Source organism: Paroedura picta, chromosome 16 (genome assembly GCF_049243985.1).
Source record: "Paroedura picta isolate Pp20150507F chromosome 16, Ppicta_v3.0, whole genome shotgun sequence".
NCBI lineage: Eukaryota > Metazoa > Chordata > Lepidosauria > Squamata > Gekkonidae > Paroedura > Paroedura picta.
In genome coordinates this window covers 8,727,409-8,782,290 of record NC_135384.1, presented here as the reverse complement: position 1 = coordinate 8,782,290, position 54,882 = coordinate 8,727,409, and the positions used below count along the sequence as shown (strand labels likewise).

The window sequence follows — 54,882 nt, the reverse complement described above, 5'->3', positions numbered from 1 at the left end:
TGACGGTCTGATTGTGCACTTTTACATTCTAACCTCGCACACCTGTGGTTTGGTATTCTTTGGGAAACTTTATCCTGATTATGTAACTCCTGGCTTTTCTAATCAATGGCTGGGTGTTTTCAAGTTCACACCGGGGAGAAATTAAAACAGAGAAGCCTGCTTCGCTCAGAACCTTTACGCCTTCTCTGCAAATATTTGCTACTCTGCTTTGGAGGGGTATTTTTGTAATTGACTTTATCCAGGTATAATGCAGTCTCTTCTCTACCGACCTAGTAACACTGTTTCTTTATGCTCCTCTTGCAAATTATTTTTTCCTCCCAGCACAAATAATTCTGTTCTTTATCCCAGCACTGGGGGTTGAAAACCATTTGGCTGTAAAAGTTAAGTAAATAGTCCTATGACTGAGGCTGTGTCAAGGGTTATATCCAGTTTCTCCCTTCCTCTGTATCGGGGTCTCCAGTTTTGTTATACTTCAGGGCACTTTTGGTTGGATTAATGAAAGCAGGTAATGGGCACATCACAAAATGGCTGCCAGGGGGAACATGGCCTTCCACAAAATGGCTGCCCTGAGAGCTGCGGCCAGGCACAAAACATTGGGCGATTCCAAGTATTCTGCGATGGAGGCTGCAATTTCTGACTGGGTTCGTCTTGCGAATACAATGGTGATATATCCTGGGTTATTCAGAAGGATCTCCTGCTCCATTGAGGTGGTAAAAAGCCAGGAATGGCCCTTTGTTTTGGGGGACAGAAGCTTTGGAAAAGGAGAAAGTGAACATTAGGAAATACATCAGTGAGTGTCATGGGATTAATGTACGCTGTGTTGGGGGGGGTCACTTAAACCAAACTAAGAACCTTGGTGAAGAAGAAGAGATGGAGGGGAAGGCAGCCAGATGATCTGAAAAACCAGGGAGAAACAGGTCAATACTTCCCAGATGGAGCAGACGGGAGTGGTCTTCCCTATGGGCCAGCCTAGGGAATCTCCCAGGGCCCCACATTGGAGGAGACCCTCAATAGCTGGTGTGGGTAACAGACCACACTTATGGAAAATAGCCTAAAGTTAAAATGCAAATGCCAATGCATTTTTAAAGGGGCATGATAGAAAAAGCCAACAAATATGTTTCATTTGGTAATTAAGTAAGACTGGGTGTAAAGAGACTCAAGCTTGATCAGTCAAACAAAAGAAGCTTTCCTTCGACATACTAAACTTAGGTACTGTGACAGTGCTATTCAAGTATTCCAAAATGTCTTTGCTTTTCAGTGAAATGACAGCCATCCAAAGGGCGATACTATGCATTTGAACCATGGCCACTTTAAAGAAGATTCTGACCCCTTACAAAATGTACTATGGGACCGATTCTGAGAGGGTCCACAACACTGGGGGAGAGAAGATTAGCCAAATTGTTACTTGAAAAGGCAGAAGGGACAAGGTTGCCTGGCTCCCTTCACTTTGTCAGGGCATTTTTGTAATGGTCAAACTCTTTAAAGTAACATCAGCAGCCCCTGGTTGAGCCTGTGGCCACTGTACCGTGTCGCATGTCCCCTAGAGAAGCTGGCATTGTATCCTCACAGGGATTCTCCTTTTATTTTAGATGTCACATGCCAATACCACAAAGCAGTTGGCCAGCTTTAAAGAAGGAATGGGACTTCTCAAGGCCTTCATAATCCAGACAGTGGGTGGAGACAAAAGTCCATTATTCTGCTTGGAAGAGGAATTAGGTGAGCTGGCCAACCATCCCACCACCACTGGGATGGCCAAACTGTGGCTCTCCACATGTCCATGGACTACAATGCCCATGAGCCCCTGCAAGCAACAGTTTGGCTACTTAGGCATTCAACTTTGCTGAGGACCGTCCCCTTCCCAAATCTCCCCCTCCTCAAGCTCCACTCCCACATTGTGGGAATTTCCCCTCCCAGATCTACCCTAAACCGGCAGCAGGCAAAATCTTTTTCAGAGACAAAAATCCTTTTCCGAAAACAATTTTGTTTAGCAGCAGATGGCAGCATCGAACCCCGCAAGAGGCTTTGAAACCTCTAGTTGGTAGAGAGGAACAGAAAATGAAACCAGCAATTTAAAGCAAAATTGCAGAAGTTCAGCTGGGGAGAAAAAGCGACTCTTAATTACCCGAATGCCCTAAGAAATGCAGTATTAATGACATGGGTTATTAACTTTACAGTGGCACAGGGAACATGGCTCTGCCCCAGGCACCTTCAAATGTGAAGGTGTGATGGTTGTCTTTGCAAAGCTGGTTTCACCTGCAGAACCATCGGTGGAGAGACAACCCTTCATTAAAGGAACTCTCAAAAAAGGAAAAGATTAACATATCGGATCGTGATGCAGTTAGAGCCCTTGCGAAAACTTTGGGCTGCTCCGGAACACAGGAGGGAAGAATAATAATAAAAGATCTTAGTAATTGGCCAGCAGACGCCATGTTTCATAAATGCAAAACTATAGCCGCCTCAAAGCAATTTAACCGTCACAGATGAGAAACACGACCCAATGCAATCCAGTCTGGAGAGACCACACACCCTGTTCTCTGGCGCTTGCATTAATGATGCCTCGATTACATATTATTCTTAACACTTTTCCACCACGCCTTTCATCCAGGTGGATCAGCAGGGTGGTTTATAGCAGATTTTAAGATATGGTGTGATGTAAAGGGCTATTCAAATAAACAAACATACAAGCCCAGAGATCACGAAACAGATTTTTTTTCTAAAGGACTTGTGGCATTACATGTCAGGAGCCCCGCTCTCCAAAAGAAAACAACATTAAACTCGCAGCAGGAAATTGGGAGTGAAGAGGTGGAGATCCCTGAGGCAGGAGCTCAAATCCGGGGTGCTGCTAAAAAGAAGGCCCTGTTATTTACACCCACCTGACAAATGTGGAGGAAGTCTATGAAGGCAGCAGCACGGCAGTAAGAGTGGGTGAACACAAGATCCGCACATGCTAATCTTCCCTCTACTCGTTGAGGAGATTGTGAGCAGCCTAGCTGGGTTTATTTTTTATTTTTATTTATTTTTATTTATTTAGATTTCCCTTACAGAAGCATAATACTGCAGCTGCAGTGGCCGTGTCTCTTTCCCTTTGTACGCGTCTGAGGAAAGGGTATTTGATTGCAGGATTTGAACACATACCCCTAGGGCTGGCTTATTGATTTATTTAGTTTACAACATTTCTATCCTACCTTTTTGCCAGCAGAAGGGCCACCAAGGCAACTAACGGATTCGTCCATAATAAAATGACCGTTGAAAACCATCAAAACCAATCCCAAACAACAACACTGCACCGTTAGAACAATGAAAACCAGCATGAAAACGCCATAAAAACAACAATGAAAACATTAGGCAGGCAGAAGGGAATGAGTGAGGGAACTAAATAAAGTTTTCATGTGCTGGAAGAAGATGGCCACAAAAACAACAGACCCATCTCCCCCCAGGGAAAGAGTTGCAGACAGTGTTTCGGTGCTGTGACCAAGAAGGCCCTCCCTCAAGTTGCCTTATTTCAGAAGGTGTCGGCACCTGAAGTGAGGCTTCCTAAGAGGACCGTAGTAGTCAGGCTTGATGTCTTGGTGCTCCTTCCAGAAGGAGTGTGCGTGTGTGTGCTGTGTTCCCTTTGATCCCTCCTTGGTTTCAGTTTGCAGGTGGGTCACATCTGTCAAGAGGCCACAAACAGTCTGCCATTCACGGGGAAATCAACAGCAAGCCACATAGGGACAGGCAGATGGTGGGACTGGCGGATGTTGGTGGGGGTTCTATGGGTCCCGGTACACTTTCTATGCGTTCCACAATTGGTGTTTCTGTGACTTATTTCCCCTCTGCAGCGGCGCAAAGGAAACCGACTGGCGTGGCAACAACGGCATCACACCAGCGTCAAAGGAACGGCTTGGATTAGGCGGGGCTGTTTCAAGATACGCCAAAAGGCAAAGCAGAAGATACATGGCCAGGATTGGCATTAAAGGTTTGAGACTGGGAACTGGATCATTGTCTCTCTCCTTGCCTGTTTTGAGCAACAGCTGGTAACAAGAGGGGGGGGCCATGTGGCTCATGGGCTTGGCATGCAGAAGGCTGCAGGTTCAAACCCCAGGCATCTCTAGTAAAAACAGTTGTGTAGCTGACAACACGGCAGACTTCCTCCTGAGGTCCTGCGAAGCTGCTTGCAGGCAGAGCAGCGGCTTCTAATCTGGAGAACCGAATTTGATTCCATACTCCTCCACATGAAGCCAGCTGGGTGACCTTGGGTCAGTCCCAGTTCTCTCAGAGCACTTGCTCTCTTCGCCCCACCTACCTCGCAGGGTGTCTGTTGTGGGGACAGGAAGGGAAAGGTGCTTGTTAGCTGTTTTGGACTCCTTCGGGTAGTGAAAAGCGGGATAAATATATTTAAAAAACAGTTCTTTTTTCCCTCACTGACATGGATAGGCCAATAGACTCATTCAGTATAAGGCAGAGGGTGGAGGGGGGGGGGGAATCTGCTCTGCTCCAACCAGAATGTAAATCAGCCCATTGCCAAAGAATATACGAGCAGCTTTATTGGGCAGTCTCAGAATCAAAAGCTCTGGTTTCGGAGTACAGAGAAAGGAATGATCTACTCTGTTAGAAGAGGCTGGAATCCCTATTGCTGGAATCAAAGAGGATCTAGGAAAGTTTGCATGCATCTCATGTTTCTGAGCCATGGCAGGGTTATGAACCTGTGGGTGTATGTGCTCCAATCTGCGACTTGGTTTCTGTTTCATCAGGGACTGTGGGTCTCCTTTCGGTTCAGGTGTCTGTTCCTCTGGCCAACATCAGTTTCCCCTACTAGTCACAATTGAAAAGGCTGAGTATGAACAGTGGCTATTTCCAGTATCCCCTTATGGCTGTGAAAGTCGGACGATGAAAACAATCGGACAAGAGAAGAATCGATTTATTTGGTCTCTGGCGTTGGAGACGGCTTCTGTGGGTTAATCAGACAGCAAAAACCACAAACTAGGAAATGCTACAGCGCATAAAGTCTGATATTTCATTGACAGGCAAACTCACGGAACTCTGGCTCACATACTTTGGCCAGATCATGCGATCCGACTCAACGGAGACAGCAGTTATGCTGGGGTTGGCCAGTGGAAAAAGGAAACCAGGCCGACAGGGGGCGTGGTGGTTGGATGCGGTCGGAATGGACACCGGCCAGAACATTGCACAGCTGAGGGAGGCGGTGTGGGATCGGGGATCGTGGCCGCGGCAGTGCCGTGCGATTGCCAGGAGTCGGACTCGACTGAATGGCTGAACAACCACAACAGTATGAACAGTTTCCCAAGGCTAAGGTGACTCAGCGGCAAGGGATACTGGGTTCGCAACCCCGATCATGAACCAAACTGTTTTGTTAACCTGTTTATAGCAACTGTTATGCAAATGCTGTACGTTCTGAACACGTAGCCCAATCCGGTGCCTGTTTGCTCAGTAGGAATTCCCGCAGAGTTCAAGGGACTGACCCGAGGAACGAGTCCAAGGAACAGCGAGTGATTGCGAGTTCTCTCCCAGATATTTTCCACTTCCCTTTGGGTTTCTTGCGTTTCAGTCAAGTCCAAGAGCCTGGGGGAACTTTTTTGATTTGATTTTCCTCTGCTCTGTAAAAGATGTGCAAAGCCTAGGGTTGCCAGCTCAGGGTTGGGAAATCCCTGGAGATTGGGGGAGCGGAGCCTGGGGAGGAAAAGGAGAGCTGTTTTTTTTCATTTCCTGCTTTTCCCGACCCAAATGAGTCTCAAAGTGGCTTATAAACATCTTTCCTTTCCAGTGTGGTATAGTGCTTAAGAGCGATGGTTTGATTCCCTGCTCCTCCACATGCAGCTAGTGGGTTGACCTTGGGCTAGTCAAAGTCCTGATAGAGCTGTTCTCACAGTGCAGTCCTGTTAGAGCTCTCTCAGCCTCACCTACCTCACAGGGTGTCTTTTTGTGGGGAGAGGAAGCAAAGTTGATGGTAAGCCGCTTTGAGGCTCCTTGGAGCAGTAAAAAGTGGGGTATAAAAACCAACTCTTCTTCTTCCTACCACAGAGGTAGGCGAGGCTGAGAGAGCTCTAAGAGAACTTTGACTGGCTCAAGGTCACCCAGTTGGCTGCATGTGGAGGAGTGTGGAATCAAACCCGGTTCTCCAGATTAGAGGTCGTTGTTCTTACGCTGGACAGGGTTTGGGGAAGGTGTTCTTCTACTTAATACCTTAATACCTAAGCAGGATACAATGCCACAGATTCCACCCTCCAAAGTTGCCATTTTCTCTAGGGGAATTGATCTCTGTAATTCGAGGAGATCTCCAGGACCCATCTGGAAGTTGGCACCCTGTGGCAAAACCCTTCATAATGGCCTTTGGCCCCCTTTGTGAATTGACCCAACGCTCCTAAGTGTAGGCACCCTGTTTTGCAACACTATAGTGCTTTCTAATCTTATCACAGCATGACGTTTCTGAGTAACCTTGCAGGAAAGTGGGCTGTGAACCGATTCTGTAGATAGGATTTCTCCCCATTTCTGTTAAAAGCGGGACGTAAACATTTCATTGGAAAAGCGAAAAATAAGTACATCTTTGAATCACAGACCATGTTCGAGTCTCCTGCTGTATACTGCATTGGTCAGACCACACCTGGGGTACTGCGTGGAGTTCTGGAGGCCTCACTTCAAAAAGGACGGGGACGAAATTGAGAGGGTTCAGAGGAGAGCGACGAGGATGATCAGGGTCCTGGGGCCCAAGCCCTGTGAGGAAAGACTGAGGGACTTGGGAAGGTTCAGCCTGGAGGAGGCTGAGAGGGGACAGGATGGCTCTCTTGAAGTATTTGAAAGGTTGTCAGAGGAGGGCAGGGAGTGGTTCCTATTGACAGGAGAGGATAGGATCCACTGTAATGGGGATCTTCAGAGGGGAAAATTTCAAAGTCAGAATTGGCTGCCTATGGTGGTGAGCTCTCCCTCAGTGGTGGTCTTTAAGCAGCAGCTGAACAGATCCTTATCCTGGATGCTTTAGGCCAGGGGTAGTCAAACTGCGGCCCTCCAGATGTCCATGGACTACAATTCTCATGAGAATTGTAGTCAATGGACATCTGGAGGGCCGCAGTTTGACTACCCCTGCTTTAGGCTGATCCTGCATTGAGCAGGATCTAGGGACTAGATGGCCTGTATGATTCCATGACTTAACCTTGCATGGAAAACCCTTGGCTCTTTCAAACCTTAGTTTGTGTTATGATTATATATTATGCCTACTGATCTCAAAAGGGCTAGAATGACAGCTAAGAGCTGTCCCGGGTCATGCCAAGGTATACGGAGCCACGCCAAACTCCAGGTCCATCTGAAAGGGAAGTATAATTTCTACGTCATTCCATACCTTTCCTAAGAGTTGCACAAGAGATTCTCAGACCTGACATGCAAGCATGCATGTAACTAGGGTTGCCAGATTCAGGTTGGGAAACAGCTGGAGATTTTGTGGATGGAGTCTGGACAGGGCTTGGGGAGGGGAGGGGTCCTCAACAGAGCACAATGCCGCCCAGCCCACCAACGTGGTGTAGTGGTTAAGAGCAGCCGCCTCTAATCTGGAGAACCCCATTTGATTCCCCACTCTTCCACATGCAGCTGGTTTCATTAGAGCTGTTTTCACAGAGCAGTTCTCGCAGAGCTCTCAGCCCCACTGACCTCACCGGGTGCCTGTTGTGGGGAGAGGAAGGGAATGGTGTTTGCAAGCTGTTCTGGGACTCCTTACTGGAGCAAAAAGTAAAAAAAAAAACAGATGTTCTTCTTCCAAAGCAGCCATTTTTTCTCGCTCGCCAGGAGCTCTCCAGATACCCTGTTTGCTAACTCTCGCGCAGGCCGATCCTGTGCGCGCATGCTGCGCAGCGACTCCGATCGAATTGCTCCCGGGTCCATGTTCCTTGGACCGGCCCCGTGCGGCAGCGGAACTCCAGATGCACGACCCGAAATCTCCGCCAGCAGATCCCCGCCTAGGCTGGGAAACGTGGCGGAAAAGCCGCGCAACGGAGGGCGCCCTTTGCGCCCCGTTGCGCGGCCTTTTGCGCCGCAGCGGACGCGGCGCGGGACTTCCCCGGTGCGGAACGTCAAAATTCCACCTTAACAAAGACAGAAAGAAAGAAAGTCTTTTGTAACTCAACCTTGGCCTGGGGGAGGGGGGAGTCGGCTGGAAATTACAAGCTAAAGTGGGCGGGGCTGGAATCTATTAATTTTTTAATGCCCAAGCCCCGCCCTCCCCCCTTTCTGGCAGCCAATGAAAACGGAGCGGAGCGAATGGCGGAGGAAGGGCCCCTCGCGGTGGCTGGCTGAAGTTGGTCGGAAAGTTTGCTTTTGGGAAGGGGAAGCGGCTCAGGGGGGAGCGAGGGGGTCTGCGGCGTGAGAAAGTGCAAGAGCCCGGGGCCAGCGTGCGGTAAGTCATTTGGGGACGCGATCTTCCTGGTCCCTGCGGACTCCTCGGCAGGAAAAGTTAGGGGCCAGTAAGAAAAAAGTGGGGATCAGTGCTTTTCTTGTGTGTGTGTGGGGTGTGGATTTTGGGGCAGGGTCTGCTGTGATCGCGAAGGGGAAGGGGAGCTAGCCCTGTCTCTCCGGGGTCAGCTGGGGTCCTGCCCCATAGGGCGCATACCTGGCATGGACCTGAAAGTTGGGGGGTGCGATTTGTATGGGGTTGGGAGCGTGGCCAGGGGGTTTAGCAATGTAAAAAGCAGAAGGCCTTAACTGGGTTTTTTTTGGTGGGGGGGTACTGATGTGGTAGCAGGGGAGAGATTGTCTCTCTGAGAGGTTGCCGGCATTTGGGGGGACGAAAGCTAGCCCAAGAGAGAGGCTTGGGGGTCGGGGGACCCGAAAGGCTGGATGGGGGGCTTAGAAGGGGTAGTTTGGGGGAGGAGGGGAAGGGGAGCTGGGCTGGTTGTGTGAAGCCAAAAGGACCGATTGTAGGGAACTCTGGTTAATCATTGGTGGGAAGGAAGGACTGAGAACCAGGGTCCTTGTGTGGTTTGCTAAAAACATGTCCTGTTAAGTGTGACTTGGCGCATGGGTGCTGGTTAAAAGCACCCAGTGAGGAGGAATGTGTTGGTGAGTCCTGGTGTGCACTGTAAGTGCGTGTGTGTTTTGTCTATATGTGTGTGTGTGTGAGAGAGAGCACGCACGCACGCTTGCGTGTCGGCTCTGAGATTCTCTTGTGCAACTCTTGGAAAGGCATGAGCCTGTGTTTCATGCGGGTTATATAAGTGTCCATGGATTACCCATACTGTACGCATAGCGGTGAGCAAGCCTCGAGACGTCTCTTTCGAATCGGTGTGTGCGAAGAGGCACGGTAGAAGGCCGTGAACCAATGCGGCTATGCACATCAAGGAAAAGTGTTTTTGATTTATACTGCACTTTCTCCTCAACGGGCACCCAAAGCGCCTTACAAGTTTTTACTCCCCAACATTTTATACTTACAGCAACCCAGCGGGGGAGGTTAGATGGAGAACCTGTGACTGGCCCAAGGTCATTTGGCATGTCACATGACCGAGCGGGGATTCAAACCTCAGCTCTCCCCGATCCTAGTCTGTCACCGAACAAATGTGGACAAAAGTGGAAGCATGGGGCAGTGTCCTTGCGATGGGAAATGAACGCCCAATTGCACAAGCAAGCGTGCTCAGAAATGGAGGCGCCGTACGATGTGAACAGTTGGATAAATACGTGGTTGTGGAAAGCTTAGCTGCTAGCATCGAGCTGGAGGACGTGGAGCGTAGGCCCCTTGCTGAAATTCGCCGTGTCGTTTGTGAAATCCAGTGTGAATTGGCCTCATGCACGACCCCCCCCCCAGGAAGTGCGCTGATCTTTCTGAGAATCTCTGACGCGTGGCAGCTTCGAAATTCTCCGCTTCCTCTGCTTTCTGTCGCCTGTTCACACCGGTGGTTTTGCTAGAAAAAGCCAAGCCCTGGAACAGCTTTTGGCCTGGGTTTTGTGAAATACGAGGAGACATGGGCAAAGTATGCGCTCTTTAGGATAGAGCAGCGGTTGACATGGGAGATTAAGTGGTAGGGGGCTTTGGAGCCTCACGAGAGCCTCTGCTTCAGCCCCTGCATGGCTTCATTTGGAAACGGAAGCCGTGCCGTTTGTCCAAGAGCCCGGTGACCCCTGGCTTCGTAGATGCTGATTCAGCACGGTCCGTTGTATTGTATGTAATTTCTGGAGCTGTGGCGTCTGACCTCTGAGGCAACAGACCCACTCCGGAGTCCCCTAATCGGAACGGCGGGGTTTGGATAGGAGGCCAGGGGTGGGATAGGGTTGCCGGTCATCCAGGGAGAAAACAAGGAGTCTCTCCTTTTGGGGAGGTTTTTAGGAGCCGTTTGGATGTACCGAAGTCAGCCTGTGACGCTTTTGTCTGGCGCTGTCTGGGTTTCTAGGTGCCGGCGGAGACTCCCAAGCGGGCTGGGCCGGTTGAAAAATCGGCAAGCCCTGCAGGGCTAGGGTGTGGTGCTTGACAGGGCTGCAAGATGGGTGGAGGTGTGCTATCAGTTGAAAGCAGTTGTCAGTCTTCCAGAAAAAAGAGAGGTGAAATCCTGGATCGGAGCCGTCGGAGGGCTCTGCGGCTGCTTCTCCTCAGCCCGCTCCCCACTTCGCAGGGGTGGCCAAACTGTGGCTCTCCAGAGGTCCGTGGACTACAATTCCCATGAGCCCCTGCCAGCTTCATGGGAATTGGAGTCCACGGACCTCTGGAGAGTTACAGCTCCGTCCCCTCTGCCCCGTGGACAGCAAGGCCTTGGATGAAGTGGGCATCCCCCCAGATGTGGGTCTGGGTTTCCCCAGCAACCCATCTGGCCACTACTGTGACCTCGACCACGGGTCTCAGGGTGAGGGAAGAGACTTTGGCCCCATCTATCTGGGAGGATTCGTTTTAAAACCCCACAAAACTCTCGTCCTTCGTAAGATGGCTATGGAATGAGGTGGGGAGGGGAACAGGCCCCACCTAACACAGACAGGACTCCTACTTTCCATGTTTATATGTGTGTCTCTCATTCCGTTTAACACTTCTTTTTCCCCCCTGCTCCTCCCTGCAGGAAGCCACCATGTCCCACAAAGGATGCCTCAGTGTCACCAAGTATTTCCTCTTCCTCTTCAACCTCTTCTTCTTTGTGAGTATTGGGCTAGGGGGAGCAGGCCTGAGACTTGGCAGGGGGCCTGGGGGTAGATCTTGAGCTGGCAACAGCCTAGAATTTATCACCCATTTTCTCTTCTCTCCTCCTTGCTCCAGATTCTTGGAAGCCTCCTCTTCAGCTTTGGTTTATGGATACTTTTTGACAAGAATAGTTTTGCATCCTCCCTAGGTGAGCTCCCAAAGACCGCGAATCTTGCCTGCCCCTTTCTGGCCCCAGCGGGAACCAATCTCTGCTCCCACCCCTTCACTGACAGCTCGTCCTCCTTTGGGGGCTCTGCATGGGTTTGGGAGAGAGAAAGCTTGTTAGGTTTCCTGCACTGAATCCCACAGTGATAACCCAGAATTATTCTCCAGTTGTTCTGTGCAAACAGGGGGAAATTCATTCCTCCAAATGAATTTTTTTTTGGACATCTTGAGTACCCTCCCGAGCCAACTTTCGACTGACACATCCGTCCCTCCTTTCTCCAGGGTCGTCCCTCTTCGCGTTGAAGATCTGGTCTTATATTTTCTCCGGGGTTGGCATCCTCACCATGCTCATGGGCTTCCTCGGGTGCCTGGGCTCCCTCAAAGAAGTCAAGTGTATGCTCGGATTTGTAAGTATGCCAGGAGCTGGTCCGCAAAAGCTCTCTAGGAACAGTCAATGAGGTCTGGAAACAGAGCATTCTGGGAGTAAGGGGTTTCCTAGAAGCAGGGCCTAAGAGCCCTGATGAACCAGACTCACAGTGGCTGGCCATAGACCCTCCAAGAAGCCCCAGAATAGAGTATGATGGGCAACATCTTTCCCTTGGTATTCAAAGGTATACTAAGCCAGGGGTGCCCAAATTAGCCCTCTAGTTGCTCATGAAGCTTTCTGCAGGAGCTTTCTGTGTTCCGCAGGGCTTGCAATACGGAGCTCTTCCGCCAGGTCTGTGATTGAGGCTGGGGTCTGAATAGAAGATCTGATATCCCCCCCCCCCTTAGTGCTTGGTGCTATGCAGTGGTACGCCAGGGTCAGCAACGGCGGGGGTTATTTCCCTATTGGATGATGTTGGGGCGGGGGGGGGGATGTAGTGGATTTTTACCGCCTTGTTCTCTTACCGACATACTGTAATTTTATGTCCTGTTTTAATTGTACTGGGGTTTTACTGGAGTTTTATTGTGGACAATTGTAATCTGCCACGAGCCGGTCTCGGGAGGGGTGGGAAATAAAAATCTCAATAACAATGTTAATAATATAATAATAATGATAATTTCCATGAGCCCCTGTCAGCATGTTTGGCCACCCCTGAACTAAGCCATCTTCGGGTTTCAAGAAACCCCAGAAGTGGCACCCTGCTGAACTGAATATAGGTACGAAGGCAGTCCACATGAGCAGACAGTTGTGTAACGCAGAGTTCCTGGGCACATTTCTTATCTTAGCCCGCAGGTAGCCAACTGCAAACGTGAACACTGTTCTGGTGAGCGGGATAATCCCTGCATGTAGAACACCAGCCTATCAAGCAACGTAGGTCAGATCTCTTTCCAAAACACGATATTTTTGTAAGGGGGTAGAATTTGCAAGGTAGGAAACTCAAAACGTCAGCTTCCGTCCACCCACCCCCTTCCTGCCATGGTACAGTCTCAGGAACTCTTCCCGTGACTCACTTCCTCCTCTAGATTGGCACATTTACAATTTTGCTGTCGTGATTTCTGTGCATTTTGAAACTGACGTCACGGCATCTCGAATTAAAGGTAAAGGTAACGTATCCCCTGTGCAAGCACCGGGTCATGCCTGACCCTTGGGGTGACGCCCTCTAGCGTTTTCATGGCAGACTCAATACGGGGTGGTTTGCCAGTGCCTTCCCCAGTCATTACCGTTTACCCCCCAGCAAGCTGGGTACTCATTTCACCGACCTCGGAAGGATGGAAGGCTGAGTCAACCTTGAGCCGGCTGCTGGGATCGAACTCCCAGCCTCATGGGCAGAGCTTTCAGACTGCATGTCTGCTGCCTTACCACTCTGCGCCACAATTAGGATTTGGCTTTTCCAGGTCTTGCTCTTGTGTCTCCTTTATTTTGAAAAAGAAAAACGGGGTTCACTGTCTTCTCTTTTTCCGCCCGCAGTACTTTGCCTTCCTGTTGCTGCTCTTCGTGGCTCAAATCGCCATCGGAATCGTGGTTTACACACAGCGGGACACGGTGAGTCACTCCGCGAGGGAACTTCCCTGTACGGGCACTTGCATTCCACAGGAAGGCACCCTTCTCTATGAATTCAGCACAGTGGTTCTCAACCTTCCTAATGCCGCGACCCTTTAATACAGTTCCTCGTGTTGTGGTGACCCCATACCATACAATTATTCAAAGGGTTCTTTCGCAGAAATTAAACCGAAACTGACCAATGGTGTGAAGAGCCTTTGTTCATGGTTGCATATAAATTGGCTGGTGCCTTCAGGAGGCGTGGCAACAGTGTCTGTTGCGGGGAGAGGAAAGGAAGGGGATTGTAAGCTGCTTTGAGACTCCCTTGGGCAGTGAAAAGCGGGGTATAAAAACCAACTTTTCTTCTTTCTGCCGCCATGCAGATCCAGGCGAGCGTCAGAGTCTATGTGAGCGAGATCATTCGAGATTACAAGTTCAACGGGTCACTCACAGATAAGGAGGAAAGCTGGGATGTTGTTCAGGAGCAGGTAAGACACTGAAGGACCAGTGTGCACTTCAGGTTTCTCTGCCCCTTGGAGACACCTCCATTTATAGCATGGCCAGGTAGCAGGTAATGGGAAAGAGCTGGGGGGCTGTTACCTGTGGGAGAAGACCAGGGGTGGCCAAACTGTAGCTCTCCAGATGTCCATGGACTATTGTATTGTAGTCCACGGACATCTGGAATTGTAGTCCATGGACCTCTAGAGAGCCACAATTTGGCCAATCCTGCAGTAGACCATGCTGATCAGCTGGATCAGTGTCAGATGACCTATTTGGGCCCGTGGACACAAAACGGCGGCTGCAGAAGGTGGAGGTATGCAGTGGTGGAGATGCTGATCCTGCAGTGACGTCTGCTGCCAAAGCAGTGTTTTTCAAAAGCTGAACAGCCAATCAGGTCTCCCGTGGCCAATCAGAAGCCTTGCTGGGCAAAGGCCCCACCCAAGGAAAGTTGTTGATGTTGGAGAATCCCGAGCTAGATGGACAAGCAGTCTGATTTAGTAGAAGATGGCTTTGTGTGTCCTTATTTATGTTTGCCCGTAGTTATGGTGGCCTTGTTCATGGCTCACGGCGTGCTGGCCCTTCCCTAACTCCTGCTCCCCAATCCCCCTCCAGTTCCAGTGCTGCGGATGGACCTCCTATGCTGACTGGCAAAGGAACCATGCAGTGACCACCAATGGCTCCTCCATCTATCCTTGCTCCTGCCGAAACCATTCTCGGGCTGACCAGCCGCTGACCAACACCACAGAGACCCATGAGCCTCGAGAGCGTGCTGAAGGTTTCTGTTTTGCCCGGGGGGAATGGCCTGTCTACACAGACGTAAGTAGCATCAACACGGCTCATCGGGAGGGATTTGCAGCTCCCTTCCTTCTGGGGTTCCTAATTTAAACCCAGTCTTGTCAATCTCATAGGGCTGCGAGGCCAACGTCCAGGACTGGCTTGCCAAGAACATCATCACCATTGTGGGACTCTGTCTCGGAATTGCTCTCATGGAGGTAAGAGATAAGAGAGGTGGATGGGAAGCATGGCTACGGGTCCTCCTAGCGGGTTGCAGTTGAGTAAGCAGAGGGGGCAAATCTGGTTGCTCTGTCTGCCTAGCCTGCCCAGCTTTCTCTAGAAGCTAGCACCTCCTACTGGAAGGGAGGGGAACTGCCCAGTGAATGGTTCTAACAGATATTCCCAGGCAGATTCCAGTGGGTCGCTGTGTTGGTTTGAAGTAGCACAACAAAAATAGAGTCCAATAGCGCCTTTAAGACCAACCAAGATTCAGTGCCTGCACTCGAAAGCCCACGCCTTTAATAAATCTTGGTTGTGCCTGCCGGAGTTGTGCCTCTGTTGTTGAGTGGTTGTTGAGCATCATGTGCTGCTAGGGGCATGGCTGGTGGGGCACTCGAAAGGGATCGAGTGGCTGTGGGTCTCGTCAAAAGCCCTGGGCCCTGCAGTTACCCCTCCTCGGAGCTGGGCCAGTAAAGACAGAAAAGGAGTAGAGGGACCCACAGCCTCAACTTCTAGCAAAAACTAAAAGCTGCCATTGGACACAATTCTGTCAAGGCGAAGGGTGGTGTCGCTCTGTCCCTCAGGCCCTCTGTGGTCAAACTCCTATGTCCTTGGAACGGGGGAGAGTTCTGCCAGGCCTGTGGTTGAGACCGAAAAACCACGCTGAAGTCTGCTGGCCTCCCTGTCAAAGCCACAATTACAGGCCATTGTGGGCTGAGAGAACTTTCTGCCCCCCCTCCCCTTCCTTTCCGGCGCATGAAACAGAATAGGCCACAATGATGTGATTGTTTTTGAGCTGCTTAGGTATTTCACTATATAGATTGTTTATGGTTTCCTATATACTGTGGGAGCAGCTGCCGCTGATGCAATGTTTTTTAAAACTGCACAGCCTATCACAAGCCTTGCTGGGCAGATGACCCATTGGGTCCCACCCCACTTTGTAAAAATCCTTGGCAAGCACCCTGCAAGGTGTTTGCAGACACCGTGGTGCCCACGGGTGCCGTGTTGGGGACCTCTGCTCTAGAGAGTGTGTTTGTGTGTGCATGTAGGGGTGGGGGGGGCATTTCTCCTTCCTGTTTCAAACCTTTCTTACAGTTCCTGCAGCTCTTGTGCAGGATGCTAATCAGCGTGCTGGAGCACAGGGACTTGCACAGTGGGGGCTCCCAGGAAATTCTCTACTTCCCCAGCAGGTGGCACATGGCAATGTGACTATATTATTTACGCATGGATATGGTTCTCTCTCTGGCATGCTTTCTACCTGTGATTTGTGGTGGGTACCGCCCTCCCCATACCTTTTGTAAGGATGGCCACTGATTTGGTCAAATATATAGGGGCTGGGAGACTGACAAAATCCACAAGGCCCTTGTGCAGTGTGTGAGTTTGTGTGCTTGCAATGCGGATTACTAGCAAGCCCTGTGCTTCCTGGTATTGATTTTGTGAGTGTACTCGGGCCATGCATGGAAATTTTGTAAGTTTGGGTGGGAAGGGGGAACCGGGGCGTATCCCCCCTCAAATATGCTGAAACAGGTTGAGTCCGCTCTCCCTTTTCTCTTAGTTTGTTGTGGCTTTTTTCCCTAACTAGCCTCTTGTTTGGGAGAACTGCACTTAAAAACTGAGAGCTCCCACTGATTGTCCGGGAAAGCAAACTACAACTGTTAGGAGGCTGCTATGCCAGCAACCAATGTGCAAGCCCCCTAATGCATGGCTGCTAACCCAAGCGGGATCTAAGCAGGGAAGTGTCCTCAACTACAGATTGAGAGAAGGGGGAGGGACTGAGCAAGTCCAGACTCCGGCATAAGAAGCAGCTGCCTTCTGGGTCAGACACTTGATACTGGCTGCTTTATTCCGTCTAGCAGGGGCTGTCTGTGGTCTCGGGCAGAGACGTTCCCAATCCTTGCAGACCTCTTACTGGAGATGCCAGCTCTTGAACTCAGGGCCTGCAACCCATGTTCTGCCTCCGTTCCCCACCGCATGCCTCTGTGCTTAAAGATCCTGCTGGCTCAGCACTGCCCGAGCGAGGAGCAGGGAGATGGAACTTCCTTCCTTTCCCCTCCCTCCCCAGGCCTGGTCTCCCCACCAGTGACTCCGGCCCGGCAACAGCTGCTTCTTCTGTTGTGTGCTTGAGCTCTTTTATCTCGTGCACTGAACATGCCCAAAAAAGGTTTCGCATGAATCATTCCACGGGGACATCCAGTTTCTCTGGACTGGCTGGGCCAGAGCCAGCTGCTGAGCAGATGCAAGCTTTTGTCTATTGTCTGCCCTGCTTGGTGGGTAGATTCCCCCTGACCTCCCCTCTCCCAGCTTTCAGGCATGTCTCTGAGCGTGCATGGCTGTTGGGTTTTTGTGCCGGTGATTGTTATCGGTTCTGCAGAGCAAACAGGCCTCTGCAAACAGGGATTTTCTGCCGAGTAACTCTCCCCCTCCCCTTCTGTTTGAACCCATTGCTTCCTGCGGCACAGGGACTTCTACCTGGAGTACTGGCAAGGTAACTCTCCCAGGCAGTTGCAGGAGTTGGGGTTTGGGCGTGGGGCCGAGAGTCTGGTGGGGATTTAGCGGCTGTGTGCCTGCCTGGATCGGCACCTCCCCTCCACCAACGCTCCCGTTTCCTCTCCGCAGATGAACGGCATGTACCTAGCGTCCGTCGCGCTCGGCGAAGAGAGCTCAGACACCCTCAAAGAGTTAGGAGAGGAAATTAGGCGAGGATTCAGGATCTGACCTGGCCCCCGGACTGGGCCGCATGCAGGGATTTGAACAGCCAGCTGGGAGAACTAGCGAAAGAGAGAGAGAGAGAGAGAGAGAGAGAGAGAGACAGCAAACCGCAGAGATCAATAAAAGGGCGTCCTAAAAAGTCTGCAAGGCCACCTGGAGTTCACAGTGAGATTATTTCATTGGAGGGAAAAGCACGGCAAGAAAGTCCAAGAACCCCTCTCGATAACTACTTTCCTCTGAATTGCGTATGACGTTATTGACCCTTTGTCGGCAGTTTTCCCCTTTCCATCCTTAGCTGAAGGGCTTAAGCGAACAGTCAGGTGTACCACCTCTTTGGAATGCCAGAGCTCACACCTGGAGCAAGTAAAACAGAGGTTAAGCATCTCTGAATGTACCTAGAATGCATCTGCCCAGCCCCAGTGGAATAACAGAAGAAGAGCTGGTTTTTTGCACTCCTTTGCACCAAAGGAATGGCTTACACACACTTTCCCTTCCTCTCTCCACAACAGACACCCAGGGGCTCATGGGAATTGTAGCTGCACCCCGGGGCTCATGGGAATTGTAGTCCATGGACACCTGGAGAGCCACCACTTGGTCGCCCCCGATAGATTATAGGGATCTTGCCAACCTCAGAAACGATTCAGCGATGGACCTGCAGCCCCTCTTAACGACCTCTTTCTTTCTCTCTGCCCCACAGCTCTTCCTAATGACGCTATCGATGTTTCTGTGTAAGACCATCGGGCCCAACTACGACAAGCTTGCTCGCTATTCCTAGGAGATGCGTCTTGGCTTCCCAGATCCTTCGCCTTGTTGGGGCTGCCCCGGAAGCCGCTCCTTCCAGGCCGCACATTCCTCCCCCCCCTCCCGGAGCTTCAAGCAGGGCTGCCAAGTACCTCAAATGGGTTCCCCCACTCACGTGTTGTCTTCACCCTGATGCCAGGCGTGAATACGAGTCTACCCTTGCCTCGGTGAACCGAACCTCAGCCTTAAAGGCCTGCAGGCTCCAACAAGAATCAGAACCGGCCCAAACCTGCCGCGTTCTTCACAGATCAGCGTACAACTCCCTGAGTAGCCCTTCCCTCTACTCCAAATGTACAGACGATCTCCAAAGTCAAATCAGCCCGAAGAACGCTCAGGTACCACTGCCGGGCCACGATGGCTTTACCCGATTTCATTTGGGAGGCCTGTACGATGAGGGCAGCCTCAAAGCGGTATATACATATCAGTATTTTTAAAATGTTTGGGTAGCTCCGGCAGCCTTTTTACTGAGTAAACTGCCCCGATTTGTCTGATTTTTCCCCTCTCTTGCAAGCGGGAGCTGGTAAGCCTCCTTCCTTAAGTTTCTTTTGGTATCGAGATAAATCTGATTTTTAATGTGTACATTTTAAGTAGGCAATATCCCAGTGAGAGGTAGTAAAGCCCAAAGAAGACAACCCAGCTGGGTGAGCCTGGATTTCGGGAGGGAAGCTGCAGCCAGGGTGATTTTGCTGGGCCCGTTGCTTGGTCCTTGGGCTTCCGCGTGCTGCTCTAAAGAAGGCCGGACGTTTACCCGAGGAGTCTGGTGAACGTGTCCCAATCGGGGACCAGTACATTGTGAGAACCCTCTCCTCAGGCCATGCCAATGCATCGTGTCTGGCCCTCAGCCTGACTTAATCAGCATGATTTGAGTGCCCCAGTTTAAACGTCACCCCCTGTCCCCTACACCCATCTCTAAACATTCCTAGTTTTAAGGCCCTTTTTTTTTTGGGGTGGAGGGGAATGCTCCCTCTTTGTCTTCCTTTTGTAATTGCCGTTGTGCATATTAAGATTCGCTTTGTCCCAGATGTTTTCTGTCATGTTCTGGTTCCGTCACAGCCCCCTTGCCTAAGTTTCTAACCGTGCATGAGCACTCTCACAGCTCCTTGTGTGCGCAAGAAACCCCAGGGGTGCAATTCAGCTCCCACACCAACAAGAGGAATCTCGGTCTAATTCCAGAGTAGACCAACAGCCACACTCTCCTGGGGGTGAGATGGCGACCTGGACGATTCAGGGGAAAGCCTTTGTTCTTGGCAAGCCTGTCACAGAATCATAGAGTCGGAAGGGACCTCCAGGGTCATCTAGTCTAACCCCCTGCTCAATGCAGGAAATTGACAACTACCTGCCCACCCGCAGTGACCCCAATTCCATGCCCAAGTGAGACCTCCTCCCAAAAAGAAACCAAGAATCCCTAGTCAGTGTGGCCTACTCTTACTGCACTCCCAAGCTAGGGTGAGCAATTATTTGTCAAGCTTTTCTCCTCTGTCCGCCTTAATACCAAAAAATTACAAATGCATAAACTTGTAAAAGTTGTGTATGAATGGGAGCATGGAATCATAAATGGACAAGACGGTGGAATTGTGAAAAGACCATAGAGGGGGTGGAGCGGGGTATGTATATCATTTCACCCTTCTCTTTAGCTGTTTTCTGTTATTTTAAATGTATTTGGATTTTTTTTTCCTCTTTTGTAATGTAGTCTTCATTTGTAAATAAATAATAACAAAAGACCCACAAATAGCCGTTCGGGGTTCTTTGTACTTGCGGCTGTAGAAGAAAACCAGCATCGATAGACTCGGGGGGGGGGGGGGGGGAACGACTTCTGTAGAAGTTCCGAGAGCCACGCCCCTTCGTTCCGGTTGGTCAGCTTAGCCTGCTGGCTGATTGGTTGCTTTCTGTAACAAAAGAGCTGGAACACATCACCAGGGGCTGCTTACCCCAGGTAGCTTGGCCAGCTGAGTCCTTGGGGAGGGCAAGTTCAGAGCGGAGTGAGAGTAAAATTGTGGAAGGCAATGCCAGGGACCGATGCAGAGATATTGGGTTCATGGACAGCTGTTAGCAAGAATGACTGAAGAGCACCTGCCTGCCCCAAGGCAGTAACTTTAGTCTAAATACAACTGCTAGGAGACAGGAGAAACACCTTGGCCTCCCTGCCCTGTCTTTCCAGCCCTCCACAGCAACAGGGGGCTGGATTAGAGGGATCCAAGAGGGTGTCCTCTGGTAGGCTGCCCCACATGAAACCCAGTGCTAAAAAAAGAGTCAGATCTGCAACCCCCTGGCAGGTACGCCTAGATGGGGATCCTCTCTCCTTCTGTTCTAGAGACAAGGAAGTATTAGGGCAGGGACACCTTGTACTAATTTTCCCCACAGCACACTATGAAGCCACTCAGAACACCCACGTTATGTCAAAATAAAATTTATGCAAGGTCACATTTTCGTCTTTGCCGCCGACCGAGGACAGGAGCAGCCTCGGGGAGTTTTGAGAGTATGATGAGGACATGAACGTCGGCTGGGTCTAGGACATGTCCCGTTTCAAAGCAGCCCACATCTCGGTCTTGAGCTTTGGGCAAGCGTTCCCTCGTGGGCCTGATTTAAGTTCTGATGTGGGCGAGACCTCGCTTGGGTGGCACGCGTCAAGGACTGGGTGGGCACAGCCTGGTATTCCAACTAAAGTGGCACAAGCTGGTATCGCACAGGCAGCGGCCCAGTTGCAATGGGACACAGACTAAGGGAGAACACCCGGAGTTAAGTCTGTTGACCCTGGTATCTGACAAAGGAGGCTTTGAGTCTTGAAAGTTCGTCCTCTCCTTCCGCCCAGTCTTGTTGGCCTCTGAGATGCTCCTGGACTCAAATCTTGCTCTTCTACTTTTCACCCTGACTGTGTCCTGTTTCAACCAGGCCAAAGCAAACGTCTTTTTGGGCCGTGAAAACTGGACTGTATCCGTGCTGCAATGGTGGGATAAAAGTCCTCTGTGCGGAGAAATCTAGCATGTCTCAAGCGGCTATTTGAAGACAGACAGAAAGGGCAAGGAGGTTTCTCCGGTGGCAGGGTTTTTGCTTTTAAACCCAGGGCTGGCCGGTCGTGTACATCCACGCTTGCAACGGTTGTGGTTCGGCCCTCCCCAGGTTGTACCCCTCTGCTGGATGGAATCGATCTTTGCCCCGTTGAAAAACCAGCCCACGAAACTCGGTGTCTTGCTGTGGAGTGTAGAGCTCGTCCCATACACATTGGGGAGGGGCCTCAGAGGTGACCTGACGTTCCCGTCCTCCATGACGGGGATCACACAAAAGCATGGCCTCCTTCGAAAGCCAGGCCAAGATTCCCAACACTGTTACTGAGAGCAAGCCAAGCAGGGTCCGACAGCCCTTTTGGAGCCAAGAAAGAGAGTTCCGGCAGTCTTCTTGTCCAAGCAGGTGTTGCCGAGAGGAGGGCGGCCCGTTTCAGGCCTCGGCAAAGCTGAGGTAAACCCGTCAGTCCCGGCCCAGCCGATAGATGTGGTGCTGTGCTCCCCGCTCGCTGGCGGAGACTTCAAACACAAAGGCCACGCACAAGAGCAGTTCCTGAGTTTCTTGATCCCGCAAAACCTGTCGCAGGGGAAAGATTCGGGGAGAAGTTTCACCATGGGGAAAGCCTTCTCCTAGAGCACAAGTGGCCACACTGGGGCTCTCCAGATATCTGTGGACTGCAATGACCAAGAGCCCCTGCTAGCATGGCTGATGGACAGGGACTTGTGAGAAATGTAGTCTACAGCAGGGGTAGTCAACCTGTGGTCCTCCAGATGTTCATGGACTACAATTCCCTTGAGCCCCTGCCAGCAAACTCTGGCAGGGGCTCATGGGAATTGTAGTCCACGGACATCTGGAGGACCACAGGTTGACTAGCCCTGGTCTACGGCCACCTGGAGAGCGACAGGTGGGCCACCCCTGAGCAACTTGCTTTACAGGGAATCTGCCCCAGCCCCTTGATGATACAGGCAGGGACCACGTCTCCTTGTGGTTTCTCTGTTGTCGTAAGACCCAGTACTTTAAGCCATATTTGGTTGTGGGGCACCCACCCAAATTTCATATTCCCTTCTGGTCTCTTCCAAGTTCCCCCTCTTGGCTAGCTCACAAACTGGGGTCTACGAAAGCATTTTAATGGCTTGTCTTGAAATGCTGGAAAAGGAAGCCGAATCTGCGTTCTGGCCGCAGCCGTGGAAGACTGACGGGGCTAGAGTGTCTTCCACGGCTGCTTCGTCTTGCCTTGCTTTTGTAGTCCTGGTGAAGGAGGAGGAGCAGCAGCCAGAAGTTCTTAAGCCTGGCCTGCTTGGGCAGCAATGAGTGCTAAGAGGGTTGAAAGACCGCTTCACAGCAGGGTTACCGGAATAATGGCGGTTTACATTAAAAAGCCATAAAAACAATAAGACCCCAATATAAAACCAAGATGGCAATATTTTCAGTAGCATGTGTTTTCCCCATTCGCCGCTCCCCCCATACCTGCAGGATGGTGAAGTTTTCAAGCACGCTGTCCATCATCGGCTTTTCCGGCAGCGTTCGCAGTTTCCGGATAAAATTAATGAGGTATTCGCAGAGCGGAGACCGGGGCAAGCAGAAAACGAAGCGTCCGTCTTCCCAGTGGGGTGGCTCGGCCGTCTAAGCAGACGGGGGTAAGTAGAACGGGACGGTTAGTGGCAAACTGGGCAGACCAAAACTCCCTAATATGCCTCCCTTCCTCCAACAAGGGGATCCGTTCCCAAAGAACAAAGCTGCTCTTCTTCACAATCTTGCCAGAATGTAAGCTCTACTGAATATCGGTGGGATCCAGTGTCTAATTCCAGGTAGGTCTTTTGAGATGTAAGCTATCTGAATCTGCAAATGCCAAGGTAGCCCAATTGGCTAACGTCTTTCCCAAGCACAGAGGGCTCTCGATTCCCCCAGGTCCCGTGGCTCCCCTCCGAGGCCCTCTAGCAAAACTACAGAAAGGCTGTAATAGAATATTCAACAGAGCGCTCCACTGCCTGTTTGATTATGGTCGTCTGAAGACCTGTAGAGCAGTGGTTCTCAGCCTGGGGGTCGGGACTCCTTTTGGGATTGATCAACCCTTTCTCAGGGGTCACGGCAGGGTGAGCAGCTTTGCCGAGGGGGGGGGCGCCATCCACACAACAGCCTTGCGGGGTAGATTGAGATAGAGCGTTAGTTTGTCTGGAGCAGCGGGAAAGAGCGAGATCAGCATGGTGGGACAAGAGGCAGAGCTGAACTGAGAAACCCTGGGGGAAAAAACAATTTATATCCAATCCTGAACAATGGATCTTCATGCCATTGGTCAGTTTTGGTTTAATTTCTGTGAAAGAACCCTTGCATAAATCTGCAATTCCACCCAGCTCTCTCTTCCTTCTCTTCTGTACGGAGCTTGGATTCACATGGGGCTACGTTTTATGCGGCTGGCGTCTGTTAATTGTATATGGGCTATATTCTTCTCCACCCCTTCACTGCCCGCTCCACCCCTCTGTTCCCTCACCCCCTCCAAGAGCCCCTCCCCCCGCACCCACCTCCAGTTTTTCCACCACCTGTTTGCCAAAGGAGCAGACCTTGGAAGTGCAACTCAGAGTCAGAGCCCGTGGGCCCTCGTATCGGCTGCTCACCCCATAGAAGGCCCCTCCTGTGCCCCCTGGTTCTTCTTCGGGGAGGGGAAAGCTCAAATCAGCCTGCAGCATGGGAAAACGAAAGAGAAACAGAGCGTTTTTCATGACTAACGTGCAAAACAACATTTCTTACGTCTCCCGTGCTTTATGGGCCTGTGGTTATGCCAGCTGTATAGAACCAAAACAGAAGGGGAAAAACTCTACTCCTTTGGGTAGTGATAAGTGGGGTTTAAACACCATCTCTTCTTCTTCTAGAAACAACAAAGTTGGGTAGGTAGCCAAAGGCTGGGTGAGAAAAAATTACAAGAGATAAACAAAATGCACATATTTATTACAGAAAGCACCACTTTAAAAACATCGGGACATTCCGCCCTCGAAGTAGCAAATATTTGAACTCTGATGCCATTCATTATCTCTAGGCTGATAACCCTGAGCCAATTTAAAACAGGACCAAACGTGTTTCAGCTTCCAAGGCCTTCTTCGGTGGTCAAATTATAATCTATGTGCACATTATAACAGATAAGCAAGGCCGTTATAGCTGAGATACGATTGAGGCAGCGATCAGGAAACTTGTGAATGACCCTTCCTATCTCAGCTATGAGTCCCTGGTTAATTATGCATCTGGACTCTAGCTTCACCTTCCTGGCAATTAACCACCCCTCACGTATATTGAGGAAATGTGGGTTCATTGTATTTGAAGAAGTGTGTTTGCACATAAAAGCTTGCACATTTGAATAAAAGTGTCCGTCTTAAAAGTGCCACTGGACTCAAACTTTGTTCTGATGCTTCAGACCAACACGGCTACCAATCTAAATCTAATGGTTTCTGAGTTTCCTTCCTTCCTTCCTTCCTTCCTTCCTTCCTTCCTTCCTTCCTTCCTTCCTTCCTTCCTTCCTTCCTTCCTTCCTTCCTTCCCTCCTTCCTTCCCTTATCCCTGAGTCCTATTCTCCTTCCTTCCTTCCTTCCTTCCTTCCTTCCTTCCTTCCTTCCTTCCTTCCTTCCTTCCCTTATCCCTGAGTCCTATTCTCCTTCCTTCCTTCCTTCCTTCCTTCCTTCCTCCCTCCCTCCCTCCCTCCCTCCCTCCCTCCCTCCCTCCCTCCCTCCCTCCCCCCCGGGTCAGGCCAAGCACTTCCATGTGACCTGGAATATCTCAAAATCCGTTCCATGTTCACCTGTTCCAGACAGGGAAGCATCCACGATGCATTACCAGCCTCTTTGCTAGGCCTCCTCATTACCTAGAGATGGGAAGAGCCTGGAGGGGCTTCTCACTCACCCAGAACTTGACCAAGAAGAAGGCCTGGGGAGGCCCTTGGTCGTACAAGTCCCGCAGGCCCCCTCCTCGCTCGGGGAACTTGTCGTAGATTTGGCGCACATCCACCGTCTCCAGGGGCGGGTCCGTGGCCGGCGCTGGGTCAATGTGCACAAAACGATGCAGCTGCGTACAGAGTGGAGGGCAAAGGGATCAAGTCAGAGATGGAACCTGGGGGTGCCTGCCCAGATCCATCCGTTGCAGCTGCAAAGCTTTCTGAAGATCCAGAAGGGGAGGAGCTGCGGCTGAGAGGAGGAGTCTCTGCTTTGCATGCAGAAGGTCCTCGCTTTGCAAGTTCATTTCCAGGGGGGAGATCTGGACCAGGGACTTCCTGATCCAGGGCTTTTTGCCCCTAAATCAGACCAAGCTGGCTCCCCAGCCAAGCAGAACTAGAGACAGCAAGGAGCTGGCTTTCTCACCCAGGGTTTCGTGAAACCCTGAGGCTTCCTGATGGCCTTGGAAGGGTTTCCAGCTAGATGCTGCTTTTCCTCCAGGAAATCTCAGATGACGTGGACATCTCTTCTTCTTCCATTTGACTCCCACAGCGTTGCGATTTGGGCAAGAGACAGGCTGTCCTGGCCTAAGTTGCACCCAGTCAACTTCTCCCTGGCCCCAGCAGAGCATCCCTCCCCCAAGCTGACTTCCAATTTCCCTAGAAACTTTCAAGGACAGTCGACTCTTACACGCTGGCTGGGAAAACAGGCCCGCACACTTCCGTCTCTCACCGGCTCTGGTTCGCTCGGCCGCTCCACGAAAGCTGTGAACTCCACCAGCCGAAGTGTATCCGTGCCGATGCGGCTCCCCTGCCAAGAGGTTGTGCTGGGGAGATGGGAGAGCCTCTCCGTGGGCGCGTGATAACCTACCAAAGGAAGGGGAAGCACACTGAAGGCCACCTAGCTGGCACCCCTTTGCTCGTGGCAGGGGGAAAAGCTAGGAGGAGCCTAGAATCATAGAGGTGGGAGGGGCCAGACAGGCCATCTAGTCCCACCTCCTGCTCAATGCAGGATCAGCCTAAAGCATCCGGGATAAGGATCTGCCCAGCTGCTGCTTAAAGGCTGCCAGTGAGGGGGAGCTCACCACCTCCTCAAGACAGCCCATTCCACTGCTGAATGACTCTGTGAATTTTTCCCCCTTGATACTTAGTTGGGATTGTTCTACATATAGAAACTCATAAACCCATTACCCCAGGTCCTTGCCTCTGCTGCCATCAAGAACCACTCCCTGCCCTCCTCCAAGTGACAACCTTTCCAATACTTAAAGAGATCAGCCCTGTCCCCTCTCAGCCTCGTCTTCTGCCTCAGCCTTTCCTCCTAGGGCTTGGTCCCCAAGGCCTCGGATCACTGCTCTCTCCTCTGCCCCCTCTCAAGTTTGTCCACATCCTTTTTGAAAAGGGTCACTTACCTGGGGAAGCAGGAGGGGCTGTGATCGGTGCAATGGTGTACGGGACCTGGAGGATGGGCTTGACACTGCGGAGCGGGGACGAGGGGAGAGGGGGGATAAAATATATTTAACATGCCGTCGAACCCTTGCGAGTAGACCAGTCAGTTGTGGGTGCTGCAACATATAACAGCCTGGCCCTTTATATTACTGGGAATGTTCCCACTGGGCCACCATCTTGTAGGGGGCCGGAAGCAAGCTGAAATTAAGCTTGGCGGGACTGACTGCTCTGCAGACGCCGTTTGGTTCAGAGGTGGCTTCAAGCGGCACGAGAAGAACCAACAGATCTGCCTGGGCCCGGTGCTGATGCTGCCTCGGCCCAGATCCTAATCAAAACAGCCCATGCAGCTTGCTCCCAGGCCGTTTTAACACCCGTCCCTGCCCCTCCCTGGTCTTGGGGCTCGCAGAAGAACCGGACAGATTCTCTGTCCTCAGCCGGGGCCATCAGGAGCCGCAGATACTTACTCGGGAGTCGTCTGAGGCTGGTTGGCCTCCCCCATCCAGAACTGGAAGAACTCTGTGGACTGCAGCAAACACAAAAGGGAAATGGAAAGTAGTTGGGGCCCGTCTGGGCTACATAAACTGATTTCAGTACCGTAGTCCTGAGGTGTAGCCTCACAGCCCTTGTGTACGTCTGCTTACCGTGGTGGTGGGTGGATAGCGGGGTTCTGAGAGGCCCAGCTTCTCCTGGAGGACTGTGGCAGACACCAGCTGAGCAGAGGACATGGCTGCCATGGTCTGAAGGGCCTTGTCTTTGGCCACCTGGTCCTAGGAGAAAGAGGAATTTGGGTGTCCGGCAGCCAATAGAGAATCTGACTTCCTTCCTTTGAGATTTTGGCTGCTGCAGAGGATTAAGGGGTACACTGGAGACTACAGGAGTTCCTCCTAAGTAGGTTGCCCTGCATGAACTTTGAGTAAGTCTGGAAACACCCAACATCCCTCGGTGGCTGAATAAATCTCCATAATGGAGGGCTGCCATTCATTCATTCATTCATTCATTCATTCATTCATTCATTCATTCATTCATTCATTCATTCATTCATTCATTCATTCATTCATTCATTCATTCATTCATTCATTCAATTTCTATACCGCCCTCCCTTTCGGCTCAGGGTGGCTTACATATAATGATGGGCTGGTGATAAACATCAACAACCTTCTCAGTGGAAACTGGCCATATCTTCACCTCAAAAACACAGGGAAGGAGTCCTGCAAGGCAGTCGCTCTTCGTCTGTCCTCCGCTAGGCCTCATCCAAAGCCCCTTCCAGGGAAAGAAAGGGGCGAAACTCCAGATTCTGACACGCTCCGGCCTGGAGGGGTCGGGTCTTACCTTGAGCTTGGCCTGGATCTCGCGGGTCTTCCGCCGTGCCAATACTTGGATGTGGCTGGAGACCTAGATCAGGAAATGGGAAGGGCGTGAGGAGCAAGGTTATTAGGGAGCAAGGGGCAGGCCCCGATCCCTGCACAGCCCTTCCCCTCTCACCTGCTTCCTTGTCCGTGTTTTCCCCGTCCTCAGTTTGATGTAGCGGGCAATGAGTTCATTACGACCTGCACGAGGGACAAGAGAACGTCTTGCCCAGGCCAAGCATCTTTGCCAGGCGATCTGCCCGTCCGCTTCCCCCGGCCCTGCCCGCTAAGGCCAACGAGGCTAGTGTTAGCACCTGGGGTGGTCTTGCCAGCGAGGGCCTCCCCCTCCCTCCCCCATAGTGGGGAGCAGGTTATTCGATGATTGGGCGTGGGGATTGTGTTATTTTATCGCCTCGTTCACCGTGTTGTAATTTTTGCATGTCCTTTAAATGGGGGGGGGGGGTTACTGGGTTTTATTGAGGACCTTTTAACCTGCCATGAGCCATTTTGGGAGTGGAGGGAAATGAATGAATGAATAATTGAATGAATGAATGAATGAATGAATGAATGAATGAATGAATGAATGAATGAATGAATGAATGAGATTCAATCCCAACTAGCTGTCTTTTTTGCTCTGGTACTCAAGCACAGATCTTTCACGTCACGGGGATTGAACTTGGGACCCTCCACACGCCAAGCAGGTGCTCTGCCACTGGGCCACAGCTACCCTGCACGGTGTAATGGAACTGATTTAAGGAGGCGGCCTAAGGAGCAGACCGGCTTCTCCCTCCAGAAGCAGCCAAATACCTTTAGCACTGCCTTCCTACAGCACAGCACTTGTAGCAGTCCTGGTTTAGAGATTCGCGGGGACCGTAGCACCAGAGCCAGCTTAAGGATTTCTTCCTTGTACTTAAAGCCTGCGTTTTTTTTTAGCCTATTCCACACTCGTTAGATAATGTACTTTCAATGCACTTTAGAAGCAGATTTTCCTGTTCCGCACAGGGAAATCCAGCCGCAAAAGAACACCGGAAGTGCATTATCCAATGTGTGCACAGAACGGGCCCTGCTCTCTCATTTCCCATGGTGATTCTCCCCAGGGAAGGGATGGGGTGGGTCAAGGGACCACCAAGCAGCTGGAGCCCCACGTACCGTACATCTTCCCCTCGTCCGACAGAATGATCTTGCGTCTCCCGCAAGGCGGGTAGATCGCCAGCGCCTCCTGGAAACTCTGTTCGATGTCCGGGCTCCAGACCCCTTCGGCATCGCTGTCCAGACCCTTCTCGCCAGCGTCCCCCATCTCCCGGGAGGGGCTGGCCCTCGCCACGGACTCTATGGTGTCCGGAAGAATCCCTGAAAGAAAGTGAGAGGCAGAGGGGGCACAGAGGTTGGCCTTTGTGGGTACAGAGTCGATCCCAAGTGGTTGTTGAAATAAGGGCTTTGCACATTGGTGTCTAATGGCTTGTTGGGACAAAAAGGCTTTTGCAGCGTTAATTTTAACGGGCGAGATGTGGGTGGCACTTCATCTGGCTGCCCCTGCTGACGATGTCTATTGTTTTGGTGACTAAACGCTTGGCAGGGCCCAGCGACTTCCTACAGAACTCTGCCTTCCTACGGTACTTGTTCCTAAAATAATATAAAAGAAAATAGTCTTGCTGGGCCAGACCAAAGGCCCATTCAGTGTAACGTTCTCCCTGCAAGACTGGCCTGGCAGGGACAAACATCCCGTTTGCGTACGTAAACAAGAAAATTGTACGCGCACAAGCGAAATAACAGCCGTTTTCCCAAACAACTGCGGAACCATTTTCCGTAAACCCAGGGGGGCTTCCAAATTGTTTTTTTTTCCTTCAGCACAATCTTGACACCACCACCAAAAAGGCCGTTAATGCATTCCCACCTTCAAATATAAAGGGGAACACACACTGGGTACCACTCTGTGTCAAAATGAGGAATGGATCCAAAATGAGGAATGGATATACAACCATCTTCTAATCACAAGATTTATTTTCTACAGAATTGAGAATACGGGGAATTGTTTATTGTTTATCATGTATTCTTCCCAGCGTTTTCATTCTCTAGAAACAGAACATGTATATATATATAAAATAAGTTTAAAAGGTAGTTGTATGGGAGTGGCTTGGTGTTCCTTGCACTGTGAATTTGTGCCGAGATCCTAAATCACAAAACTATATTTATGAAACTTCCAGCAAGTTAACGAAACTAATAAATAAACAGTTCTGTCGCTTTCACCGAAGCAAGCCGATCACCAAGTTAGATCAACCTGGCCTGGCTATATATAAATCCTATCCCACTGAGCTTCCTTTCCTTCTTTCCCCTCAACCTCACTTCTTCGTGTTTTAAAATTGCAAAACTGACAGCAATCTTAAGACTTCCCAAGCTGGGCAGGGACTACGGATGCCAGCCTCCAGGTGGAACCTGGGGATCCCCTGGAATGACGGCTCATCTCCAGGCGACAGAGATCAGTTCCCCTGGAAGAAATGGACACTTTGGAGGATGGATTCTGAGGTCCCTGCCCTCCCCAAACTAAAACCCCAAATCTCCAGAAGTTTCCCAACCTAGAAAAGGCCACCCTACCCCACCCCTCACCGGTATCCAGGGGGCCCCTGGAAACCCTAGTTGGGGTCCTCAGTATTACAAACCACGCCGGGGTCAGAGGTTCCCCGCATTGCAATCGGTCTTACAGGCCTCACATCAGCTAAACGCAGTTAACAACGGAAGGGGAGAGGCAGGAGAGAAGCAGAGTTTTGCGAAGAACAAAAGCTGGTTTCGGAATGGGCGCACACTAATTAATTCTCTTCCAGAGAAACCAGATCCTGGGGGAGAGCAAAATGGAGCACGTGAGTCCCTCTTCCTCTCCCCTGCACTGCTCCCTGACAAGCCAAACCCAGCTGAATGTCTGGTTACTCCGGTTCACATAAGGAGGGGGGGATGCAGAAGTTAGACAAAGAAACCTTCCAGCATGGATTACATCTCCTGTTCCGAGGCAGGAAGGAGATTGGTTTTTCGAATCTATGATCAGATTTCCCTCCCGCCCCCTCCTGAATACTAGGCCCTGGCTTCTCTTGCTTGCTTTCCTGCCAGAGAACCGAACAGCTGCAGACTTTCCAGATCAAAACCAGCTTCCTTCCCACTGCACCGACAAAAGTTAACCGATTACTTGTTTTTATTTCGGGGGGCTTTCGTCTTCATTGTTTATCGACTTGAACAGGGTTATTTTGAAAACTGCTCTCTGTGAAATCCACAAAGACTTTCGCGAAGTCCGTACTTCCGAGAGAGGTTTTCACATTTCTTCCCCTGCAACCCCGAAAGCCGCTCAGATCAACGGTACGGCATCTTCCCCACTCTTTCTCAAAGGAATTCCAGGGTGGTATACATGGTTCTCTTCATTTCCTTCATTCTCACAACAGCCTTGTGAGGGAGGGTACGTTGAGTTGGGGTGGGACTAGCCCAAGGGCATCCGGTGTGCTTCCATGAATGAGGGATTTGAACCCAGAACTCCCTAAAACTCTCATCTTTCAGTCGAACCATTACGGACAACCGCATGATCTGGAGCAAAGTCCACAGAGTGTTTTCCAGTCTTTATTTCGCCAAAGGAAGCCCAAAGATATCTGGCAAGCATTGTTATGGGAGATAAGACATGAATGGTTTGTGGCGTGGAAGAAAAGCCGTCTAGGCAGTAACCTTATCAGAACTCGCTGATAAATCTATCCAAAGGGTTTTGCCACAGAAATCAGTTACTTTCCATTTCACAATCGAAATGTATGCTAGCGTCGCATTCCCACCATGTTGTGCGGGCATCTTTGGATGGCAAAAGTCTGAAACAGTGATGGGGAGGGGGAGGAAATCAGATCGTCCATATGACAAAAGAGTAAAGGTAAGAGGATTCAAGTGGTCTGAAGCAGCAGGACAAATTTAGAGTCCAGTGGCAGCTTTAAGACCAACAAAGTTTTGTTCAAGGTACTAGGGGGCAAGCCCGTTGCATTTAGGAATACAATGAGTGCTAGATTTGGGGGGTGGAAGAACTGTGTGGATGGCCTCTCCCTACCCCCCAGGACCTAGAAAGGCTGCAGGCAGCTGTTAGGGAACTCACAGGCAGGGGCAGCTCTCACGCAGCAGGGATCTGCAGCCTCCAAGCCTCAGAGGGGAGGGGGTGGTCAGGGGTGGAGGACAGAAGGTGATTGGCTGGTCGCTGGACAGACAGGCAAGCCAGTTGGAGGAGGAGGGACTCAGGGATGGAACAGCCGCCCTGAGTGGGTGTTAAGTGCTTAAGCCATGAGACCAGCTCCTCCTCCAAGGCCTTACCAGAAATATATTATGTGGAACAGCAGTGGAACAGATGGGCTTTTGTGTGCATGTACATTTCCTCAGATACAGTGTCAGAGAATGTCTAGGCGAAGAGTGAGGGTATGTTAACAGAGCATAATGAAAACAATTAACAGATTCCGGAGATAGACTTTGCTGGTTGTTTAAGGTGCCACTGGACTCTAAATTTGTTCTAAAGGGTTAGAGGGAAATGCAACTGAGAAAGCTAAATGCAACTGAGGTGTTAATTTGTATTGTTGCTGGCGCCATCTGCATTTTGTTTTGTCAAAACGTGCTTCCAAAACTCCATAACATGGCCTTGTAAACTGCCACTTGCTTGGCCACCTGCAGCAAGAAAACAATCATCCCCAGGGAACCAGGCCAAAAAAAACCCCAGGCAAACATTAAAATGGGGCTCAAGTAACAAGCCGGACATAGATACAAGAACTCCCTGTCCTTTGAGTTACTGATGTCTCCCAATTGACTTTAATAGGCATGCTGTCGAATAAACAATGAACGTTGAATCTTCGGAGGACTATTTGCTATGCATATTGACTTTGGAATCCGGTGAGATCTTAACATTTCAGGTTGCTTTATTCCGCCCCCCCCCCGCCCCCCACACATACACTGTATGCCATGTGAGCATTTTTTTTCACAATACTGTTCTACCGAAATCAGATATCTCAGGCAGGGCCGTGGTGACACGGGGGGGGGGGGGGTAAAAGTCAGATCTGGGTTCTGCAACATCAAAGTTTGCAGAAATACAAAATACTAAAAGAACCCGCAACTTTTAATTTTCAGGGGGGGAAAGATTTAGAGTTGGATTTTAATTCCCAAAGTTAGACATGCTTACAGGGCCTGTCAGTGCAGGCACCGACCCAAATCCGGTGCCACAAATCTCGTTTCTCGCTGTGCTTTCCTCTTGTAAAAATCTCATAAGGGGACGCTGAAGAAGAGCCGTCCTGGTGGGCCTTTCCGAGGGCCCCCAGCCTCATCCTGTAATCTGAGTCCCTCCTGCATGTGAAAGGTCATGTTTGTTTTTGGAACAAGTCACATCAAGGTCTTGTGCAAATGGAGACTCCGCCAGCCAAGTTTCTCTCCTCCTCTCTCTCCCCCTCTCTCATCCGCAGCCCCTGCCAGCTCTCAGGCCTGCAGATAACACAGACCGCAAGAACCAGAACACTGCAAGCAAGTTCACAAGAGTTTAACTCCCACAACGCCCGCTCACCCAATCTGGCCCATCTGCTACTCTAGGGGTAGTCAAACTGCGGCCCTCCAGATGTCCATGGACTACTCCTCTGCATGCAGCCAGCTGGGTGACCTTGGGCCAGTCACAGTTCTCTCAGAGCTGTTCTCACAGTTCTCTCAGAGCTCTCTCAGCCCCACCTACCTCACAAGGTGTCAGCTGTGGGGAGAGGAAGGGGAAGGTGTTTGTAAGCCGCTTTGGGACACTGTCGATAGTGAAAAGCAGGGTATAAAAACCAGCCCTTCTTTTCCCCCTGAAGTTTCATTTCCAAAAAAAAGCCAGTGTTTATCAAGAATGATGGAAAAGAGGGCAACTACAGGCCTTGCATTCTGATAAAACTGTTTTGCTAAACCTAACAAAGAGGTTTTGACAATAAAGGCCCGCTGGATGTTTTTGAAGACCCTGCCTCAGTCTACGTAACAGACTAGCTGCCCAAGCTCTGCCTAAACCAGGCCGATGCAGTTCTAAGGTGCTTCAGCCTGGTATTGATCAGACCACCTTTCCTTTGTTACTGCTGGCGATCTCTGAGCATTTACACCTGAAACGGGCTTCAAAGGAGGACTAGGCCCAGGAAACAAACTTTAAAAGAAAGCCAGCGCTCTGTCAAAAGTGAGGGGGAGAGATTTGCACCGCTGCAAGACTGTGATTTAGGGCCACCTCGTGTCTAAAAACCACGTTTCCAAGCGTTTACAAAATATAGGCCGTCCTATTACCGACTTACTCGGAAGTACACCCCACTGCGGAGGGGCTTACAGTAAAGTGACCAGATTGTCCCACTTTTGGAGGGACATCTGGGGTACCTGGCAAATTGTACTTATGTTGAAATTAAATATAAATATATTACAATACTATGTTTGCGTTCTATGTGTTCTATGCAACTTTTTGTTGCTCCATACAGACCAAATTTTTAATCAAGAACACCCCCCCCCCCGTCAATGGTGCCCCACTTTACCAATGTTACAATTTGGTCACCTTCGCTTATAGTCTATTTAAGACTGGCACAAACGAGGAAGGGAAGCAGAGGGGGGAATCGGGCAGGCTCGAAGGAAGTGGCCCATCCTTCCCCGTGGATGGGGGAAATCGGCCAGGCCCCTCCAACCCCGGGGTGGCGCACACAATGGCGTTCAACTCCACCCGCCCGTCCTCCGTGGAGCCTCCCTAAAAACCGGGGCCCGTTCAGATCGCTTTTGCCAGCACGGTTGCTCGCCGGCTCCCGGGGAAGCAGCTGCGGCTGCTCCTGGCCAAGAGTTAGTCAGTCATCCCGTTTTTGGGGGCTTCCCAAGACAAAGAGAAAGTCCCCTGGAAAAGGTGCGTCACCGTCCCCTCGGCTCTTGGGGGTGGGGGAAAGGAAATCCGCCCTGCCGTTTCCTAGTCCCGTGCAGAATGCGACCATGCGAACGCAACGCGAAACCCCCTCGTTTGGAAAGGCGATTTCAAAGCGAAGGGCGAGAGCCGTTTTGGGACCGGGGGGGGGGGGGGAGAGAAGATTTGGAGATTGTAAATCCCGGCGGGGGCGCCACGCGCCCCCTCCCCCTCCCCTCGGCCGCCCCCTCGAAAAGCAGCAACTTTTTCCAGAAGTCCGTCGGAACTTTCCCACGAGGGAAAAAAGTTAGCCAAAGTTTCTTCCAAGTTCCGGGCGCACATTTCTTCCCCGGGGATCTTCTTCCCATTCCAGAACTTGCTTCCAAAAGGAAGGCAGGGCGAAGCCGAACCCAAACGGAAGGAGAAGGGGAAAGAAACAAAAAAACCGAGAGACTCACCTCCAAGAAGACACCCCTCCGAGCGCGCAGCTTTGATTGGACGGACGGCGGAGAAACTTTCCCTGAACTTTGGTTTCCTTTTTTATAGAAAGTAATAATAATAGTAGGAATAGAGGAAAGCAAGGAGCAGGGGAGGGGGGAAGAGGGAAGAGAGAGGGAAAAGACCGACGGTTCCGTCCACCCCCCACCTTGAGGGTTAACTGCGGGCTTCTCCCCGGCGATCCTTTGCACTCTTTGGGGTCCGCCGGCGCCTGGGGAGCGCGCCGGCGGGAGCGCAGCGGCAACAGGCCTGCGTGGTATTTTGGAAAGGTGACAGTTTTTCTCAGGAATCTCTGGAATGAGGCCGAGGAATGGAGTGAGGCAGCCGTGAGTCACTTGCAGGGCGAGGAGAGGGGAGGGACCCGGGAGCCGGCGGGGGAGGGCCCGGGGAAGAAGGAAGCCCCGCAGCGGAGAAACTGGAAACCGCGCAAGGGCGGCCGGAGGGGAGAAACCGGATCCCGTGGCGCTCGGATCGCTGGCTTCCAAACAGGCGCACGCTGGTGTGCAAAGTTCTCCCCGGGTGGAAACAAGAAGCGATCCTAGATTGCGCAGGAGAGCTAAAGCAGGGGCAGGCTGCGAGGAATTGTGCTTTATTTTTATTTTTTTTTTTGGAGGGGGGGTTTCACCCCCTCCCTCCAAACATTCAGTCAAATAAATAATACACAAAGCTACTTGCTGAATGAATGAGAACTATTTGGCAGAGAGTTCTCCTGTGGATGCTGTGACACAGTTTACTAATGTCACAGGATTCACTTTTGCTTATATATTCCTACTGTTAGGAGGGTCAGTTCTTAGTCTGAGGAAGGGTGCTTGCCCTCGAAAGCTCACGCCTTGGATGAAGCTTGGTTGGTCTTAAAGGTGCCACTGGAGTCTGGTTTTGTTGTGCTGCTTCAGACCAACGCGGCTACCCGTTTGAATCTTGCGGAATGAATGAAAACCTATGAACAGTGGCACGAGATTCACAGGAAAATGAAAATTCATAGGAGTTTAAAGATTAAAGGAAAAGTGCAGAAACTAACCAAGTGTCACCAAAGTTCTGGAATGTAGGATCCCCCCCCCCTCCTAAAAATTCAGTGCATGGGCTTGCCAGGCTGCTACTGCCCCCCACCCGAGCTGGAAGGAGGGTTTTTAAAAGGGGGGGCTGGGATAATAATGGGAAACCGCAATGAATTAGAATGGTACACGAGGGGCTGCTTTATAAATGAAATATATAAATAAATTCCATTTATAAATAAATTGTGTTATTTAGATTGTTGTTGTTGTTGCTGTATTGGTTTAGGACAGGAAGGCATTGAAGATCATTGTCCATGGGGTTGCGATGGGTCGGACACGACTTCGCACCTAACAACAACAACAACAACAACAAAATGTTATATATTAATCCGTTCCATGGATCCCCCCCCTCCCCCATGTTGTATGTAAACTGCCCTGAGCCATATGGAAGGGCAGTATAGAAATCAAATAAATAAACAAACAAATAAATAATATGGTTTATTTCAGGGCAGGCTGCTGTATTTTGTTTGGATGGGATTTCTTTGCAATGTATTTGGAACGGAAGTGTTCGGGGGGGGGAATTTTCATGAAGGTGGTGGTAAAAAAGGGAAAGTGTCCAACAGAATTGTTCAGCAGGACTCTGGGTTCATCAGGATATTCGCAACCAGGGGTTCGTGGGCACTCTGGCGGGGGTCCATGGCCTTTCCCCTCATGTCTGCCACAAGCTGGGTGAGTGAGCTCTCATGGTTTCTTTGCCTGGGAAGGTGTGGAGCCTGCGTTCCTGCTCCCACCCTCAACTGCCTCCCCCCCCCCCCCAGCCTAGCCTATTAATGCAGGTGGTGATGTCACTTCTGGAGGTGTGGCCATCTGACATCACTTCCAGGGCGGAACCTGCAAAATTATTTCAGGGGCTTCTCCATGCTCAAAAGGTGGGGAAAGGCTGCTCTAAATAGTTAAAGGAACCCAAATAATCCTCCTTTGAAGCTACAGTCTTGGGCATTTTTCGCTGGTCCAGCCTGACCTTCTTATCGTCTTCTATATCTTCTTATAGAGTTTATTGTGGGACAGCAGACTGCTGGTCCTGTGCACTGGGCGTGACTCAGGAGGGCAGGGACTTCAGTGGGGCGTAATTCCATAAGAGTCAACCCTCCGGGGAATCTTATCTCAATCAACAGGAAATCAGCTGCAATAGCAAATCTCTAGGTCCCTTTGGAGGAAAGACTCATCAAATCCCAGCAGATTTATGGGGACCCCTGTTGTGGATGCAATCACAGAGTGGGAACTGCGATTCAAACAAAGGGAACTCGTTACGATATTGGTCAACTCGCAGGATCCGTCCTGCCACTGGGTCCAATCAAATGGACCAGTCGATGCATACCTGTAGACCTTGCAGCTGTATACAAGTTCACATGGTGGAGTTCAGTTCTGTGGCGTGATCTTAATAAAGAGCCCTTGTTTCACTCTAGGAGAGTGATTATTGAACCCACTATAGGGTAGTCAACCAGTGGTCCTCCAGATGTTCATGGGCTACAATTCCCATGAGCCCCTGCCAGCATTTGCTGGCAGGGGCTCAAGGGAATTGTAGTCCATGAACATCTGGAGGACCACTGGTTGACTACTCAAGGGGTTTTCAAAGCCAGAGGTGTTCAGAGGGGCTTGCTTGTTGCCTGCTTCTGCAGGACTTCCTTGGTGGTCTCCCAACTAAAGACTGACCACGGCTGACCCTGCTTGGCTTCCAAGATCAGATGAGCCCACAACATCCTGGTGGGTGAATTATAGCCTCCACGTAAAATGTTGGACCAGGGCTTCCTTAATAGATCTCCGGAGATGATTCATAGGGGAGGAGAGGTTCCCAGAACAGGTCATTTAGGGTTGCGGGGATTAACTCCTAAATGGAGCCACGCCCTCCCAAATCCATTAAAGGCATTGGGCTTAGAGGACTGTGCTTTGAATCGGTTCTGCTAGCAAATTGGCAGATCCTCCAGATGGTTCTATATGGGTGAGATGGGATTCACCTGTGCCGACTTGTCCATTGAGGTGTTCTGCTTGAGCTGGGCTTCCAGAACCTTCCTTGGAGCATGTTACCCCCTAGACCCCACAGCATGAATGACAATGCCCAGGTCTCTTGCTTCTTTAATTCCCAAAAATAATGTGTGCCAGAATGCAGACCAATTTATCACGGGTTTTCAAAAGTATTTTCTTCCGTGGCAAAACTATAAGATGGACAGAATACGTATCGGCTTCAAAAATTCTCCATTTCCCAACCCTGACTAAAATGCATCCCCATAGGCTTGCAACACAGAAGTAGGTTGCCAAGCTCCAGGTTATGGCTGGAGGTGTCCTATTACAACTCACCTCCAACAGAGATCACCTGAGAAAAAATGGGTGTTTCCACAGGTGGACTCTGTGGCCTTATACCCCACCGAAATCCCTCCCCTCACCAAACCCCACCCTCTTGAGATTCCACCCTAAAAATATCCAGGTATTTCCCAGCTCTGAACGGGCAACTCTCCACAGTGGGCAAAAAGCAAAATCTGTTAGAGTAAAGAATTCATTTACAGAGTGAACTGCGCTGTTTAAATTGCACACGACATGGCATTGTTGAATTTCCCAGAGATACCACCACGGGCATCTGTAAATGAAGAACCAGGAAGTCAAGACAAAAACACTGCAACAGTGCCGGGAGGGATAGATAGAACGAAGGTCTTCACACCCTAGCGACAGAACATTCCAGTAACTAGGGGCAGAGCAACAGTGGCCACGGAGTATTGCAAAACCCACAGTGGTGGTCCGTGGGCCAAAATACTTCAGGGCGTTGCGAAAAGCCAACAGATACAATTGCGCCTTTCCCATGGGATCCATTGGCCCTCTGTGTTTAGCCTGTTTTTCTTTGCAGGCAAATCTTTTCCCCAGAAAAACATTCAGAGTTTGGGTGGAAAACAGTATAATGTTCCAGTGAAATCTTACAGCACCATCTAATGGTGATGTGGCAAACTGCACCCTTTACTGATGCGCAAACATCCTGCACATGAGCTCATCTGCAGGAACTGCTTATGGCTTTAATGCTCATGCAGTCCATTGCAGTATCTTGACACACTAGAATATTCTGGGACACATAAAAACTCAGTCTTGGGGGCACTAACTGGTCGTTTTGGAAGTTTGGCCCCAGGTGAACTAAGAGCACATTCATTTAATGCTCTCCTCGGACAGTGTCTTTCAGGTCAGGGTCGCCAGCATTATTACTGGCCCTTGCTCTTGTGCTTTTAACAACAGCCTGGTTGGCTGTAATTGTTAGGACTTGGGTTGTGGGTTTTTATATATTGTTATTATTGTTTTATTGTTATTAGCCGCGAGCCAGCAAGCCAGGAGTGGCAGCTTAAAAGTATAATAATTATAAATACAATAAAATTAAAAGAAATATTCCTTTACTCAAGTGATTAAATTGTGGGATTTGCTGCCAGAGGGCGGAGTGATGACCACAGGCACGGGTGGCGCTAAAGGGGGATTGGATTCATGGAGGAGAGGTCTCTCCGTGGCTACTAGCCATGAGGACTAAAGGGAACCTTCTGGAATCAGTAAACCACTGAAAACAACACTGGAGAAAGTCCATAGCCTCTGTGCCCTGTTGCTGGCTAAGGTAACCACCGTGTGAGACAGGATGCTGGACTTTATAGACCTGTGGTCTGATCCAGTGGAGAATCTCATGGAGGGATATTTCGTATGGAACAGATAAAGGTAATAATTGGGGTAGACAGTTTATTTCTCAGCGGGAGTGCGCCTGAAACCTGCCTTTGGGGAAGCCACAAGTGCCCTCTGACCTGAAAGACCAATGCACTACTCTGAGCGGCAACAGTTAGTGAAAAGCGAAGGCAAAAACATGCCTTTGACATCTTATATTCCCTGGCAGGGGCTCATGGGGATTGGAATTCACGGACCTCTGGAGAGTCACAGTTTGGCCACCCCTGCCCTAGAGGCATTCAAAGCAGATGCTGCACATGAGGCTGTCTCAGATTTCGTTCACGAGAGGCTTGGCCATGTGGAAGGGCTGGACTCTGATGTGGGACCCAACATTTCAGTTTGCCGGAGGCCGCTGCCTTTCTCTGGGAAAGGATGGGGAGCACGGTTCCCTCTAATTCCCCCCCTTTTGGGCAAAGCGGTGCACATCCTGAACAGAACAACTGTGGTCTCAAAATGGGCTGTGGACCGCGCAATTTTGCTGCTGGGCGTGCCTTCCTGTGTTCATGCGCAGCTACCACTGGTGGGGAGAGGTTTGGAAAAAAGGGGCCCCTGGAAACAAACCAGGGCAGGAGTGCGGGCCTTTGTGGGGGAACAGTTGGCTAGTGATGCTGGCGGGTTCTAGAACTGGAATCCTTTTCGCTTTGTCCCAAGCTGACCTGCTATAGGGAGTCCGGGGACGTTGACAGGCTAGTCGAGGAGGAGAAGGTAGGAAGAGAGACTCTGAGATCTGCGAGGGGAGGGGTGGACCAAAGGGGACACCGAGGGGGGATTGGGGCTGTCGTGGCTGTCAGTAAGGATGCCAACCTCCAGGGGGGACCTGAGGACCCCCTGCAATGACAGATCTTCCCCAGACTAGAGATCAGCGCCCCTTGGAGGAAATGGCTGCTTTGGAGGGGGGACTCTGTGACATCACATCCCAAACCCCATACTTTTCGGGTTCTGGCCCCAAATTTCCAGGAATGCCCAAAGCAAGCTGGCAACCCTCTTCGTCAGCTGCTGGGAATTGGGGAAGGAAGGCTTTTGGAGGAATGATTCCGTAACAGGATGCAGCCCCTTGTGCCTCTCAATCCAGCCCTGTATTGCGGGATGCCTTGTGGGGGCAAGGAAAGGAAGGGGGGTTGGTGTTTGGGGGGGAGGGATATCTGAGCAGCAGGAAGAGATGGGAGGAGGCCCCGCCCCTGCCGGCTCTCTGTCTCCCCTCTCATCTTCCTCCTGCCTTTCTGCAGTCCAGGCATCCGGAGGAGCAGGGACCAGGCCAGGATGCAGCCGTTGGCGTGGGGGCTGTGGTGCCTGCTGCCTCTGATGCAGGGAGGGACTGCCTCAGCCGCCTTCCTACCCTTCAGCGCGGAGGGGATCTTCCGGGCTTTCAGCAACCTCCTGGAGCAAAACCAGGTAAGGCGTGGGGAGGGCAGGAGGGGGGATTCCAGGTGGCCCAGTCAAATCTGTCCCCTAAGAAAAGGATGTTCCAGAGCTTGGGGGAGGAGGGGGGGTGCATTCCTTTCAAGCAAGGGAGGATCCTGGCTAAGAGGTGCATCTGGTTAATGAGCATCATTGCGACTGTCTCTTTTCTGAACTTCTCCATCTGCCCTACATCAGCATCTTTCTTCCTGTCGCTCTCATCCCTTCCTCCCTGGCCTGTTTATAATGCACAGCAGACAAACCTGCCTTTTGGTGCCTACGCTGTTCTTATCTTACGCTGGGAACGGATGTAAACGTTTCTAACACCCGCCCTCCGCCCTTAGGAACCCCGAACCAACCCCTTTTCCAAAATCTTTCAGGAGAGACGGCTGGATCCTCAGCTGTTCGCAACCCTCTCATCTTGCGGCATTTTCATTTCAAAGGCAAATGAAGGTTTCACAAGGCTGTCTGATCCTAGATTTCGGAGCAGCCTTCCCCACAGTGTCTGTAATGAAACTGAGAAGATAGCATAGGCTATCCTTTTTTAGGGTTTTTGTGGGGTGGCATTTTCTGTTTCCCAAATTTTCGCTTCGATCTGGAGCCTGTCTGTTGTGGGGAGCGACACAGTTCCAAAATATTATATTGACTGTAAAAGTTGTGCAACCACGCCGAATTCCCACAAAGCATCCTGGGGCTGTTTCACAGTGCTGAAAATTCTCTAAGCGTTTCTGAGTCCAGACTGTTCGATGACGTGGGAGATCCTCAATTGCCGCGTTCTATCAAGAGCTCTGAAATCAATTGAGAGACAGCTCTCGGAAATGATCTGCCCTGCTCATTGTGGCTACAAAATCACACGCAGAGGCCTCAAATGTGTATTATTCTTGAACTGTTTTAAAATTAGATCTTTGGTAGCTGAATCCATTAGAAGCTTTCTGATCAACAAAAAGTTGATCAACAGTGGCTTACAACGGCCTTCCCTTCCTCTCCCCACAACGGACATCCTGTGAGGTAGGTGGGGCTGAGAGAGCTCTGACAAGACTGCTCTGTGAGAACAGCACTATTAGGGCTGTGACTAGCTCAAGATCACGCAGCTGGCTGCGCAGGGAGGAAGCGTGGGGAATCAAACCCGGCTTTCCAGATTAAAAGCCGCTGCTCTTAACTAATACACCCAGCTGGGCAGATCAGTTGACGTCTTTTTAAAAAGCTCTTTAAAATAGAAATACTATGAAAACTGCAGGTGTTAGGTGCTGTCTTAGAAGAGGCATTCCCATTGACCCTCTTACACGGGGGGGATATTTTTCCAAAGGTGGTACATGCTGTGACATGTACATGTGCTATCTAAAAAAGAAAGTATGCTCTTCCCCCCCTTCACACCAATTGTTTTATTAATATGCAAATGTAATTACTCTGAAAGTATACGATTAACTTGCCTTATGTAACCCCTTCCTCAAATAAGAAATACTCATTTTTAGGAGAGCTGCGAGAAGCCAAAGGCACAAATTTCCATGTTCCTTTTGAACAGATTGCATAAAACATGTGAAAACGTATGCACAACCTCACTGTTTTATTAATCAAAGCATGAACATGCAATTCTGGGAGGAGAGGTACATGGACATGGAAATGGCTATTAAATGATTTCGGGCCAACCAGGAATTAAAACATGACATGAATTCTGCCATGCGCTTGCTGGGATGTAATTTTCATGCCCAGCCATGTAACCCTCTGGAGACACCGTTCTGGGAGGTCCCCTCTGGAGACAGAATACTGGACTGTACAGATCTCTAGTGTCTGGTTTGAACAGCCAGCACTTTTCTTAAGGCGGGGATTTTCTCATCTTTGTTGCCGTAGGACTCATTGACCAATGAACAGTTTGACAGTACGTTGGACATCAGCAAGCTACCCCCTAACTACCACAACAAGGAGGAAAAGCAGCGCAAAATAGGGAATGCCACTCTGTACAGCCACCATGAAATCAACAAGGTGAGCAGTTGGGGAAAAAAACGGGAGTATATTAGTTCTTTTAAGCATATCTACCCTGCTTTTGAACTCTGGTGCTGGAGAAGACTCTTGCGAGTCCCTTGGACTGCAAGGCGAACAAACCGGTCAGTCCTAGAGGAGATCAGCCCTGCCTGCTCCTTAGAAGGCCAGATCCTGAAGAGGAAACTCAAATACTTTGGCCACCTCATGAGCAGGAAGGACTCCCTGGAGAAGAGCCTAATGCTGGGAGCGATTGAGGGCAAAAGAAGAAGGGGACGACAGAGAATGAGGTGGCTGGATGGAGTCATTGAAGCAGTTGGTGCAAGTTTAAATGGACTCTGGGGAATGGTAGAGGACAGGAAGGCCTGGAGGATCATTGTCCATGGGGCCACGATAGGTCGGACATGACTTTGCAACTAACAACAATAACCCTGCTAACACAGCCAGGTTGAGAGGGGACAATATTGTTGTTTATAAGTATTTGAAAGGGAGAAGGGAAGAGCTGTTCTTATTGGCAGCAGAGGATAGAACATATAGTAGTTTGTCCTTAAATGCTCTGCTACCCCCTCTCAATCCTCATCTTTCTGTCCATACTCACAGGTGACTGACAACCATACTGGCGAGATAATATTTTCAGAGAAAACGGTGACTTCCATCGAACAGGGGGAGGCCCTTCCAGAGAAGAAGAAGGTTAGTACGCCGCACATACACACCAGCCACACGTACAAACCAACCCGTTTTAGGATGTCTGTGACCTGATTTGGCTGCGTGTGAGGAGAGGGGGAGAGCCTGTGGGCTGGACAGCCAAGTCATTTTGCAGGCGTTTTCAAGGACCGAGCGAGATCACCCACCTGTGAACGCACCTGTGGGCAAGTAAGCCCTCCTGTCCTGCCATTTTAGGTGACAGGCTTGCGGGGCCAGTGTTCCCAAGATGCACCTGTCCATGCCTCCCAGAGAACAGTGCAAGAACATGCATGCCTTTTTAAGGAATTGAGAAAAACGGTGTCTGAAACAGAACAATAAACAAACTTGCTTGCTGTCATTTACTGCATTGGAAATTGTCCTGTTTCAGACACCAGTTATTTTCGATTGTGCTGGCAATTTCCCACTGTGTCTCCCACACTGTTGTAGCTTTTTAAGGAATTGAACATGAAGGTGAGCTTCATTCTCTTCTCCCACCCCAAACCCCGTGATCCTTCTTTCCTTCTCTTGTGATGTTCTCATCCCTTTTTTTCTAACCATGGCACACATCCTTAGTCCCAGGAGACCAGGGACCTGAATCTTGGGCCTTTTCCTCCCTCCCAGCACTGTGCAGAAGTTTTCCTCTGGTCCACCCCAATCGCTGTGGTAATATTACCCTTCTGGTCCATGTCTTTCCAGGTTCCCAGGTTAGTGGCTAGGCAGAAAGACCCAGATCCTGAGGCAGACAGGGAGTCGGATGGAGTCAGGTTCTTCACGGAGAGCCCCCCCCAGCCTAGGCCTAGGCTGACCTTTCTGATCTTCCGCTTCCCCCACCGCATCAAGAGTGAGCAGACGACTGACCGCTGGGCCAAGGAAGAGCCCATGAGCGATAGGAGACAGATGACCGACAGCCGCTGGTCCAAGGAAGAGACCATGAGCGATAGGAGACAGATGACCGACAGCCGCTGGGCCCAGGAAGAGCCCGCCAGCGATAGGAGACACAGGCTGCTGGCCATTCGGAACGGGCTTTTGATGGCCCCCCAGCCCATCAAGAAGAAAACCCTCCCCACCCCCCCGCAGCTGAAATTCATCCCACGAAAACGTCATTTCTTCTTCTTCTGGCGGAAGATATAAGGCGGGGAAGGCTTAATTCGTCTCAAGGCAGGGAGAAATGTGCTGGTTTCCGAGATATTTCCTGTTATTTTTATGGGGGGGAGGGCTTACCAAAAGGGGGGAGGGCTAGATTCTCTTCCATCTTGAAATAAAAGTCACCCCCCTTAAAAATGAAGCCTTGAATTGGAGGGATCTGTAATTTATTTGTTGTTGTTGCTGTTCAATGGATCGAAACAATAGGGCTACTACTGATTTCCAGTACAACGTTAACAAGCAGGGCTGTGGTGCATTTGCAGCTCGAATAGCTCAGGGTGCCAACCCCCAGGAGGGACCTGGGATCTCCTGGTAGTATCCAGGCAGTGCATGTCACTTACCCCGGAGAAAATGGCTACTTTGGAGGGTAGACTCATGCCATTGTATCCAGCTGAAGCCCCTCCCCTTCCCAAACCTTCCCCTCCCAACGTTCCGCACCCCGAAATCTACGGGTATTTACCCACTCAAAGCTAGCTGCCAACCCTAGCCTTGACTAATCCAAGGTAGAGTGATGACTGCAAATCTTGAAAGATAAGCAGAGTTGGCATTGGCTAATACTTGGATGGTCCACCCAGGACATCCAAGCTTGCTTTGCACAGGCAGGAAAGGGCAAACCTCCTCTGTTCCCCTCATGTCTTGAAAACCCTACAGCGTCACCATAAGTCCACCGTGACTTGGCAGCAGTTTCCACCAACCCCATGGCTCATTGGTAGACCACCTGCTTTGCATGTAGAAGCTCCCAGGTTCAACGCCTGGTTATCTCCAGTTGAAAGATCATGGCGTAGGGGAAAGAACTTCTCCGGAGACTCCGGAGAGCCGCTGACAGTCGGAAAAGATGAGACCGGCCTGGATAAAGAAATAATCACTCAATAGAAGGTAGCTTCAGGTGTCCACGCGAAACACCACTAGACCATTTCTATACACACTGCAAATCAGGACTGGACTGAAATGGATGACTTCTGAGATGACAGCTTGGAGTGTACCACTTCAGGGTGTTAGGGGAATATCGCCTATTTGAATATCCCCCCCTGTCCCTTTAAAAGTAATAAATTCCTTGATATTTGTAGAAACCAGCACCAAGAATGGACTGGCTATAGCATTTGTCCTTGATAGAATCCTCTATATCCAAAGGTGGTGTGTTGTTTTTTTAAAGAGTATTTATACTACTCCCCTCCAGCCCTCTGAAGTGGTCTACTCTACTCTGTAACCTCAAGATCCTGCCACCTGATTCATAGACCAAGCCCTGGATCACACTTGTAGGAGAAGTGCCTGGCAGGGCTTCAAGATGATTGAGCCAGACATCTTGGATAAAAACAGGCAGGGAAGAAAGAGGAAAAGAAACCAATTCAGATGCCAGCTTTTGACACAGTGTTGAGTAATGTAATGCATGGGCCACCACAGGACTGGAACAGAAGCAGAGATACCAGCCTCCAGGTGGAGCCTGGGGATCCCCTGGAATTATAGCTCATCTCCAGACTTCGCCAAGCCAAACTACTAGTGTCCTACTTAGCCCCAGAGCACCTAGTCACAGTCGCCCATGTGCCAGTCACCTCTAGACTGAACTACTGTAACTCACTCTACGCAGACCTACCCTTACCCTTGCTCTTGAGACTGCAACTGGTCCAGAATGTTGTGGCCAAGGTCCTTATGGGTACACCCTAGGGAAGACTTCCATCACTTAAACAATGCCACAAGTATTTTTTCAAGTATTGAAAAAGCCCATTGTTCGAAGACTCCAGTGCAGTTTTAACAGACGTACCCTAAGCCAGTGGATCTGTCTGTTTGGGTTCCATTACGACCAGACAAAATTGGCTATGGATTAACCAGACTGTTATGGCCCCTGGGCCAGATTTGATTCCTCCCAGCATTTGATAGGATAATAGGATAGGATAATACCTGACCAGAGGCAGCATTCATTCATTCATTCATTCATTCATTCATTCATTCATTCATTCATTCATTCATTCATTCATTCATTCATTCATTCACCCACCACTCCCAGCCAGAAACAACCCTCCTAATTATCATCCTCTTAGCCTTTTCTCTGTTTTGGGTAAATTGTATGCTTCCCTTGTGCAAATTAAATTGGATAATTGGATCCAGCTAGGGTCGCCATCTTCCAGGTTGTTCGCAGAGTTCAAATATGCGAGAGAGAGGTGTACCTGCAGCTTAAAAGAAAACAATAGTTTTATTGAGAAGAGAAACAATCTTTGTGAGTAAGAAAGGAGAGAGGGAGAGTCCTAACTAATGTACTGGAGGGGAAAGCAGGCAGGAAGTGTACTCAGAGGAGGAGAAAATGTCTAATCCAGCCAATCAGGACATAGGAGCGTGTTTGAAAAATACCAGGAAGTTCCTAATCTAAACATGCTGACTACATATCCCCTCTGAGTATTTCAACACAGGTGGCATGTGGAGATCACCGGCAATTGCTCTTTAGACAGTTAAGATTAGTTCATCTGGAGAAAATGACGGCTTTGGAGGGTGAACTCTATAGGGCCTTATATCCTGCTCTCCCCTCCCCAAAGCTCACCTGCCCCAGATCTCCAGGTATTTCCCAACTTAGAGATGGCAGCCTCAGCAACTGAGATTTTGGGTCTGGAACGCATAGGCTTCAGGAAAAATAGCTCTGTTTTGCACCACATGTTAGTTCTCTCGTTTGATCTCATCATACCAAAAGGGAAAGCTCAATATGGCGTTTATCAACTTGCAGGCAGCGTTTGATTCAGTTTCCCAAACAGAAGAAGTCCCAACGGTACCTCTGACCCTCGTATTCCTAATTAACAACTTGTTAAGCATTCCTCGTTGAAGTGCAATATAATTTCCGAGGTTTCTACGTCGGTTAGTCAGCAAGCAGGGGTACGGCCGGGCTGTGTTCTGGCTTCCTTCTATGTTCCTTCCTCTTAAGTTGGCTTCCACTGACCCGCATGCCCCTAAGTTGGCCACTAACCCGTTTCCCATGCTTTTATACGCTGAGCGCGCTCTCTCGCTTTCACTTCCTGCAGGCGGCATGAGTCAAACTTTAAAAACATTTGCTGAGTGCCAGTAAGTCTGAATGCTTTCCCGTCCTTGCCGTATTATCTTACACTGGAGCAGTCTGTGGCGTCGGAGTGGAGAACCGAACGGAAAAGAAGGGAATAGGTGCCTTTTCCTTTTCCTTTCTGACTGATAACAACCTCAATCAGGAGCAAGTTCCTGTATAAGATTTGCACTCAGGCCGTGCAGGAAGCATTCTGCCAGCAGTCACTGGAGAGAGAGAGAGAGAGAGAGAGAGAGAGAGAGAGAGAGAGAGAGTGTCCAAACCAATCAGGTAACACAATGATCCTGGCCAATCTCAAGCTTAGGTAGATGAGCCCACCAGCATCTGCAGGTGCTCCATCCCTGCTCCCAGGCCCTTTGCCTGGCTCAGCATGCAACTCTAAACCCCTATCCCAGTTTCCTCTCTTAAACCTTGCGGCAAGAGAGTGGATCTGCTGGAATTCTAGCTATCCCCCAGGACTGGAAAAGCTGTCTTGATAGCCCAGCGGCCTTTAATGTGTTCGCTTCCTCCCCGACAGGTGTGTGAGAACGACAATGATTGTCAAAAGGATCAATTCTGTTTCCGGTCGCTGCTTGCATCCCGGTGTCAGCAGTGCAAGGCTAAGGATATGGTGAGTACACCGGAGTAAAGACAGAGATTCAGAAAACCTTTATTGGCATAAAATCCGATGTGCATAGACAACAAAAAGTAAAAATTCCGATCAGAGGCATATGAAAAACAATGAAAGTACCTTGTAACAGAGTACATCGGGGTATGCTTGACAGAGCATTGTTTGCATGAGGCTTCGATGCTGCATCCGTCATGGGAACATGTTCTTTCCCCTGAAGGGAAGTGCTGAACATGGGAGGTCCTGTGACTCCCACTTGCCAGCAGGCTACGCCATCCACTGTGTAACGCACGCATGTCATAATGGCCTCTGGTTTTTCTGACGCAGCAAATTTTTCATCTCCATGGAATGTTCTCCTCCTGATTCCGTGTGTACATCTTGAAATTGAAGCATGCAAACGGTAAAGTCGGAACCGGCATAGACTGGGACATGACGATGCAGGGACTTTAAATGTAGACTCAACATTTAATGACTTTAAGTGACTTTAAAAGTATTGCATGAAGGAACAGAAGCTACGGCTCCCCCCTGGTGATATTGCCTCCTGGAAGGTTAGGTGTCCGCAAAATGTAATATGATAATAATCTGAAATCGAATATTATAATAATATAATCTAATATCCGAAAAATGTTCAGATTATATTAACCCTCGTTGTGCAGATTTATAAAGTGAAAAAACATAGACACAGCCCACATGATACAGAGTAGAGAAAGCAGCCAGTGAGATTTAAAAAATTCTGTATGAATAACAAAAATAGATGTCCACTTATCAAATGTAAGTCTCCTTCTCCACAGCTGCTTAAAAGCTCTAGTGTGTGTCAGTAGCTTCTGAGCATGTACAAAAGCTTAAATGTACAGAAGCTACTGACACATACCATATCACTCTGGGGTTTCTCAAAGCCTGAAGAATGTTTCAGGGGTTTCTCAATGGTAAAATAAAAGTTGAGAAAGGCTGGAATAGACTATTGGGGTGTTTCAAGGAATTGGGGTACAAGCTCCCTGCACCTCGCTTGTTCTGTCTCCTAGACTTGCCTAAAGGATGGCGAATGCTGCTTGGGTTACCTGTGCGTATGGGGCAAGTGCGCAGAAGGTGTGAGCCAAGGAGAGAGTGGGACGAGATGCGACCCAAACAGAGACGAATGTGCTTCAGGATTGTGCTGTGCCACCAGCAGCTGTGAGATACCTTTACATGCTTCCCCTTTTGCTCTCCCCGGAACTCATGGCAGATTAGTGATGCAATAAAAGGGATGGCTTTGGACAGTCTTATTACCCCAAATGTTCCTTGCTGGGTGGCATGGCTAGGCATTAGATTTCGTGGATGCATCCTCTGCAAAAAGGCAATAACCTTTGTGGCCACTGAGTTTTACTGGCTTCCCCTTGGCTCCCATGGACCCTCATCCGGTCCTTTCAGTTTTGATTACTAGATCTTAATCCTCTTTGGGGGACGTAAGGACATATGTCTGCAGCAGGAGTCTTCAGGCTTTTCGTTTTTTAGCACTGTTGGGTATGACTACAAAATGGCTGCCGCAGGAGGGACCGCCAACTCCAAAATGGCTGTCACAAGAGGCGGAGCCAACCACAAAAGGTTAGGAAGTGAGGTCCAAAATAAGTGTAACAGCAGCTCTTCAACACTTCGGGGCCGAAAGTCTGTTTGGGAGGATGCCTTTAAAAGAAACATTGTTTGAAAATATTTTTATGCATACAACAATTTACCATCAGATGCAGCAAAGAGCCTTATGTTTTGGTGGCACAAGATGCTGAAGCAATGGTTAAAAAGTCAACACAGGGAATTCAGCCTCCAGTGAGTAATCAGAAGTCCTGGCAGGCATCAGAAAGGGTGCCAGCGGACTCCATATTGAGGACCTGTGATCCTAACAATAGTTTTGAGAAATTCTTGCCTACATTTCCTTGAATCTCGCTGAGAATTAAGCCAACATTTCTTGACTATTCACGGATTACAGCAGAGAACTTCTCCTGCAGAAACCCCATTAATTTCAAGTAGGGCTAACAGAGGGGGCGTTCGGCACTTCTTTTGATCGCTGCATTTTGCACATGTAAGGGTTCCCAATTTCTGTCCTATCTCCTTGCAGCTTTATCATTTCCAGTCTGCGCTGCATATCCGAAAGAAGGAGAAGCATGCCAAACACCTAGCACAACCTTCTTTGAGCTGATGGGCTGGGGTAACCAGCCGGCATTTGCCAAATCTGGGCAGTATTGTCCATGTGCCCAGGGCTTGCAGTGCAGAAGTAAAAGGTAAGAGGATTAATTCTGTCAAAAGAATCTCCTTCCTTGTTGTGTCACTTAGTTCTAAAATGAACAGAAAGCTCTTTTAAAGTGGCTCCTGCCGTTTCAATTAGCAGATTCTCGTTTACTCCTAGTTGTGGCTGGATTGGGCAGGTGGGATTTAATTCCTGATTTTTTTGCATACCATTTTTAGAATGTTTTTTTTCCTATCGTTGCAATTGTGTGTGATCGAAAATAAAAATAATAATGAGAAATGGCTTTGCAGCTGCAAAGAGAACATCAGTCTGGCAAAACTCCTGCCACCTCAACAGAAAGCGACTGAAAATGCTGATCACGTTGGCCGTTCAGTCGAATCCGACTTGTGGCGATCCTATGGTTCAACTGTTGTCATGATTTTTGATCTTGCACTCTTCTTTTAGTTCTATAATACTCTGTCCGGTGTCCATTTTGATTGCATCTAACCACCGTGATGTCAATCTGGTTTCCTTTTTCCACTGACCAATCCTAGCTTAATTGCCTTCTCCGTTGAGCTGACATAGTGAGATAGTTTCGTGCTTTTCGCCTACCAGTGATATATTAGGATTTATGCGCTATAGTATTTCCTTGTTTGTAACTTTTGCTGTGTACAAAATCAGTGGAAGCCTTCTCCAACACCAGAAATCAAACAAATGGACTCTCCTCTTGTCTGTTTTCAATGTCCAATTTTCACAGTTGTAAGTGGCTATTGGAAATACGATAGATCAAACTAATCTACATTCGGTAATCAGGTTTATGTCCTTGTTTTTTCACGTTTGGTTCATGTTCGTCATGGCTGAACAACCCAGAGCAATTCGACATTTTATTTCCATGATGAAAATAGCCCTGGGACTGCAAGCATTTTGCTGTTCTGAGCAAGGCATGCGGGCACTTACGATCTCTAACCAACCACAAATTGGGTCTGAGAAAAGAAGGGCAAACAACACAGAGGACACAGGAATGCAACAGATCTGCACCGGGATGAAATGATACTACATTTGTATGTTTCCCACTAATCCCACTTCTGCCACCGTGTTCCCTTCCCTCCTAGATATGCCGTTTCTACATGTGAAAAGCCAGAGAACAGCATGGAGATCAACAGCCTCGGTGAACAGCTGCCTGTTTTACAGCCTATCCTGTTGAACCGGGACAAGGAGGAGGCTTACTACGGTGACTCGAGGCCAGATGGGCAACTGGCCATAGTCAGCCTGCCCAGAGGCCTTTATTCTATGGAAGATGCTGGGTTGAGTGAAGACTACGAAGAGAAGAGACTGTCTCCATGGGAGGAAAGGGACGATCCCAACCGGTCGGATTTCCAGGAACTCGAGCAGCTGGCTGACCAAATGGGACAGTACTTTGGACCCGGCTTTTACTAACTTCGAGGTTTTTTTGTCTGAGACTTTCACAGCTTGCTCCTCCTCCTTGCCATCCTCATCTTTCCCCTCTCCCACTTTGGCCTTGCCCCTTCTATCCCACTGACGCCTACGTTGTGCATGACAAACGTTTGTTTTTGTTAATAAAAGCATTAATGTGATGATGCTGTTCTGTTTACGCTTTGACCATCATTCTTAGGCTTTCCGGCGAAGGAAAAAAATCGGATCCAGTTTCGTTAATAAACAAACAAAACCCAAACCCTCTAAGGAACCTTGAAGATGGGAAGACCTGTGGATAGGAAACAGAATGGCAAGGCTGCAGAAAGAAATAAAAGGGGCAATTATGAGTGGTCAGAACATTAATATGGGTCTTCGGTCTTCTGTCTCTCACATTTAGCCCATCTAATATGATTGATCTGCAGCATAAGATTGTTTATGTTCATGTTCCATGTGAACCGCCCTAAGGGGAGGGTGGTATAAAAATGTAATAAATAATAGGCCTGACAACTAAAGGTAGAGCATATTGGGGAGAAAGTTTTCCATAGAAAAATATAGCATCAGAAAAATGTGATTTAGAGAATAGAAAACAAATTCCACAATACATCATGGGGGTTGACGGGAAAGGTTTTTATATGCCGCTTTTTTCTACCAGGTTTCTTAAAGTAGCTTACAATCGCCTTCCCTTTCCTCTCCCCACCACAGACACTCTGTGGGGTGCGTGAGGCTGAGAGAGCCCTGATATCACTGCTCGGTCAGAACAGCTTTATCAGGGCTGTGATGAGGCCAAGGTCACCCAGCTGGTTGCATGGGGTGTGGGGAGCAGATAATCAAACCCAGCTCGCCAGATTAGGAAGTCGCTGCTCTTAACCACTACATCAAGCTGGGGAGAAGATCTGGGAGGGCGCTATATAAATTCATTAATAATAATGATAGGGATACCAGCCTCCACTTGAAACCAAGAGATCCCCTGGAATTACAGATCAATCAATCAATCAAACTTTATTACAATCGTTCAGGCCAAGTTCTATTAAGTCAGTACATAAGAGACCAAAAGAATATGGTCATTTAATGGAATACAATTTAAAACAGATCATAAAATAGAACTTAAAACTATGCTACTTTGGAGCATCAGATTTTTATGGCAGTGACACAAAACTTAGCTGTCACCTGGGGGGACTCATCACCTCGCGGCCTCTTTGTTCAATCTACATGTTCTGGCAACTTTTTAGCAGTGCTTTTTAAGGAGTGGTTCGGAATTACAGGTCTTTTCCAGAGTACATAGATCAGTCCCTCCGGCCAAAATGCTTTGGAGGGTCCCCAAATCTCCAGCACTTTCCCCAACCAGGATCTGATAACTCACCCCCCACCCCATCTTTGGCCATGGGAAACGTGGCAAACCTAATGTGCAGAGACCAATACCGGGTGCAAAAGGTGAGGAAGTGCTACGGGGGGAGTGAAAACGGCAGAAGACAGCTGATGGAACGCGGAACAAAACCAACCCGCAAGACGGGAAAGACGGATGAGCGTGCAAAGGATCCGGGTAGGATGCAAAAAAATTAAATAGGGCAGCTGAGGAATTGCAGGATGCCAACGGGGATGCAGAGACGCTGGGGCGGCAGCAGAAGACGACCAGCGCCGCCTTGAAGAGCAGCCAAGTTTTATCCAAGGCATCAGCTTTCCTGAAGAATTACCCTTGCACATTAAATCCTGCGCCTTGCATAAAACCCCCTAATGCTAAACTTGCTTCGGGAGCGCGGCCACGTCGCTCCCAAGCCGCAGAACCCACGAACAAAGCAAGATTCTATCGGCAACCCATTGCCTTAGCGACGGTCCCGGGACTCCCCGCCGCGACTGAGCATTGCTGAGTGCGCAGCGAGAGAGAAGGACGGTCTCTTAGCCCTTTCTTTTGATCCGCCTCTCACTTTTGCGAGTTGCCCAGCGATTGGACCACTGTGCGTCTTCTCATTTTCACGCCCTTCTCGCTGGTCAGTATTGTCCCCGCCCCCTAAAGCGACTATATAAAGAAGCGCCCTCTAACGGCCGTGGTTTCGAAAGGCGCGGAGGGGGAGCCGCGGGTTACGCTGAGGGAGCTCCGTCTTTGCTTTCCCCTTGTGGTTTGGGGGAAAATAAGACGTTGTTAAAGCAAACACGAGCCCAGGATCACTAGTCAAGCCCGAAGACGGTACCTTGTTGCTGTCTTGGTTACCAAATCCGAATTGTTCCTTTTTAAAAGGATTTATAAACAGTCCCTCCCAGTAAACAGACTGGGACAGATTAAATAAACTAATACAATAGCGGTTAAAATACTAAAAAGCAAAACTAACAATACAAAGAA

At 49.8% G+C, this 54,882-nt stretch overlaps 3 protein-coding genes across 8 annotated transcripts; 2 read left to right on the top strand and 1 right to left on the bottom strand.

Annotated features, from left to right (window-relative positions):
• The first annotated feature begins 8,207 nt into the window (after window positions 1-8,207).
• Window positions 8,208-20,001, top strand: CD37 (CD37 molecule). Of its 3 annotated transcripts, none has more exons than XM_077314924.1 (9): window positions 8,208-8,380; window positions 11,019-11,093; window positions 11,213-11,285; window positions 11,585-11,709; window positions 13,197-13,271; window positions 13,652-13,756; window positions 14,382-14,585; window positions 14,678-14,761; window positions 18,169-20,001. In XM_077314924.1, exons 2-9 carry the CDS (start codon window positions 11,028-11,030, stop codon window positions 18,244-18,246), a joined length of 810 nt encoding a protein of 269 aa, XP_077171039.1. In that variant the 5' UTR covers window positions 8,208-8,380; window positions 11,019-11,027; the 3' UTR covers window positions 18,247-20,001. The 3 variants fall into 3 exon arrangements, with proteins under 3 accessions (XP_077171039.1, XP_077171037.1, XP_077171038.1); XM_077314922.1 differs by lacking the exon at window positions 18,169-20,001 and adding an exon at window positions 17,379-18,150; XM_077314923.1 differs by lacking the exons at window positions 8,208-8,380; window positions 18,169-20,001 and adding exons at window positions 10,806-10,904; window positions 17,379-18,151.
• A 662-nt stretch (window positions 20,002-20,663) lies between these two features.
• Window positions 20,664-35,877, bottom strand: TEAD2 (TEA domain transcription factor 2). Of its 2 annotated transcripts, none has more exons than XM_077314918.1 (12): window positions 35,492-35,877; window positions 29,127-29,327; window positions 28,114-28,178; window positions 27,961-28,023; window positions 27,273-27,398; window positions 27,096-27,154; window positions 26,595-26,659; window positions 25,919-26,052; window positions 25,158-25,319; window positions 23,792-23,947; window positions 22,740-22,895; window positions 20,664-21,848 (listed from the first exon to the last, which is right to left on the bottom strand). In XM_077314918.1, exons 2-12 carry the CDS (start codon window positions 29,272-29,274, stop codon window positions 21,735-21,737), a joined length of 1,248 nt encoding a protein of 415 aa, XP_077171033.1. In that variant the 5' UTR covers window positions 29,275-29,327; window positions 35,492-35,877; the 3' UTR covers window positions 20,664-21,734. The 2 variants fall into 2 exon arrangements, with proteins under 2 accessions (XP_077171033.1, XP_077171032.1); XM_077314917.1 differs by having other exon boundaries at window positions 35,304-35,632.
• DKKL1 (dickkopf like acrosomal protein 1) lies at window positions 34,718-52,708 on the top strand. 3 transcript variants are annotated; one of them, XM_077314921.1, is made up of 8 exons: window positions 34,718-34,851; window positions 41,300-41,465; window positions 43,320-43,451; window positions 44,049-44,138; window positions 48,830-48,922; window positions 49,942-50,089; window positions 51,006-51,168; window positions 52,226-52,708. In XM_077314921.1, the coding sequence occupies exons 2-8, from the start codon at window positions 41,334-41,336 to the stop codon at window positions 52,548-52,550; spliced, it is 1,083 nt and encodes a 360-aa protein (XP_077171036.1). In that variant the 5' UTR covers window positions 34,718-34,851; window positions 41,300-41,333; the 3' UTR covers window positions 52,551-52,708. The 3 variants fall into 3 exon arrangements, with proteins under 3 accessions (XP_077171036.1, XP_077171034.1, XP_077171035.1); XM_077314919.1 differs by lacking the exon at window positions 34,718-34,851 and adding an exon at window positions 35,626-35,669; XM_077314920.1 differs by lacking the exon at window positions 34,718-34,851 and adding an exon at window positions 40,726-40,778.
• Window positions 52,709-54,882: the final 2,174 nt, after the last annotated feature.

Bases quoted from the DNA above. Each gene is read 5' to 3' on its own strand.
- CD37 (XM_077314923.1), top strand. From the start codon at position 11,028: ATGTCCCACAAAGGATGCCTCAGTGTCACCAAGTATTTCCTCTTCCTC. The intron at 11,094-11,212 runs GTGAGTATTGGG...TCCTTGCTCCAG, and splicing joins TCTTCAACCTCTTCTTCTTT to ATTCTTGGAAGCCTCCTCTT. The intron at 11,286-11,584 runs GTGAGCTCCCAA...TCCTTTCTCCAG, and splicing joins TAGTTTTGCATCCTCCCTAG to GGTCGTCCCTCTTCGCGTTG.
- TEAD2 (XM_077314918.1), bottom strand. From the start codon at position 29,274: ATGGGGGACGCTGGCGAGAAGGGTCTGGACAGCGATGCCGAAGGGGTC. The intron at 28,024-28,113 runs GTGAGAGGGGAA...TTCCTGATCTAG, and splicing joins AAACACGGACAAGGAAGCAG to GTCTCCAGCCACATCCAAGT. The intron at 27,399-27,960 runs GTAAGACCCGAC...TCTTTCTCCTAG, and splicing joins AGATCCAGGCCAAGCTCAAG to GACCAGGTGGCCAAAGACAA.
- DKKL1 (XM_077314919.1), top strand. From the start codon at position 35,641: ATGAGGCCGAGGAATGGAGTGAGGCAGCC. The intron at 44,139-48,829 runs GTTAGTACGCCG...CCTCCCCGACAG, and splicing joins CCCTTCCAGAGAAGAAGAAG to GTGTGTGAGAACGACAATGA. The intron at 51,169-52,225 runs GTAAGAGGATTA...CTTCCCTCCTAG, and splicing joins TTGCAGTGCAGAAGTAAAAG to ATATGCCGTTTCTACATGTG.